The sequence below is a fragment of the Castor canadensis genome, chromosome 2 (assembly GCF_047511655.1).
Source record: "Castor canadensis chromosome 2, mCasCan1.hap1v2, whole genome shotgun sequence".
In the NCBI taxonomy this organism is placed as follows: domain Eukaryota; kingdom Metazoa; phylum Chordata; class Mammalia; order Rodentia; family Castoridae; genus Castor; species Castor canadensis.
Window position 1 is genome coordinate 39,925,158 of NC_133387.1, and position 72,089 is coordinate 39,997,246.

Sequence of the window (72,089 nt, forward strand, 5' to 3'; positions counted from 1 at the left end):
TCAAAGCCCCTGTGACAGAAGTACGCTTAGCATGTTTCAGTATCAGCAAGGAAGCCAGGGTGGCTGGAATAAAATAAGTTAGGGAAGTATTAAGGTAAAGCCAAAAAGATACTAAATCATCAGAGAAATACATATACTATTTAGGGCCATCTGGCTAGATGAAAACATGTATGGAAAGAGTTTCTAAAATGAAAACTGAGACCCGAAGCATTTATGATTTAGAAGTCAGATAAAGTAAAAGAGAGCAGCAAGGAGGTTAGAAGAAAATGTTAGCAGGCAAGAGAAAAACCAGAAGAGGGGATGTCAGAGAAGTGGTAAACTGTTCAATGATGCTGAGAAGTCAAGCAAAAGATAGACAAAGTCAGGTCCAGCAGATCTGAGAACTTGGGGGTTGTTGGTGACCTTGAAGAATAGTTTCACTGGAATGGCAAAATGGACTTTGCCCTCAGCAAACTAAGCCTAAACACTTGTTTACCATTCTTGATTTCATGAACCTCTGACAATTTTCCTAACTTGAGCCTACTTTTGACATTTATAAAGTATAGATAAAAACATCCCTTTCACAGATCTGTGATGATTAGTGATTATGTGTATAAAACATCAAGTTATATCCTAATCTTAGTCTTTTCTACACAAGCCTTAGTAATAGAGATTGTTTCTTTCCACAGCTCAATTTTCATCTTGTGTCCTATTAGAAATGGTAAGGGTTTTTTTAAGGAATGAAAATATGGTGGTATAAGATTAGGACTCAGAAATACCTGAATGCTGTCAATGGCCAGAATTTTGTCCTTGCCAGGTCTCCAAGGAAGAGATAACAAGTTATCTAGCAAGATGAAGTACCGACTCAAACCCCAATGAAACTCCATGATTAAGACATCACTATAAGTGAGCTCTTTGTCTTCAGTCAAGCTGACTTGAAGGGCACTAACCAAAGCATGAAAAAATTCTGCTTCTTCTCAATTGCTCAACACTGTGTCCCTCCAAAGAGAGATTCAGATCCATACATACACCACACCCCAGATATGGGTATGTAAAGGAGCAAGGGACAGACAGAATAGTTTCTCCCTGGCCTCCCAAAAACTAATTGGAGTAGAAATGGGAAAGAGGAGATGGTAGGATGGGAGGACAGTTCCCAGTGAAAGAAAACAAGAAAAATCCACAGCTACCTTGAAAACACCCACATTGTATCATTCTGGGAGGAAGAAAGATGAAAATCCATATCCATCTGTGTTCTGTTTTTAAATCCTTTGGAATATACCTCTTTCTAGTGCTAGGACATAAAGCTTATCTGTGACAGCATTCCTTCTTAATGGTGAAATACATAAGTGGATGTGAGAACAAGGAGAGCAGGGGCTGGGAGGTGGATAAAGGAATACAAGAATAAAAAAGAGCCATTAGCTCTCCGTAGAGAAATAACCTGTAGGCCTTAGTTTTCTTCACCAGGTTTCTGCCTTGCTTGGTGACTACATACTTTAATAATATCCCTAGAACTAGAAATAAGCCACACAACTCAGATTAAACTCTCCGATTAAACTCTCTCTTACAGTCTAGCCCTGAGACCACATTGCTCATTTCAAGATTTGCTGGCAAATTTCTTGGATGCCAACTACCTGTCCCTGTCAGGACATCTGGGTTTACTGATGCAAAATTGTCTCTCATTGCACATTCTCACTGACTACTTAGTATATTAGAAAATTGAGAAAAATACCCTCTACTAATTGGCAGAGATACTGGTTATCGGTTTTGATTCCTAGGCTGGATTTCCGTCTAGTACTCGCTGTAGTTTAATTTGAGGTATCTGTTCTTACTATATAGTACTGTCCTATTGCAGTGAATGGGCAAAAACTGGCCATAGTTTAAGATGAATAAATCTATGTCTACTCTTGAAATTTATTTAAATATATTATAAATGAAAATTCAAAGCAATTATTTCTTAATGAAGCCTTGGAAAAGAGTCTTATGTCTTAATTGCTTTTAATCCCTAGAAATAGCATGTCACTTTGCATATAGTAGATACTCAATACATTTTTTATGAGCAGAATAAATGGTACACTGGGGCACCTATGAACTAAACTAAGTGCCATGGAGGTAGCAGCATTGTCCTGTCTAGCTGACTTTACTTTTGAAGTAGTTAATGTTGGACCAATAATTTTTTGCAAATTCTCATCAATCAAGATGACTTACCATAAGCACTTACTAGTATCCTTTCTAAAAAGGAAGGCCAGAGCAGTCAACCTATAATTTAGAGGTTCAAGGATACTCACTAGGGTCCTTGGAGGATATGTCATGAGCCATGAGGCAGAAGAAATTAAAAGTGGACCCTAGACAACAAAATTGCCCTCTTTCTAAGGAAAATGAAGGCTTTCCCTGGAGTGGTAATGCCTTTGTGACATTCCGCAGGCACTTGAATGATCATTTTTTATGTTATGTGTTTCTCAAGAGGAATAAAAAAGACCACTAACAGTGCTCTATCCAATTAGTAATAATTTTCTTGGAAATCCGTATGAGAAGAAAACAGAGAAAATCTCTTTGTTAGACCCCACTGATTTTATTTTAATGAGGATATTTTACAATGAATGAATGAACATAGACTGTTAAATGCTATAAGAAATGAGTATAAAGTGGGTAGGGCAGAGGGTATGCAGGGTGTGAGTGGGAATGAGGGCTACTATTTTATAAAGGAAAACAGTGAAGATCTTTCTATGAAGATGACACTTCAGCAAAGACATAACAGAAATGGTGAGTGATCCATGTAGATAACCAGGGGAGAGCTTTCCAGACAAAAGGAACATTGAACACATGACATCTTGGCAGGCAAGTGCTTTGCTTGATTGAAGAACAGCAAAGAGCATTAGTTTTTGGAATGTGCTCAATACACTCTTGGTAAATGAAGTAATTAATGCATCTTCATAGACTGAGCTCTTGAGAAGCAAAATACAATCATTTTAATTTTACCTTCTCTCCCTTAAGAAAAAAATGCCAACAGAGAATGAAATGACAAAAAAATAAGGGAAGGAGGAAGGAGGGATCTAGATAATACTTAATTAAGTAAGGACTGATGGCATGATTAGCTTTTTCACACTTGCTCATTTACATGAAAGCTTAAAGTTTGGTATAGTGAGATATATGCAACAGAAAGCAGATTTATTTAAAACCACTCTATGCACTATTTGCCAAAGTCCAATTATTAAACTGTTATGTTTACTTTTTAAAAATTTTGCTTCACATGTATAGCTTCAAACATATATATATTAATTGGATTTATATTTTAATAATTGATATTTTCTACTCTTCATGGTTCTTATCATTTAAATGCATTAGTTACCATGGACACAATGTCATTGAGTATGAGCAAATCTTGGTGACATCCACAAGTGAAATACGAAATCAATTACTATAATGGCTGTTTAATTTATAGCAGTTACTTAGAAAAGGTTTCACTGATCTAATGTAAAATAAGTATCATAGAATAAGGATGTGTGGTCAACTACCAGAGTTTTTCTCCCACAGTCTCCGGTGAGTTCTATCATCAGTCACCATCATGAAATTTATGTCTTGTTTTATATACTTTTTTCACAGAAGTCATCTTAAAATTGATCAGTAGTTTTAATTATCCTGAGCAAAGAGGGAAAATGAAATATAGTAATCCATGTATTATACATAACTGCTCAATCCTCCTTCTAGCTACTCCTTGCACTGATGTACTGATTTCTCCTCCCGGTCACTTCTTTTTACCAGAGTCTGTCTTAGTTTATGAGAAGTCATCAGGTAGTCAGTCACTCAGACAGTGAGATTTTAGGACACCAAGAAAGTCTCTATATAAAAACATTACCACTCACATATGGTCACTCTAAATTCCACCATTTATTCTATTTATTGAACATTAACTTCCTTAGAGACCCCTTTTAAATTTCACACTTAAATTGCAGAATTTAAGAACAGAACACATCTCAGAATCCTCACATTTTATAGATGAGGAAACTTGTACCCTTCAGGGAGGAACTGGTGGTATTCCAAGGTCAAATATCAAGAAAGGAGCAGACTGAATAAATGAGAGAATTCCTATCTCCTAATTCACAATGACAACCTAGAGCTCAAGATCTTGGAAGATGAATGTGGGAAGAGAACACAAAACAAGTGCAAGTAGTTTACTTTGGATATGATCCCAGTGAAAAATTAGAAACAAAGAGAGTAAAACAGGAAACACTTGCTAAGTATGGTGGTGCATGTCAGTAATCCCAACACTGGGGAGTCTGAGGCAAGAGGATCTCAAGTTCCAGGTTAGCTTGGGCTACATAGTGAGACCATGTCTATAAATAAATAAATAAACAAGTAAATAAATAGATAACCAAATACATGAAATAAAACAGAAAAGGAGGGAAAACCAATATAAGAATGCTACATGAATGCTTAGATGTGGAATACTACACAGTAGTAAGAAAGAACCCACTATTAACACTTGGAACACATTGGTAAACCCTCCAGCATAATACTGAGTATAAGAAATCAGATGCAAAATGTCTGTATAGTATGAATCTATTTATATGAAGTTTAAAAACAGAGGGGCCACAAGGTAGCCTTCTGAGGTGCTCAAAATATTTTATATTTTACTCTTGATGGTGGTTACACATATGTATGCACACGTAAAATTTCAGAGATGTATATTTAAGATTGGTGAACTTTTCTGTAAGTTAAACCTCATTTTGTCAAAACTTTTTCCTTTGAGTGCATACTGAGTTTACCAGCACCAATCCTGTCAGGACCTTCAAGGAGTGATTTAAAATGAATCTCAAAACTACTTATCTGGGACATTAATTTTCTTCTTAGTGTGAGAATATCAAGAGGCTCTGCAGGTGTCCACACCATTAATTCAGAGAAGCCTCGGGGCACAAGATGTGCAGCTTGTGCTCAAGACAAGACTCTGGCAAGGTAAAGATAGCAGCTTTCTCAGTACTGTTCTCCATGAGTGTTTGGAATCAGAGGTAGGTTGGGAAGATGTGAAGCAATGATAAGAATCTGGCTGATTCACATGGACTTCCCACACATTCCAGGAACACTTGTTCCAAGGGAAGGATGCATCTCCAATGCTGGCAGGTTTGAAAAGAGTAACCTTAGTGAAAATAATGAAAACAATGGTGGCAACATAATTATGTTTCAAATAAATTATATTCCACTTTGTCTTGTGATGCTTTAAATTCATCAATTCCCATAGGAAGAAAACATTTATCAGTGTGTGTGGAATGGCGGTAGGGTAGCAGGGTTTGCACTGCATGCTCCACAGACTTCCCTATTCATTGGGAGACACTGATGGGTCTGTAAATAGATGGAGTAAGATCATTATCAGTAGAGATAAATTAACCAATGAAGAGATACCTTTAATGATAGAGTTAGAGAGCTGAGACAGAGTTTGGAATTAATGTGAAGCTCTTCCAATAATCAAATACCCTGCAGTGTAGGCTCTGAAGCTTCATTAATTACTTATGAAAGTTTCCTTTGCAGCAAATAACTTTGAGCACTTTGTAACCTTTTGAAGAGAAGGGGAAAGGACTAACAAATATGTTCCTTAGAAATAAAATTAAGTATATTTATATACATTAGTATCTCTAATTATACTACTAACTCTACTCTTATCAGGATTCAATTGCCAGAATTACCTTAAATTCTTCATAACTAAACTTTTTATGGCCAGGGAAAGTTAACAAAAGCTTCTTAATCATACAAATCAACGTTATATGTACTGTTGGTGCCTGACTGCAATCAACCTGCCTTTATTCCTTCCTGTCAGGTAGCCCTTCCATAAGCAGCATGTATGACATAGTCCCCAGGTGGCTCTATGAAGGCTAAACCAAACAGAGCCTTCTGTTTTACTAGTTTTGATTATTGATTCAAAGTGTGGTATGACCAAGGTGCAGAAGCACTTCCTCTTATTTATTCTCATCTTCTGTACTCGTTGTAGCTATCTATTTCCAAATTAATGAGAATAAAACACATTTCTCTTTAGGTAAACTTACTTGCTTATCATTTTATATTTTATGCAAATACTGTTATGAATTCCAGCTTCAAAAGGGGGTCTCTAAATCTACTCAAATTAACCCCAAGACAGATTTGAGACCCTTTTTTTTTTTATTCATATGTGCATACAAGGCTTGGGTCATTTCTCCCCCCTGCCCCCACCCCCTCCCTTACCACCCACTCCGCCCCCTCTTTCTCCCCCCTACCCCCTCAATACCCAGCAGAAACTATTTTGCCCTTATTTCTAATTTTGTTGTAGAGAGAGTATAAGCCATAATACGAAGGAACAAGGGTTTTTGCTGGTTGAGATAAGGATAGCTATACAGGACATTGACTCACATTGATTTCCTGTGCGTGTGTGTTACCTTCTAGGTTAATTCTTTTTGATCTTGAGGCCCTAAAGTATAGTAATATCTTTTCTCAGAATTTTGTCTGATATAAGAATTTATATGAGTAAAAGAAGTTGCATTATTATTTTTCTACTTTAAAAAAACTCTGAGCAACAAGATATATACAAGTATCATTTTGGATAACAATGAGCTTAAGTGTAAGAACTTTTTCTTCTCTTTAAAATTCTTAAACTCAGGAATTTAAAAAATTAAAATAAATGCCTCTTATTAACAAATCTTGTTAGGTTTGTATTCAGAAATACCTAGTCTTTTAAATACAGATACACACACACACACACACACACATACACACACACACATCTGTCCCTATGTACTGAAATTGTTTTTAAATGGGCACTAGTTATTTGCCTTTACAATTTAGCAAAACTACCTGCTTTTGATACTTTTTATCATGAATCAAAATCTGGTCTTCTTCCTTCTTCCACTGTGTCCTTATGTCCCTTATAGTACCTTGATGTTTTGAGAGAAAAACAATTCTTGTTTTCAGAAGCCCATAAACCCTTCCATCACTTAACATACCTCTCCATTTTATTATTTTATCTTTTTGTCTTTTCTAATTTATGAAGGGAATATTCTAAAATAGCCTTTTAGCAATAAAGACTCTCTTTGTCAATGGTGTACTTATCCTTTACTTTAAAACAATTACTCAGCACAACATATCTGCTCACATATTTCAAGAAAGCTATTTTATACTGTTAAAACTATGAGTCATTCCTGCTTCTATGGGGAAAAAATGTAAAAGAACATGTAAGGTATTTATTATTTATTTTTCTTTCAACCAACTGTATAAAATTGCTGAATGTGATCCATAAGCCAGATTTACTTTAAAATAAATAATAATTTCCCTTTAGAGTTCACATAGAAGGATTTCCCTTCAGGCTTCCCAAAGAAAACATAAGTCACAAGTATAGCTAAGATAGACTAGATTAAGATTCATAAACAAGCAATGCTAAAATTTCAGTGGCTCAGAAAAAAAAAATGTTTATTTTTCAATTGTGCTACCTGTCCATGGTGAATCACCTGGGTCTATTCTACTGTTCCTATTCAGTGTCCCGGCTAATCAAGCAGACACTGTTTGGACTGCTGCTAATCACTTTGTGAAAGGAAAAAGGAGAGTGTGTGTTGAATCATCCATTGACTCTAGAAGTTTCCACTTACAAGATTTTGCTCACACTTTAATACGTGCAGCAAGTCTAATGGCAACTCCACGCAGGCAAGGGTGTGCAAACCCAAAATGCCCTGAAGGAAAAACTAGCAATAAGTGGTAAACAGCACTAATGACTACCACACTATCAGACATAAATTCATACATTATCCTACCACAAATCTATAAGCTGTCATCCTTGGCTACCTTTTTTTTTTTTTTCATCCTTCCCTACTTTAACAAGAAGTTCTTTCCCCTGGCTAGGATCGACCTTCCCTTCTCTACTCTTACCATCTCAGGACACAGCTCCTGAATTATCACCTCTCTCCTTTATCTTTTACTCTTAGTGTTCCCCTCCCTCCCCATTCTCATCACCCCAAACATAAAAACCTACCCTTAGCTTTCCCATTTCTATTTCTTCCTACACATTTCTTTGCCTCACTGCTCTCCTCCACGGCCACACTTTTGAAAAGGGACATCACCAGGGCCCTCTCCTGAACTCCCATTCATGCCTCAATCCACTGACATGGTTCTATCTTCATCAATTTTATTAAAGTCATCAATGTCCCATGCATTCTCATGTCTTTAATTCTTGGAGAGATTGTCCATACTCCCCTACTGTTGAAAATGCTCTTTCTTCACTTGGCTTCTGAAGTACTCATTCTTGACTTTCTTCTTACCTAAGAGGTTCTATGCCAGTTGTTTTGAATGAACCTGATTCTCTACCTATTCTTTAAGCAGTGGTATGCTCAGGTTACTATTCTAGTCCCTCTTTCCTTTTCCACCAACCTTTGTCTCACAACACAGATGATCTCATCCATTCCTATAGCTCAATTATCATCTTCAATGTTGATGTCTCCCAAATATCTGCCTGCAATTCAGTCATCCTGCCTAGGACTCTATCCTTTTGGTCCTTACCTGTGTCCATGTAATAATTACCATCTAATTTCTACATGTACTAGACTTCAAAAGGGAAGAAAACAGTCTTCTTTGAAACCAAAATTAAAAAGGAAATAAAATATTTTGGTATTTACCTAAATTATAATGAAATAAACATTAATCGATGTGTTTATTAGCTTGATATCTCTTTTCCTTGGGTTTTGAGTTGGAAAGGATGCTGACTTATTTACCATTGTATGTCTAGAATGTGGCACAATGAGTTCTCAGTAAATATCTGTTAAATATTGATAGAATTCCACTTAATAACTTTATCTGTGTTACCATTCTCAAGCATTCTTTCTGGTAGACTATGGTATACTTGATGATACAGTTCCAAGGAGTGCAGGATCTACAAAAAAATGCCTTGTCTCTAATCAGGACAATAGGTTACTGCTCAACTCAGAGAAAATATAAGCAACAATTACTAATTTGAATGACTGGGTTGTGCTGCACTAACATGCAACCTTAAAATATCAGCAACTTTCAAAAAACAGATTTATTTTTTGTGCAAGCTACATTTCTATTGATGTTCTCCACCAACAGGAGCTTCACGCAAAGTATTACAAACTAAATTGTGTCCTCTAAAGTTCTTTTGCTAAAAGCCTAACTTCCAGTATGACTGCATTTAGAGACAAATATTTTAAAGAGGTGATTAACATTAAATGAGATCATAAGGATGAGGCCCTAATCCAAGAGGAATCATATTCATAAAAGAGACAGAGATATGAAGAGTGCTCACATACAGAGAAAAGGCGATGGAAAGACAAAATCAGAGGTTGGCCATCTGCAAACCAACCAGAAAGGCCTCAAGAAAACCCAAACCTACAGGCACTTTGATCTTGGACTTCCAGCTACTATAACTGTGAGAAAATAAATTTCTGTTGTCTAAGGCACCCAGTGATAGCATTTTGTTATGGCAGTCCTAGAAAACTAATGCAAGTAAAAACTTAGAAGTCACTGATGCCGATAATCCTCCTCATCTGGGATGCAGCCCCTGTCACCTGATGTTCCAAGGATGAATCAGAAGAACAACTTTCATCCATTTCCAACTGGCAAGAAAGTGCTTAAGGGCATGGTAGGTGACCCATGTCCCTCCAAACAATCACTTCTCTGGTTAAGAAGAGTTTTTTTTTCCTGGGTAGAAGGTTGAATATGACTGAGTGTGTAACTGAACAGAAGATGAACAGAACCTAGGAGCAGAACATCAGCAGAGCTTAAGGGAAATACTAACCATAAAAGAACGAGACATCAATCTCCTCAAGAAGAATTTTGAAATACTGCATTTCCTCACTAATAGAAATAACAGGAGTTATTTAGCCTTTGATGACAACTTTTCCTGGTCTACCTTCTTCTTCATGTTTCTCCTAACTGCTCAAGCTCTTTCTGAGACATACTACAGGAGTGCAATCTGAGGAAATGTCTTTTATTTGCTTCCCTGATATTTTCCAGCTCTGATTAATAAATTAGTTTTTCTATACTAGACTTAGCAAATCACAACTCCAATTCAGAACCAAAAAATTAAATTCTGTCATTTAAAAGTACTAAGTTTGCACAAGATCCTATGTATTTTATCACTGCATTTGTATCAAAAGTATGACAACTTTATATATTTCTGTATTTTTATACAAGGCAGAAGTATGATTTAATTATGTTCTAAGACAGAAAAACACTGTGTATACACTGTCCTTAATAAGGTTAGCTACCTTGAACCATAAGAAACAAATGCTCTGACTGACCATTTTTTTAAATCACATGATAGACTGGAAATGAGTTTAGTATTGTTTAAAATAACAAAAATGAAATCTACAAGTATTATTTCCATTCATTAGTTAGATGGAAAGATTCCAATTTAAATTATATATGCATGAAATTCAAATATAAGAAATGTGACCAACAGAAGTTATCATGGGCTCTTCAGAGTCGGTTCCCATCTGACAGTGGTGAAATCTTCAATTAGCCTGAAAGGTATCATTGCCTCCAAATAGAGGCTCAGAAAACTCCTGGACCAAAGAAGCTACAGTTTTTGATGCAATATTAGCTCTGGAGGTGTGGTACTGGGGAAAGCACCAAGCTGCCCTGATAAAATGGAAAATTGTTGGCACATCTCTGCCCTTTGGGAATCATCCTAGAATTATACCCCAATCCCAGCAACTGCTACCTCCCTCATTACTCCTGCTTTCTTTTTGCCCTCCATTTTAGTCACATGACTACATCATGAGTGTTCCATTCTCCAACCCATTTTCTTGCCTTTTTATGGAACCTCTGTTCCCAAGATTCCAAGATTGTGCAGTGTCATAGTGGCTCAGGTAGCATCTAATCACTCATAATGAATCCAGTTGACTCAAAAGTCACTGCTGATGACATCTTTCCACAGACTCTTGACCACAGTGTCTTGGGCAGCAGCCTCATGACCTGTCCCTACCCAGCTTTTCCACTGGATGACAGGAAGAAAAAGATGATTTTTTATGGTTGAGCTTAGTTTGTGTTTTGGTTTGTATGACAAATGTTCCTGAAAAGCTCATGTGTTCAGTCTTGGTTCCTAACTGACAGCACTATCCGGAGGTGATGAGAACTTTAGGGGTGGGACCAACTTACATTGAAGGCATGTCCTTGAAGGGTGTATTGGAGCCCTGTCCCCTTTTCTCTTCTCTTTTTGCTTCCACCATGAACTTCCACCATGATCTTTCCCCTCCCTACAGGTCCAAAACCAACCAGGCCAAATGACTATGGTCTGAAACCTCTAAACCTGTGAGTCAAAATAAACATTTTCCTCCTTTAAGTTGGCTTCTCTCAAGTATTTTTTCACAGCAGCAGAAAGCAAACTTAGTTTGTTTCTTTTACTTTCTACCACTTGTACTCTACTTAGTGAAGAAGTGGTTTCAGACATTTTTTCCCTTTTTCCAATCAGCACAATATTTTTGACTCATAAACTTATTCCACTGTCTCAGCCAAGACCACATGACACCTTTCAGAAGTTTCTTACTCCTGCCAAAATACTTAGCCACTTCCACACTGAGTCTAGTCAGTTTCCTTTGAACTTTGCTTATATCAGTGACTTTCCATTTCTCTAAAGATTCTCTAAACTCTCTTGTACTTAAACCCATGTTATAATATTATAGGTCATTAAAGTAAAGCAAAACAAACATAACAACTTCACACACAGTATTTCTTTTTAAAGTCCTTGAAAAGAAAGGTAAACCCAGATTTTCCACAGTGGTTCTTTGGAGAGGATCTGACATTTTGAAACATGCATACACTGTCACCCCACCTCAGAGAGGAACATCCTGTAATAGTTTCACTCTCTGCTGCCATCTCTCCAAGCAGTCGCCTCCCCTACAGTACTTCCTGCTGCCAGGCTTTGTGCAACCTTGAAGGAGGTCTCTGCCCCTTCCCTGGAAAACAGTCCCATCAGGTTGCCGTCTCACAGTGACAGAGGTTTTCAGATATTACTCATTCACCCCAAGTGTCCAGAGTGTGATTACAATGCAGAACTTTTTTTTAATAAATAATGTATATCTGCCAGATTCTGAAATTCCTGCTTGGAGGAAACTTTTTTCTCTCTCAAAGCTTCTTTTCTCATGCTTGTGCAAATAATGATTGCTTATTGTTTACTCTTAGTGAAGAAAGAGGATTTGTGTTGATTACAAATCTAAAATCAAATATATGTTAGGTGTTGGCAAATTCATTTTTATTTTTGCAAAAACTGAGTACGTGACTTGAGTATTGTGTAATTCCAAAATCCTATGTCTTCCCAATATGTCATATTGCTATGTCCCACACAGAGCTGGTATATTTTGAAGAAATAAGGGAAGAACAAAGTATGAGATAAGTGGCTATTGTGTAAAAATAATTGCCTTTGACTCCTCTATGGCTACCCTACACTCTCACTGACCTTGCCTCACCAATACTCTTGTTCACTCATCTTTTATTGATATAGTGTGACTGGGGGACCAAAATATCTCCTCTACCTTTCAAAGACAATAACTGAAACTTTAGCCTTTACTCCTTCATCTTCTGGGATAGGGACTTGTCATCCTTAAGAATTGCCACTCAAAGTAAAATTGCTACACAATGTGTGATATACTTTTTGATAGCAAACAAGAATACCAAATAGATGAATTAACTGGTTATTTACTTGATGTAATAGCTGGCAGAGTAAACCACAGTGACGAAGCATTGAATAGCTTAATTTTGATGAGGTAGAAAAGAAAGAGAAGGAGGGAGAACTGAAACATCTAAAGCCTAAAACACTAACAAGAGTTGGCCAGCCTAGGGAGAGCAGACAAGGAGATGTACAACTGTATTGGTAAATCAAAGATAGATACCTGATACCTACTAGGCAGGAGGAAGAAGTAGGGGAAAAAAAACCCAAAGAAACACACTAAATCCAATCTTGGCCAAAGGGACAAACTCACTTAAAATAATTGGGGAAGAAGACCTGCTAGAATGGATGATGAAAAACTGATCAAAGGGAAGAAAAATTGTCCACAACACCATCCTGACCTTACCTCTATTATAGAATACATATCTCTCTCTATTGAAGTTGTCTGTTTATTGCTTATATCTTCCTTTAGATCATGAGTTGCAAGGGATAGGGTCAATGTATTTAGGATCAGAGCCTAATGCACTATGTGGCATAGAACAGAAGTACAATTCAACTCATGACAGATGAATGAATGAAATCAGTTTCTTTTCTATTTCTTACACATAAAATCTTTGTTATGAGGAACTGAATATACATCATATATGATGGCACTTTAGCTGTGTACCCAAGATTCTTAAAGTTCCCTTAAGAAGTATAAACTGTATCATTTTTAGAAATTCAAATATCTTCTCTCACATATGTCTAACATCTAACAAATATTGTTATTTGTAATAGGCATTTTATTTATTTTCAGGTGTATTTATTTGTACTTAAATTTCTTTACAGATTCTATTTTTGTATAAATCATTTAAATCAAGATCTGTCCGAACTTTTAGTACATTATATGTATAAGACATAGCTAGAAGAAATACAGCTAATGATTCTAAAATAGTTCTTCTAGATGTGTTATATAGTTATATAGGTAATTTAATTTCCTGCTTGTGTACCAGAAGAAAATATATAAGTTTTTCTCCAAGCATCTCTCTTTCCTCATTATCAAAGTATTCATACTGAATTATTTTTTAAAAGCAGCATTTAGTATTCAATCAAATAATAAGAAGAACGTGTTCCTTCCCAGGGTTTAATAATAATTCTTGCATCACCAACCCTGAATATTCATGTTATGGAAATGTGCCCTACTTCTATAGATTTCATCACTGTCAGCTGGTGCCACAGCAGAACACAGGGACAGTTAGTCTTAATACATTCAAGATTTCAGCAATTACCAAAATGTCTTCCCTGACTTACTATCAATAATTCAACTTTTGAGGAATGTAATACTGAGACATAGGAGGCTAGACAATAAATATTCTGCTATCATTTGCAAAACAGAGACCTAACTGCATAAATTTGTGATATCACTTGACTGAAGTCTTGCTTTAGCTATATTTGCATGACATAAAGACAACTGATCTATTTGATGGCAGAAGCAAATCCATAAAGTCAGTTTTTCTACCTTTGAGTAGAAAAACTCCTACTCCTAAAATACTTATTTTTGCCCTCATTTTGCTGTTGGAACACACTAGTCAGTGGTCTGATATTCATGATGCTTTAACAGAATTTAACCTCAATTCTGTTAGTGGTGTGTGTGAACATGGTCTTGTCACTTGGTATCTCTGAGATTCAGTTACTTCATCTGTAAAATGAAGTAGGTGGATTACACTGGGGTCCACAAACTTTTTTTATAAAAGGGCAGAAAAGTACTATAAGTTTTGTAGGACATATGGTCTTTGTCCCAACTACTCAACTCTTCCATTTCCATGCAAAAGCAGCCATAGGTAATGTATAAATGAATGAGAATTTCTGTGATTCAATAAATCATTATTACAAAAACAGTCAAATAGCAAGACAGATTTAGCTGCATGCAGTAGCTTGCTGACCTTTGTCAAGTCTTTTTCAAATCTGATTCTATTATGCTAGATACATAAGAAATACTTGAAGACCATAGAGAAGTTTCTTCAATTACCTATAATCCAAGGGGCATAAGAATTCCCCATAACAGAATAACTCCTCCCAAAAAAATCTCAAAATATTCTCTATATAAACCCAGCTGATAACATTAACAAAGGCTATTCAATTTTGGTCAGTTGGTAGCCCCAAAATACATAGTAGCCATAAAACCTGACCAAGTCTCCAAGTTGTTTCTGGATGAAGGAGAATATGCACATCAGCTTGTAATAATAAAAGGGTTTCACTCCAGGTTTTGCTGTTTCTGAGGGCACAGAGGAAACTAATCTACATTAAAACTGATCAATTAAGCCACGTTGCAGCTTTAAGCTTAGAGAAAAAGAACAAACATTTTGCATCTCTACATAGAGTATCTATTTCATGGAATAAGCCAGAAGAAAAAAGCATGAAAAATGAAGGTCATGTGTTAATCTTTTGTGAAAGTCTGTGAAGGCCTACAGTTTCATTCCGTTCCACTACTATAAACTGCACACACACAAACACACATACAGAAGGGCTTAACTAGGCAATGCTAACCTTTGGAGAACTAGTGGATGAATGGGTAGTGAAAGATGGCTCTGTTACATTCGAAATAAGTTCAGAATGTTTATACAGGTATTATAACTGCCCATGAAAATGTCCATAGTGACAAAGAATACCAGGAGAATAAAAACAATGACACAATACATTTTGTTTATATCAGGGTTCTCATCCTCAGCATATTAACATTTAGGCCAGAGAATTCTTGGATATGAAGAGCTCTTATTTATTGTAGAATATTTATCAGTATCATTGGCCTCTACCCACTAGGTGGAGTAACCATAACACTCTGTCATCCACCCCAGTCGTGACAAACAAAGGTGTCTCCAGAAATTGCCATCTGTCCTGAATCAGAGGAGGAAGAGGACAAACCACACCGTGGAGAACCTCTGGATTATAGAAATTTAAGATATTTAATTATCCATGCCTAAGAAATCAAATAATACTCTAGATCAAACCCAACATTCATAAACATTTCATTAAAATAACTTCTCTGGTCACTCCCAACTAATTCTAATTAATAGCCAAAATAATAGTGAGGGTAAAAAGAATAGAAGGATTTTTATTTTTTTTTAAAAAATTGTTATCTTAGTCCTTTATCTAAGCAATTTCTAGATTTTACACACAGAAAAATCAGACCCAACTCATTAACAATGTATCCTACCTAACTCCTAAATTATTACTCATTTTTGCTTTTCTTAGCTACTGGTGAAAAGACCTATGGATCTGGTCCAGCCAGTCAACATGAGCTTAGCTCTTAAATACTTGATCTTAAACTTTTGTTCCAAGATCCATGTCTCCTTTCAGTCCTACCTCACCCAAATACTACCCAGCTTCTTGAAACAGTACTATTTTCCAGAACCCATCACTGTGCCCCTACTACCAACTACACACTTCCAAGTGGGCCACACCTACCTGTTAAGATTTCATTGAATCATTTCCTGCTGATAACTATTCCCATTTACCCTCGTGGGTAGAAGAATCTTGTGGTTCTACTATATCTCTGTGTTCCAATTATTCTAGTTCTATTGGGTATCATCATTAGGTATGGTACTAAATCAATAATTTACCCATTCTTTTAAAAAGAATAGTAATCACAAAGAGAAGCAGCTGTGTGTTTACTTCAATGACATCCTGCCTTGAAAATCTTCCTAGTATGACCTGACAACAAGAACTCTGATTATGAAAAAGAACTATAACCACAGGATATACTGTTATTTGTGTTACCGTGATGTAAGACTTTCCAGAATTCTGAGTCATGAAAACATTTCTACTGTTCTCTGATATTTTAAGTAGCAAAATCAGAAAGGTGTTAAAGATATCAACTATTCATGGGTGTGAATGGTTTACCTCTGCATGGAAGAAGGAAAAAGAAAAGAAGAAGGAAAAGAAAAGAGGAAGGAGTAGACAAAATATCCAATTGAAAGTAAATATAAGATTAATTTTAAATCTTATACAAAATCATGTTTACTTCAAATTGAGGGGCAATAATATTAATTCATGCTTAATTACAAATATAAGTACATATATTAACATATTCTCTTCCCAATTGTTATATACTCAATAAAAGTTTATGTGTAAAAATAACTTGGAAAAGTTTTATTTAAACACAATAATAAAATAAGGTAAAGGAGAAAGTCTGTTTGCTTGACTTGTGCTGCATTCAATGAGCACCAATGAAAAATACCCAAATTATAAATATCTCAAATGGTGTAACCTTCACCATAAGACATGTAGGAACTCAAAAACTGGCAGAGAGAAGAGCATGAGCCAGGATCCAGGACAGTGTCTAGAGATCTAGATTTGGGGCAGGAACATAGTAATCTCACCCAGCTGAAAATATAGAACATGAGTGGTCAGCTGTCATGCAAATCCTGATGCCAAAGAGACCTACTTCTCTTTCTCATTGTAAGGTTGCTTCCATACAACACGTAAGTTGAAAGGGTCTAGCATCAGGCAGAGACAATGGCAGAGTCAATGCCATGGATCAGTAAGGGTCCATCTGGTTGGAAGTACATCCCCAGTCAACAGCTCAAAGAATATAGATAATAGAAGAGACAAAAAGTGTGAGATTAACAAATTCTTGAATGTCAGGCCCCAGTCTGACACACTTTATCTTAGGTCACAGCTTTAGTTCCAGATAAGAATAGAAGAACAAATCAAGAGTAAGGCAGGCCAGGTATTGGTGGCTCATACCTAGTAATACTAGCTACTCAGGAGATCACAGTTCAAGGCCAGTCCAGGCAAATAGTTATTGAGAACCTATCTCAAAAATACCCAACACAAAAAACGGCTGGCAGAGTGGCTCAAGTGGCAGGGCACCTGTCTAGCAAGGATGATGCTTTGAGTTAAAATCCCAACACTGTCAAAAAAAAAAAAAAAGAAGAAGAAGAATTAAGAATAAGTTCAGGAAGTCAGTTTCCAGAACATACTCTCAGAAAGATGAGATCCTAAATATTCTTGAGCCTTAGTCATTCATTCATCCATCTATACATTCATTCATTCATTCATCCAAGCCTTTGTCCAACAAATGCATACTAACCTTTTAGTAGGCACTGCAAGATGCTATTCTTGGCCTTGTAGATTTAATGGGGGAAAAATAAATGTGGCTTATTTGGGGGGTAAAAATAAATATGGCTTCTTTTCCCCTCCCTTATGCAGAGCCTTGCTGAGGGAATTGCTTCAGGACTTGAATAGTACTGAATATATAGGTTTAAAATTTTTCTTCAGAACACAGCTTACAGACGCTGCCACTGCTAGCAAGATTGATCTGTCTATGCTTCTTAAGGCTACAGGTAGACAGAATGATAGCAAGAAAAGAACACAGTGGCTACCCACATCCACTATGAGAAATGTATTTTCTGTCACCTTATGAGTACTTACTAAGTAATAAATGGAGTCCATAATGTTAATAGCTATGATGATTACAAGTAGTAAAGGTTATGTGTTTCAGAATCCAGCTAAGAGACAAAAATCACACAGATTAAACAGAAAGATATTGACATAAAGTTTCTAATTCAGTAAATGTTGCTAATTAAGTACTGAAAAGGAAAACAGATAATGCTAAAGTATCATAGAAGTAGCAACCATAAGACACAGCTAGCATTGTTAGAGGCGGAAGAAGACAGAAAAGAAGTTGGAATTACTAACAGAGGCTTAGAGCACAAATCCTATAGAGCTGAAGCTCAGGCTTTTGAGGAGCTGATACCCATATGGTAATGGTTCCCTAAGCTTAGAGAAGGAGGAAGCACAGGGAGCTGCTCCCCAACCCAAGAAGAGGGAAAGCGAGCAAATGGTGATGATTCTGTCAGTGTTGGGAAAAAGGCAAACTGGACTCCACAGCTGCTATTGGAACAAACTGCTTCTGCACAGGAAAAGAAACATTGCTGGGATGATTCTTATGGGCAAAGAAAGCCAGAGGGAAGCAAACAGGAAGGGAAGGAGAAAGAACAGCAAAAAAGGATACATTCTATCTACCTTGCCCTGATTATATGATTCCCCAGAACCCCTGACAGTTAGATTTTTAGCCAAATGAAAATTGAAGAATATGATTTACAGATTCCCTGTCCCAGTACCAAAAAGCAGAATGTAGAGCTCAAAACTAAAAAAAGATATTTTAATAATCAACTCAGCAACTTATGACAAACTTTTTTCCTTTCTGAGACACTGCTTATAAAATATGGACAATAATGCATGCCATAAGAAATGTTTTGAAAATTGGAATATGCATATATATATAATATATATATTTACATACATGTATATGTATATTCCTCATATAGCACTTCATGAATAAAATGCATTATTTCACAGCAATTAATGGTTTGCTCTCCTGGCTCATCATATCAAGTACATCTGTCACCCTCAGTGCCTTCTTTAAATGACTACATTGTAGCACTCCATATATGACTTAGTATTGCCAGACTATAATTTAGTAGAAAAAGAAATTTTATAAGCTCTCAAACCGCAAGGGGCTCTTCTACATTTGGGGACCATATGGAACTTATATTTTCTCTATACTCCTCCCTGTCATCCTGAAAATATGACAAAAGAGAAACTCACCTGGACCTCTCTTTGTTTTGTGACCATCAACTTAGTAGGCCAGCTCCCCTGGTCCATGAAGACACGTGCAAGTTCCTTCTTTCTTCCTCAAGAACAGTTCTAGCAACATTTTAAACTTGACCTAATATCCCTTACCCTGAAGAATAGTGTATTATATTTCATGCCCTGGGGTGACAAGAGGCCCAAAAACATGAACATAGGAATCCATCACCATTTTTCATGTTCTTAACCCAGGAGTTATTTCTCTACAGCATCATTTCCAATAGCACAGCAGACACCTTATTCCTTGAAATTAGCCCACATTTTAGAGACAAGAGCTACCAGGTCCATGAACAGCCTATAAACTCCAACTCCTGAAAAAAAAGTAAAAATGTAATTCACCTGCTGTCTTGCCTGAAATTATGGTTTCCTATTAGTCAACTTCCTTCTTAATCCATGTCCCATTGGTTGTTAACTGTAAGACCTTGAGAAATTATCTTAACCTGCAAACCTCTTATAAAATGGTGTTCCTAATACCATCCCATGAATTTATTATAGGGACTAGATAAATGAATAGATTTTCACAGAGAGAGTAAATTGAGAAGTTGTTGTTTAATGGGTATAGCATTTCAGTTTTGCAAGATGAAAAAGTTCTCAGCCTCTGTTACACAATAATGTGAATATACTCACCACTACTGAACTGTATACTTAAAAATGGCTAACATGGCAATTTTATATTCTGTGCTTTCTACCCCAAGTTTTAAAAAAATTTATTGTAAAAGTATATGAATAAGTGTTACCAGTCATGTATCCACACACACGAACACACAAGAGAACATGTCAATCACTTACCACAATGCCTGGTACACATCATATGCATTTTGGCACATGAGGTTCTATCTTTCATATTTGAGCTTCTCAGCAACCTCCAGACAACAGTCTCACCTATAAGAATTTCTAATCTCACTTCCTCTGAACACTGTGGGAACTTAACCACATTCTGTCCAGCTCTGCTCCTTAATGGTTCCATGTGGTCATGCTTTATCTCGCCAAATAGATTGTCAACTACAGCAGAGAAGGGACCATATCTTATGCTTCTTTAATGTCCTCAGTGCAATCTTTGCACAACTGTTGGCTGGGATTTTACTTCAAATGAGATAGCTCCTCCCACAGCCAAGGCTTTCCATTTGCCACTGCCTGCTCTTGGGCCCTGTCTATGATCATCAACTAATATATTGATCTGTTAATTCATGCAGGAGTCTCTATTAGGAAAAGGGACAGTAGATGGAGAAAATAAGAAGAAAATAAAAAGATAAATAAACATGGCTATTCTTAAAATGCATATAATTTAATTGCACAGACTAAAACATCATAAAGGAGTTGTTAAAACTATAAAGAAAGCTACTAAGTGTCCCTAATGAATGTAACACACAAGACAGGAGTTCAGTTAGCTATATGTACTGTAAGAGAAATTCAACAAGAGATTAGCTTTAGAAAAACACAAGCACTACAGTATATTTTCTTTAGAGTTAAATAGTTCTTCAGGGGAAAAATGTATCTGCCTATAAACTTTGAGATAAGATTATATTTTAATTTCTTTTTTATTGGCATATATTAAATGTACATAGTAAAGATTTCATCATGACAATTCTATACATCCATATAATGTACTTAGATCATATTCACTCCTTCTATTACTGTCTTACCCCCCCATTCACTTTCTTTTTTCCTTGCCTTTTGCCTGCCTAGTATACCCCTTTTACTTTTATAACCTTGTTTTGTTTTCCCTTAGCTTCCACAAATGAGTGAACACATGAACTTGTCTTCGCGGAACTAACTTATTTCCTTTAAAATAATGCTCTCCAGTTCTATACATTTTCCAGATAATAGCATAATTTCATTCTTTTAATGGATGACTAAAACTCTATTATGTACGTATAACACATTTCCTTTATGCATTCACCTGTTGATGGGCACCATAATTTGGCTATTGTGAATAATGCCACCATAAGCATGGGTATATAGGTATCTCTATAGTACATTGACGTTGATGCTTTGGGGTAAACACTTCGAGTGGTATGGCCGGATCATATGGGAGACACATTTTTAATTTTTGAGGAACCTCCATATGATTCCATAGTGGCTGAACTAATTTACATTCCCACCAGTAGTGAGCAGAGTTCCCTTTCCCTCACATCCTTACCACCATTTGTTGTTGTTTTCTTGATTATAGCCATTATGATTGAGGTGAAGTGGAATCTCAATGTAGTTTTTTTTTCATTTTAAAAATATTTTATTAGCATATAAGAGAATACAATGACTATATTCACCCTCCTTTACCGTCTCCATTTCCCCTCTCTCTCCCTACCAGTGATACCTTTGCCTTTACAGGACCTGTTTTACATTCCTGTCCTTCATAGTTGAAGTGTACATTTGTTGTTCAAAGGGGTTTTGCCATGGTGTTTTACCTGTGACTACATTGTACTTCAATTAGTCTAGCCACATCTGTTGCTTTTCCTTACCATTTCCCCCCTATCCCATATCTTTTTTCTCTTTATTCATATATTCATATGTACATACATTGTTTGGGTCATTTCACCCCACCTGACCCCCTCTCCTTCCCTCTCCCTCCTTGCTTCCAGGCAGAGCCTGTTCTACCTTTTCTCCAATTTTGTTGAAGAGAAGACATAAGCAATAATAAGAAAGACAAAGTGTTTTTGCTAGTTGAGATAAGGATAGCTATACAGAGAGATTCCTAGCATTGCTTCCATGCACAAGTGTATGAAAACCCAAACTGATTCATCTCTACCTGACCTCTTCACTACTTCCCGGTCACCTTCCCATATTGACCTCTGTTATTTTATGTTACTGTGTTAGCTCCTCTGCAATGGGGACATCAAACACTTTCATGTTCTGGGTTTCCTACCTATCCCCATTCCTCCTGTATGTGCTCTCCCCTTAGCATGTGACCCAAGTCTAACAACATTGCTGCATTTGCCCTAGAACTAAACTCCACATATGAGGGAGAACATATGACTTTTGGTCTTCTGAGCCTGGCTAACCTTGCTCAGAATGATATTCTCCAGTTCCATCCATTTACTTGCGAAAGATAAGATTTCATTCTTCTTCATGGCTGAGTAAAATTCCATTGTGTATAAATGCCATATTTTCTTAATCCATTCATCAATAGTGGGGCATCTTGGCTATTTCCGTAACTTGGCTATTGTGAATAGCACTTGAACATGGGTGTGCAGGTGCCTCTGGAGTAACCTATGTCACATTCCTTTGGGTATATCCCCAGGAGTGGGATTGCTGGATCATATGGCAGATCTATGTTTAGTTTTTTAAAAAGCCTCCATATTGTTTCCCAAAGTGGCTGCACTCACTTGCATTTCCACCAGCAATGTATGAGGGTTCCTTATCCTCACATGCTTGCCAACACCTGCTGGTGGTGGTGTTTTTGATAATAGCTATTTTAACAGGGTGAGGTGGAATATTAGTGTGGTTTTGATTTGCATTTCCTTTATGGCCAGAGATGGTGAACATTTTTTCATGTGTTTTTTTGGTCATTTGAATTTCTTCTTTTGAAAAAGTTCTGTTTAGTTCTTTATTGGTTCATTGGGTTTTGGAGAGTTTAGTTTTTTAAGATCCCTGTATATTCTGGTTATCAGTCCTTTGTCTGATGGATAGCTAACAAATATTTTCTCCCACTCTGTGGGTGGTCTCTTCAGTTTAGAGACCATTTCTTTTGTTGTGCAGAAGCTTTTAAGTTTTATGAAGTCCCATTTGTCCATCCTTTCTCTTGGTTGCTGAGGTGCTAGGGCTCTATTGAGGAAGTCCTTGCCTATACCTATTGCTTCTAGGGTATTCCCTGCTCTTTACTGTACTAACTTCAAGTTTGGGGTCTGATATTAAGGTCCTTGATCCATTTTGAATTGATACTAGTACAGGGTGATAAACCTAGATCTAGTTTCATTTTTTTGCAGGCAGATAACCACTTATAAGCAACATTTGTTGAAGAGGCTGTCTTCTCCATCTTATGTCTTTGGCACTTTTGTCAAAAATAAGTTGGGCATAGCTGTGTGGATTCATGTCCAGGTTCTCTATTCTGTTCTACTGGTCTTCATATCTGTTTTTGTGTCACTACCACGCTGTTTTTATTGCTATTGCTTTGTAATTTACTTTGAAGTTGGGTATTGTGATACCTCCAGCATTGCTCTTTTTGTTGAGTATTGCCTTGGCTACTTATGGTCTCTTGTGTTTCCAAATGAACTTTAAGGTAGGTTTTTCAATCTCTGTGATGAATGTCATTGGGATTTTGATGGTAATTGCTTTTGGTAGGATAGCCATTTTTACTATGTTGATTCTACCAATCCATGAGAATGGGAGATCTTTCCACCTTCTGTAGTCTTCCTCAATCTCTTTCTTCAGGGGTTTGTAGTTCTCTTTGTAGAGGTCATTCACATCCTTTGTTAAGTTTACTCCTAGGTATTTGATTTTTTTTGAGGCTATTGCAAATGGAATTGTTTCCATATATTCTATCTCAATTTGTTTGTTGTTGGTGTATAGAAAAGCTAATGATTTTTGTAAGTTGATTTTGTATCCTGCCACCTTGCTGTAGCTGCTTATGGTGTCTAGGAGTTTTTGGGTAGAGTTTTTTGGGTCTTTAAGATATAAGATCATATCATCTACAAATAGGGATGTCTTGACAGTTTCTTGTATTCCTTTTATTTCTTCTTCATGCCTAATTGCTCTGACTAGGAATTCCAGGACTATGTTGAATAGGAGCAGGGATAGTGGGCACCCTTGTCTCGTTCCTGATTTTAGGGGAAATGGTTTCAGTTTTTCTCCATTAAGTATGATGTTAGCTATAGGTTTGTGATATATAGCCCTTACAATGTTGAGGTACATTCCTTCTATTCCTAGTTTTCTTAGAGCTTTTATCATGAAGTGGTGTTGGATCTTATCAAAGGCTTTTTCTGCATCTATTGAGATGACCAAGTGGTTTTTGTCTTTGCTTCTATTAATGTGCTGTATTACAATTATAGATTTGTTTATGTTGAACCACCCCTGCATCCCTGGGATGAAGCTGACTTGGTCGTGGTGAATGATCATTCTGATATGTTGTTGGATTTGATTTGCCATTATTCTATTGAGGATTTTGCATTGATGTTCATTAAGGAAATTGGCCTATAGTTCTCCTTTTTGGAGGTGTCTCTGTCTGGTTTTGGAATGAGTGTAATACTGGCTTCATAAAATGAGTTAGGCAGTTTTCCTTCCCTTTCTATTTCATGGAACAGTTTAAGGAGGGTTGGTATTAGTTCTTATTTAAAGGTCTGATAGAATTCAGCAGAGAATCCATTAGGTCCTGGACTTTTCTTTTTTGGGAGACTCTTGATTGCTGCTTCAATTTCATTTTGTGTTATAGATCTATTCAGGTGATTAATATTCTCTTGGTTCAAATTTGGGTGGTCAAAGTATGTAGAAATTTGTCCATTTCTTCAAGATTTTCAAATTTATTGGAATATACGTTCCCAATGTAGTCTCTGATGGTTTCCTAGATTTCTGTGGTGTTTGGTGTTATCTCCTCTTTTGCATTTCTGATTTTACTGATTTGGGTTTTTTCACTCCTCATTTTAGTCAGGTTTGCCAGAGGTCTTTATTTATTTTTTTCAAAGAAACAGCTTTTCGTTTTGTTGATTCTTTGTATGCTTTTTGGTTTTTTGTTTGTTTCTATTTCATTAATTTCAGCCCTTGTTTTTATTATTTCTCTCCTTCTGCTTGTTTTAGGTTTTGCTTGTTCTTGTTTTTCTAGGAGTTTGAGATGTATCATTAGGTCATTAATTTGAGATCTTTCTGACCTTTTAATATATGCACTCATGGCTATAAACTTTCCTCTTAGGACCTCCTTTGCTGTGTCTCATAGGTTCTGGTAGGTCACACTTTCATTTTCATTAACTTCCAGGAACCTTTTAATTTCCTCTTTTATTTCATCAATGACCAACTGGTCATTGAGCAATGTGTTGTTCAGCTTCCAATTGTTTGCATATTTTCTGCTGTTGTTTTTGTTGTTGAGGTCTAGTTTTAATGCATTGTGATCAAATATAATGCATAGGATTATTTCTATTTTCTTGTATTTCCTGATTCTTGCTTTGTGCCTTAAGATATGATCAATTTAGGAGAAAGTTCCATGGGCTGCTGAGAAGAATATATATTGTGCAGAAGTTGGATGAAATATTCTATAGACATCAGCTAGGTCCATTTGATCTATGGTGTGATTTATTTCTAGAATTTCTTTGTTGGTTTTTCGTTTGGATGACCTATCAACTGGTGATAGGGAAGTATTAAAGTCTCCCACTACCACTTTAATGTGTTGGAGTCTATATATGCTTTTAGTTCCTTCAGAATATGTTTGATGAAATTGGGTACACTGATATTGGGTACATATAGGTTGATAATTGTTATTTCCTTTTGGTGTATTTCCCCTTTTATTAGTATGAATTCTCCTTCTTTATCTCATTTGATCAATGTAAGTTTAAAGTCTGCTTTGTCTGAAGTAAGTATTGCTACTCCTGTCTGTTTTCGGGGACCATTGGCTTGGTAAATCTTCTTCCAGCCTTTCACTCTAAGCCAGTGTTTGTTTCTGTCAATGAGATGGGTCTCCTGTAAACAATACATTGTCAGATCTTCCTTTTTAACCCAGTTTGCCAGTCAGTATCTTTTAATGGGGGAGTTAAGTCCATTAACATTCAATGTTAATATTGATAAATATGTGGTGATTCTGGTCATTTATTTGTTTTTGTTGTTTGAGAGTTTGATTGTGTGCAGCTGAATTAATGTTACTCTCTGATTCCTTGTCTTTTCTTCTCCTGTGGTTTGGTGTTGCCTGTCCTCTTAAGGTTTTGTTTGCTTTCATTTTGTGTGTGCAGAATTCCTTGAAGAATCTTTTGTAATGGTGGCTTGGTGGTCATAAATTGTTTTAGCTTCTGTTTACTGTGGTAGATTTTTATTGCTCCATTTTGAATGATAGTTTTGCTGGGTAAAAAATCCTAGGGTTGAAGTTGTTTTCATTTAGTGCCCAAAATACCTCACTCCATGCCCTTCTTGCTTTTAGGTTCTGATAAGTAATCTGCTGTGATTTTAATGGGTTTTCCTTTGTACGTTACTTGTTTTTTCTCTCTTACAGCCGTCAATATTCTTTCTCTATTCTCTGTGCTTGTTGTTTTAATGATAACATGTCATGGGGTAGTTCTATTTTGGTCAAGTTTCAGTGTTCTGGAGGCTTCCTGTATCTGAATGGGGATAATTTTCTCTTGATTTGGGAAATTTTCTGTCATTATTTTGTTGAATATATTACAAATTCCTTTTGCCTGCAACTCTTCTCCTTCTTCAATGTCCATGATTCTTAGGTTTGGTTTTCTGAGGAGTCGGTGAGTTCTTGCATATTCCTTTCACAGATCTTGAGTTGTTTGACTAATAGAGCTTCAGTTTTTCCTTTAATTGCCATTTTATCTCCAAGTTCTGAGATTCTGTCTTCTGCTTGTTCTAGTCTGCTAGAGTGGCCTTCCATTGTGTTTTGTATTTCTGTTTCATTCTTTTTCCTGGGGTTTTCCATATCATGGGTCACTTCATCTTTAATATTGTCTATTTTTGCCTTTAATCCATTTATCTATTTATAGTGTTCTGTGTTTCATTTTGATGTTTATTTAAGGCTCCTATGAGTTCATTTATTTGTTTCTATAGCTTCTCGTATTCTTTATTTTTGGTGTCTTGAAATTTCTTGAGTGCCTCTTGTACGTTTTGGTTAACCATGGCTAGTAACATCTCCATGAAATTCTCAGTGATTACTTGCAGAATTTCTCTTTTGAGGGTGTTCTTGTGGGCATCGTTGGGTTCATTGGCATTGTTTTTCTTTGTTTTGTTGGAGTCCAGAACTGTGTATCTGTTTTCTTCATTTCTCTCTGAAATCCTGTATTAAATTGTTTTGGGAAAGAGAATAGCTTCCATCCCTTTTTCACCTTCTCATTGCTCCACTTGGTACTGTGCAACTGTTCTTGATAGGCTAGTTGGTGGTTTCAGTCACCTGTTTCCCTTGGTTTAATTTTGTTTTATGGCTGCATTGGGTTTGTAGCTAAGTGTGAGTGTGTTATTTCTGTCCCTGGTCTGGGTGTAATTTAATATTTGCTAATTCACAATAGTAAAACTAACAAACAACAAAGACCAAAGAAATCAACATGGAGAGATGAGCAAACAAACACAAACAAACAAGAAACAGAACAAACAAACAAACAAACACATTCCAGGTTCAGAAACAATAGAATTTCAGTCTTAGTTTGACTTCTGATGTTACTCTTCCAGCATCCAATCCTGGTGTTGGTATTTAAGAAGAAGCTCCATCATAGTCTCACCAGGTGGTTGAGTAGTGTTTTTTTTTTTTTCTTCTGTCTTTCAGAGGCAGCTGCTTGGCCAGCTCCTCCCTCGATGGGGTGTGGCAGTTTAAGTTTGATGTTATTCTCAGGTTCCAGAATCAGTTCTGTAGCCCACTGGCTGTCCTGCTTTCGAGTTGAGTTTTCAATGTGCTTGATTACTGGGGGCTTATTTCTTTCCCTTGCTCTCTTTCTCTGGGACAAGGTCAGTGATCTGTTAGCCAGCCCCCTGCTGTCAGTGTGTTGTGATGGTTTGCTGATTATTTTTAATTTTGCAGTGTCATTTGACTTTGGATGTTGCTCACTGGCTCAGGAGATGAGCTTTGTGGACTGCTACTTGCCCTATTTCAGGCATTGGCTTATCACCCACCTGCTGTGAGCCCTTCTGCCTTTCCAGCCTTTGTTTACTGAAGGTTCACTTACAGATCAGCTCCTTGTTCCTCCCTGCTTCTCCAGTGCACTTTCAGCAACTCCGCCCCTCTGCTGTGTGTTAGTTTTCAATTCCTTATTTATTGTTCAGTTTTCTCTTTTTGCGGGTGAGGGTCAATTTGCCCAGGGGCTATGCTGGTTTATCCTAGGGGTGGATGGGGTAAATTGTGTGATGCTTGGTACTCACCTGTTGGTCTGCCAAATGTCTCCCAAGCAGGTTTGGAGCCAGTGTCTAGCAGCTCAGCAGCGCTCTTGCTTTCTCAGTGTAACTTGGTGTGGAGACGCTTTCTGCAGGCTAGGGGTTCAGGATGTCGAAGTTTTGATTCTCCTTGCTGCTTCATTTCCACCAAGTGTGGCTCCAGTATCTCAGCAAAGTTTTGGAGTCTCAGAGCTCATGCTGTCTGCTTCTGCACCCTAGCTGCCATCTTGGATCTCTCTAATTCAATGTAGTTTTGATTTGCATTTCCCTAATGCCTGATGATGTTGATTGAACATTTTTTTCATTTATTTATTGGCAGTTTATACTTCTTCATTTGAAAAGTATTTATTCAGTTCATTTACCCATTTATTTATTGGATTACTTGTTCTTTCAGTGTTTGATTTTTTTGAGTTCTTCATATATTCTGGATGTTAATCCCCTGTCAGATGAATATTTGGCAAAGATTTTCTCATATTCTGCAGACTGTCTCTTCATTCTGTTGATTGTTTCTTTTGCTGTAAAGAAGCTCTTTAATTTGATACAATTCCAGTTTTTTAATTCTTGCTGTTATTTCCTGAGCTATTGGAGTCCTATTCAAAAAACCCTTTCCTATGTCTTTATCTTGAAGTGTTTCCCTCTAGCAGTTTCAAAGTTTCAGGTATAACAATAAGGTCTTTGATCTATTTTGAGTTGACTTTTATAAAGGGTGAGAGATATGAATTTAGTTTCATTCTTCTACAAAAAGATATCCAGTTTTCCCAGCACCACTTGTTTAAAAAGCTGTCTTTTTTTGTCAATATTTGTTTTTGGTGCCTTTGTCAAAAATTATGGGAGAACCTTCTTATTTTTGGATCTTTTATTCCATTGGTCTATGAGCTTATTTTTGTGCCAGTACCATACTGGTTTTGTTACTGTGGCTCTGTGGTGTAGTTTGAAAGCAGGTGTTATGATAAAACTATTATATAGTTTTTCAAGATAATAATAACAGCTCCATAAAAGATTCTACATTTTAGATCCTAGGGGAAAAAAGAACATTATCAGTACAGAAACAGTCACATAGAAATGTATAGAAAAAGAAGCAACATCAGAGAAATTAACTCCCTTGTCATGGATGCAGAACAAGCAAATATTCAATCTGAGTACATCTGATTCCAAAGCATTGATTCTTTCCACTATACAAATTATTGGTTGATCAAACATTTACTGAGAACTTACTATAATAAAGTACTCTGCTGAAGATCTAAAACTAAATGAAACATAATTTCTTTCTTTATGTGGCTCTTAGTCTGGTGAGGAGGCTGTTCCATAAAAAGACAATTCCACCAAAATTCAGTGAGTCTAAGAATCAAGATGTGCAACAGAAATTATGGGCATGATAAAAAGGACACCTAATTTATCCTGAGAAATTCTGAAAGTTTTTTGACAGAGCATAATTTTTAAATAAAGTTTTAAGGAATAAAACACACAATAATAGCTTACATGTGTATATTTGCCAGACAAGTACTGTTATTGGTCCTGCTTTAAAGACAGGAAAATTGAGGCACAGAGAGGTGAGCAACCTGTCCAAGCTTAAAGAATTTATAAGGAAGTAGTAAACCCAGAATATCAGGATGTTTTCTCTTAGTCTCTGTAGTGTGCTTCATATGCATAGATGTTTGTCAAAAAAAGAATTGACTGAAGAGGGAGAGCAAAGCACAGAGAAAAGCACAGATAAGAATCTGCGCTTGTCTTCACTTTTCACATACAATATAAGAAGCCCAGAATGGCTGATGCTGGTAACAACAGAGGCAAAATTGGAAAAGTAAGGGCCAAATCATGAACATTGTATGCTAGGCTAAGGATCTTAGAACTTATCTCATAAATCATGGATGAACATCTTGAATTTTCACATTAACAAATAATATGCCACCTATCTGGAGGACAAATGAGAGGGTTAAGACTTGAGGAAAGGGATTCCATTAGAAGGCAGTTCTAATAGTGCAGCAGAGGGATGATGTGAGCCTCAAATAGTGTGATGGAGAGCTTTGAATCAAGACATGTCCAAATGGAAAAAAAAAGGTAAAATTTAGTAACAAATTGGATGTGCCTACCTCTCTGGCAATCAAACTTTCCTGTTTCAAATAATTTGTTCAGGAAAAGAGAAAGCATAAATATGTGTATTTGGAAATGACTAGGCATGGTGCCAGCCAGAGGAGCATTAAGAATGGATAAAATGTAATTCCTATCCTAGAAGGATCTACAGTCTGGAGTGGGGTGGAAAAGAAGGGCAAGCACAACAAAAGTTTCTGTGATTAGGAAAAGCACAGGTACACAAGCACTGGGGGATCCGAGGCAGGAGTGATTATTCCTAACTAGGAGAGAGCAAAAGAGAGTTTAGGAAGGAGATGATACAAATAAAATGTGAAGAAATAAGCAGGCACTTTCCAATGGATCCTGAATTATTTGAGCTGAATGTTTCTCCAATGTAGAGTGGCATGAATACAACAAAACAAATAGCTTTGATGAGTAACACAAGGGACGTAAGAAGGGTAAATGTGAGGACCCCTGCAGACACACAAGTAGATTAGCAATTTGTTAGTTGCTAGTTCCTCTATTAAAATTTCCAGCAAAACAAGAAAATTCAGGTCACAGAAGGGTGAAGGTGGGAGACAAGATAGTCATCTGCAATAAAACTATGTAACATGCTGTGGTTTGATGGCACTGTAGTGGTGACACCACCACACTCCATCTGGCCCCTTCTTGGGCACAGAGTTGGTGCTTAGTGTGTCTATTAGTTCTACCCTAAGCCCTAGCGTTTCTTATCTTGTAGGATGTCATCTTAAGTTTCACAGTTAGGGGTCTGAGCATTAGACAGTTCCTACTGCTTTTCTAGAAGATTTTAAATTACCTCATAATAACTTATGCTTAGAAGTCTCACTGTTTAAGTCACAAATATTGATCTTTGTAAGAAAAAGTGCCTCTTTTTGATAAATGTGTTTACATGGACATTTTTTCTAAATGCAATGCCCAGTGCCAAAAGTACAATATCATTTATGAATACAAAGTATCAGACTTAAAAAGAACACCTTTGTTTAGCCTGTTAAATATATACCATCTAGACAAACGATTTCTAAATCACAGGCTTCTTCCAGGAAATGACTATTTACTCATTTCTAAATTCAAATTTCTAGTATTGTCCCTTGTGATCAAATAAGAAAAAGGGAAAATTGGTTGCCAAAATGGAGCATGGATTTACTAGATGGTTCAGTCATTAAACATACCATCCTCAACACAGCAGCATAGGCTATAAACCTTGTTCTTTTATTTTGAATAATTTCAATAGTCTTTATGGAGAACTTAAAAGTATTTTTCCTTAAGAAAAGTAAAACAAAGGAACATAAGACAGGATACAATAGAGACACCTGTACACTGATGTTCGTCGCAGCACTATTCACAATACCCAAGCTTTGGGAACAACCCAGTGCCCTAAAACTGATGAATGGATCAAGAAAATGTGACTTATATACACAATGGAGTATTATTCAGCTATAAGGAATAATGACATGTGGTTTGAAGGTGAGTGGATGCAATTAGAGGACATCACATTAAGTAAGCCAGGCTCAGAAACAAAAAAGCTGCACATTTTCTCTCATACATAGAAGATAGATCCAAAGATAAACATATACACAAAAACAAGCATGATAATATACAAACTCAGATGTAGAACATGTTTCTAATATGTTCTACATATTACATATGGAAGTACTCTATGGAACTTGGGGAAAGAGGGGAAGGAAAAGAGAATGACAGAGCATCAGCAATAATTACATAACATAAGATGTGAAAGTAGAGGATATAAGGATGTGCATTGAAAGCTGTTTATAAATGGGCGGGTGTGAAGTAAAGTGGTAAGGGAGAGTAATGGAAAGGGTGGAATGGACCAAAGTAAAGTATACCTACAATGGGCAAGCATTGAGACAACCTTTTGAACATCAACTTAAATATTAATAATGAAAAACAGAACTATAAAATAGGTATGAGGGTACTAGTGGGAGGGGAGAGGGTGAATAAAGGAGATTAAGGTGACAGTATATGGTAGATGGACTTCATTTACCTATATGAAGCAGAACTAAGAAACCTCTTCCAATTGCTTTAAGTAGGGCAGGGAGGAGGTTGAGGGAAGTGATGATGGGAGCAATGTAAATAGTGTACAATATAAGTCTAATTGGAATTGTCACTATGAATCCCCTCCTGTATAATGAATATATCATAATAAAAAAATTATAATAAAAAAGTAAGCAATTTTATTTAGTGCAAAAATGTTTAATAAAGTCATTTAAATTAGATGTGCATACTAATCATGAAATTGTGCATAGTAATTATTGTTACGTTTCTCCATTTCTCTTAATGAATCTTGTAGTAAAAATGGTTAGAACATAAACAGGTTGGAGAAAATATGAATGTGAGCATTATTTGGGATGATTACCACAAGTTTTAGTAAAAACTGAGTCTATCAGAATGATACCCTTTATTTTATACTCTATTAAATCGATTATTTTATTCTCGTTACATGGGAGTTGGAATCAAAAACTCTCTCACTAACAGCAATCCCCAATCCAATCTTCACATTCAGAAATATCAAGATCTCAGCTCATATACCAAACTGAACATGTATAGTAACAGAGTTTTTACGTATTTGTACCTGCATTTAAATAAACTGGAATTCTGACACTGGCAATCAGTAGACAAAGGGCTAAGTTGAGTCTTGCCTTTTTATGCATGATAAATAATGTGTCTATTTAACTTCTTGTACTTCAACAGTTTTCCACAGAGAAAATGAAGTGTCTAAATTTTCAACTGCAGGTTCTCAGAGCATGATGTATAGAGTAGCTCTCTGTGTTTCAATCTGATGATGCTGTTAAGAATGGTAATACTGCCCACATCCACTTAATGTTAAAAGTACCTCCAACTGACATCTAATAATATGAGACTGTTTTTCTTGTTAATTCTAATTATGTCCCTTTCCTTCTTTCTTTCTTTTCTCCTTCACTCTCTCTTTTCCTCCATCTTCAAACCTTGTTTATCTTTTGTCCAATTGTAAAAAAAAAAAAAAAGTATGTCAATAGGTTAGACAGTCTGTATGTACTTCAATTCCTACCTGAGTTTGCTTTCAAAGACCAAAAGGGTGTCACACAATGTAAACCTGTCACCTCTCCACATCACTCACCCATAGAGGGGAAAATATTTTCTATGTATCTATCTATGAGCTCATGTCAAAAGCATAGGGATTTCATCTTTGCTTGTCATCATTCCAAATCCAGTAAGTTACAAAGTCCTTTGGCCTAATATTCTTGTTAGTATTCTGCAATCCAATCTATTCACTCCTACCATTTTCACCAACTCTGCCTGGATCTCAACAATCTCTACCTGGTCTCTTCACTGTTTTTATTATTTTTGTTAGTAGGAGTGCTGGTTGGTTTTGGGGTTATTTTTGTTTGGTTGGTTTGGTTTGATTTTTCTGGTACTGGGATTGAACCCAGGGCTTCACACATGCTAGGCCAGCACTCTACCACTTGAGCCATGTCTCCAGCCACTTTTGCTCTGATTATTTTGGAGATAGAATCGCACTTTTTACCCAGGGTGGCCTAGACCACTATCCTCCTATTTTACACTTTTCCCAGGGCTGGGATGACAGATACAGACAACCTCACCCAGCTTTTTTCTGTTGGGTGGGGTCTCATTAACATTTTGCCCAGGCTGGCCTCCACCTGCCATCCTCTCAGTCTGTCTCCCAAGTAGTTAGGATTCCAGGAGTGAGCCACCAGCACCTGGTCTAAAGATAAACAATATTCTTGGAATCAGACCATTGCTTAACTCTCAAGCTCCCTTCTCTTTACTGACTCTTACAAAAAATAGCCTGCATTAGTAGTCATGAGCTATAGACAGGATCTCTAATGCCTTTGTTTCCTCTCACCAGAAAACGCTCCCCACTATATTCCTGTCTTTAATCTTACTGATTCCTACTCAATTTAAAGAATTTATTGCAGATATTATTAACTCTTCCAGTATGACTTCTACCCTGCCTGTCTTCATGCTCACACAGGAATCCATTATCATCAAGTTGGTGGTCACTTTTAGCTGCTCCTCAAATCAGAAAGTATTTGTGGAAAGAAAACCTCTTGTTTGAGGTTTGACTACATGACTGGTTTGACTACAGCACTTCTGAATACAGCTCCAGATATTAAAGACAAATTAAGACACTAATTTTTTCGTCCCACATTTAAATTTTGGACAAACATACAACCTAGCCATTTTAATTATATACTATCAAAGGTTGACACAGGTTCTGACATCCTTATAAGTCAAGGCATCATTGTAAGTCAAGTTTTATAAATAGAAAAATGGGTTTATATTTTACAGAAATTCAAGACATGAATTTTCTAGAGATCTTTCTAATTTTATAAATATAAAAATCAACCTGTATTATTGTAGAGATACATAATTATGTATCCCAGAGATACATAATTTTCTGAAAGCTGATCAAGTGTATCCTTTTCATAATGATTAGGAACTAACTGGTTGATAGAGGGTGAAGCATCACACAGAACATACTTCATCTTATCTGAATCTAAACAAATGTGATAATTGGAAGCAAATTCAATCAAAAAAACAAAACTTTTCTCAATGATTAATGTGAAAAAGTTATTTAATAAAATAAAGATTTTTAGAATCCATTTAAGGTGACTTGACTTTACAGTTCACAATATTAAAGCTTAACTCAGTTATTAGCCACATAGTATTAAGATAAACTCTATACCTATTCAATCTGAAAGTATTTCTTGAATAGAAATTTAAGGTTCAACTTTCAACATATCTGAGTTTTGCTTTTGAATGTGACAGGTGGGGAAAGGGTTACTATATGTACATTTTCTTCTTGCTCTGATGGTCCAGAGGTAATGGATATGTTGGACATAGTTCTAATTAATCTTACCAGTACTAAAAGCCATAATCCATAAGGTCTCACCCTTCTGCTAACTGCTATGGTTGACTGTACAAGCCTATGTCACCTTACCAAGTACAATTGGTACTCTGATGATTATCCAGATTCCCCCATGTTTTGGGCATGCAATCTCTCAAAAATTCACAGTGATGTATCTCACAGATAAATGCTGTTGACCACAAGGAACTACCTCACTTAAGGTAAATCCCCTTCCCAGGGTTAAACCTCAGTCAACAACTAACTCATGTGCACAATGACTCTCTTACTTCAATTTGAAATAACTCTGAAGGGACATCTCTGTTCCAGAGCTCCCTAGAGACTCTTCTGAGCCCTCAGTTACACCGTGAGCTCTATTTCCAAGTAACCCAATCTAAAATAAACTCAACAATTGTGTAAAACTGTTCCATTTAACTTCAACAAAATTTAGGAACCAACATATTGGAATTAAAATATATCTAATTTTTACTATTTTATCTTGAACAATTTTCAGTGCTTGACAAAAACTACAGATAATCTTACAATCACTCAATTATAAGAGAAGTAATTAGAATTTCATAGAGAAATTCTCACAGAAAGAGCACAAGAGGAAAAGAATTAAAATGATTTGCCCACATTATATTACCTTAACTCAAAGATATGGCAAGTGTATTTTGTTGGACTTCTAAAGATCCAGTAAGACCTTTTCTTACCAAAATAAAATAATGAGTACAATAGCATCTGGTTTTCATGTTCTCAGTAAATGTCCTAAAGGTTCCCATGGAATCAAACAATTATCCCTTCCACTTCTCAATCTACAGAATATGAAAGAATTCTAGGTTTAGGTCTTTTTTTATTTTTTCAGTTTTTGGTTGTGGTTGTTGTTGTTTTGGAAGCATCATTTTGGAGAGTAAAAAATAAGTTAGTTGATTCACCTAACTAAGGTCTTATTTGTCTTAGTTGGTATAAACCTAAACTTCTTTTCTAGGGCACACACAGAAAACACAAACAAAACTCCTAAATAAATTGAGGCACAGCACCAAAAAAACAACAATGTAAGAAAATATAACATATTTAGGTAGAAATTGCAACACAGGAAGAAAAAGGAGGTTTACCTACAAAAATGAATCTTGTTTCCTTATGTTGAAAGTTCTGTTAAGTCATGAACTTGAATGTGTTTTCCTATAACTGAAGGATAAGGACCTACTCTTGTTGGGGAAAAGATAGAGATAAATGTAGTGGAGACACACTTTTTTGTTTGTTTATTTCCTGAGGGCAGAGACTCCAGTGCTGAACCAGAAGTTAGCTCTAAAAAGCAGGCAAATCTTGAACTCTAGCTGGATCTGAGCTTGCAGCTTTAAATCACCTTGAGACACAGTTCCAGCCTGGAGAAGCCACCAGACCTAGCTCCTTAGCTTCCTAAGTATATTCTGTTCACTGTCTTCTGTCTTACAATCCTTTCTATCTACTGATAACTGGGTATTTCCTTTACAAAATGAAAAAACACTTCATAAAATTCAACAACAATCACGTTTAATCTTTGACTGTGTCTTCTTTCAGATTTTGCTTCCCTGAGTAGCTAAATCTCTAGATAATGTGATGAGCATTGTCAACATGCTGCCAAATCTTTACACTGCACATACTTTTGTGTTCAAAAATCAAAATACTCTAATGTCCAATATTTAAGGAATTTACTCATTCAGAAATTAATCAAAACAGCTCATTTCCTAGAGAAGCACAATTTGAAGTTTAGAATTAGAAAAATGTGAAAATCTACTTTGATCTAACATTTAATCATCTAGAAATGTATAGTGCAATGACTTGATATTCACAAATCTGTTAAAAAACATTCTGGCTGATACCAGAAAGTATTTTGTAGGTATTATATTAGAAATCCATTTTCAGAACCTATCACATTCACATCACATTTAAAAGTTTAATCAAACTTATATCTTCATCCTCAGATTATAAATATTTGCTGATTTAAATGAAATACACAGAATATTCTTTTTAAATCTATTTACTTTAGCCTATATGACAGTTTCTGAAAAAATATGAATTGTACATGCTGATGGTAAAAATATAAATATTAAAAATATATTGTGTACATAGAACTATTAAAAATGATAATAAAATTTTCTTTTCGAAAGTAGAAAAACAGTTCACTTTTCCTCCTAGTTTGAAATAAAGAAAAATAGAAGTTCTGAAATACTAATAAAGCTTTGGAAAGACAGCAGCAGTGTCTCAGAAACTCTTGAAACAAACCCTCTTAATATTTACCTGACAATTAGCTTAGACCTTGGGGGATGAGTGAGGAAAGAAGGTAAGAGAATCAGAGAATGTCAGGTTCAAAAAGAACCATCAAGAATATCTAACTCAACCATCCTTTTGAAGTCTGAATCCTTTCTACAACATCCTGGCCACATGTTCATTAAACCAAACTTCTAGTTGGTCAAGAGTTTACTCTCTTAGGGTGAGCATCAGGATTGTAGTTTGAGGCCAGCCCCAGCAAAAAGTTAATAAGACCTCACCCCAACTCAATAAAAAATTGGGGCAGAGTGGTGGTGTGTATACTCCCAGCTAGCTGGGAGGCATAGGTAGGAGTATCATAGTCTGAGGCCGGTCCTGGGCAAAAAGCTCCTCACCTATGCAAAAAAATAACTGAAGCAAAAAAAGGGCTCAGGGGTTGGGGGTGGGTGTTGACTCAAGTGATTGAGCCCTTGCTCAGCAAGGATGAGGCCCTGAGTTCAAATCCTAGTACCACCAAAAGAAAAAGAAAGAGTTCACTGCTCATCTAGATGGCCAATTCCTTCTTAGAACATTAAAGTTTTTTGGTTATATTAAGCTGAAGTATGTCTATTACTTGCATCGGCAGATAAAAGTAATCCAGAACAAGCCCAATTTATTTTGTTTAGGGCTTCTCCTATGGGATAGTTATCAAAAATAATAGGTGATATCATTGAGACTTCTCATTTATATTCCATACACATTCAACTATGTCCTCTACTAGGGATTCAAGTCTCATCAAAATACTAGTTAATATCTACTTTTAAATTTTTCTCTTAAAATGGGGAACCCATGAAATAACACCATACTGCTGTTAATAGTCTAAACTGGAAAGAGCAAAGCAAAATTTTTTTGTCCTCGTTCTAGATATTGCACACTAGTCCCACAGCCCAAGATCATATTCACTGTTTTTGTGGCTATCTCAAACTGAGCTTTGTGTTGGCTAAAACCTAAAGCCTTAGTTTTTACTTTATTCAGTAAGTATCTATGGAATGTCACTACATGGGCATTATAATAATAGGAGCTGTATGTGAAATCAGTGTGACTTAATAGAAAGAGATAGGACTGACTCTAAGCCTAAGTTCCACTTTATTCAGCTATAGCTGTGTGACAAGAATGCTTGTTAGAGTTACTCAATTTTCATAATAGGATAACTATCTTGCTACTTGCTGGTCTCAGTTCCAGAGCATATGGATGGGCCCTCAGCCAGCAATTTAGAATACCAGCACTCCAGGTTATCTTGCTCCTTCCAAATACCTACTGAGAGAAAAAATATTTAGGGAAAATAGGTCCAAGGTCTTATGAATTCAATCTCTGATTAATGTTGTCACCAGAAAGGTACATATTGGGACACCACAAAGCAATACCTTTTTGATCACTGCTACTGAATTGCATTTAATGTTTTGTCTTCTTTTTGAAAGAGGTTGTTATAAGAAATAACCACATGAAATTTATGACTACATTGTTCCTTTTTGTAAGTGAAAATATTGTCCATTTTGTTATTCAGAGTCCCTTTCAGTGTTACGGTTTTGTTTTCCCTTAGGAATCAGACATTGTTACATTTCTAATAATGGAAAGCATTAGAATGGTTTCATACATGTAAAAAATAAAGTTGTAAAGAAAGAAATACAAGGCTAAAGGAAATTAGAAAAATGCCACTTGGTATATGTATAAATAACATAAAATATTTCTATTTTTCACTTCATCAATAACTGAAAAGGGGTTCATGAGAGCAAGATGGGTCTATTAAATATTTAAGGTAAATTAAGCTAAAGAACATCATTCAGTTGCCCCTGGATCTCCTCTTCCCAAATAATCCATCTTGGTAAATTGACTTTTTTTCCCACTGACAAAAGTTCTAATGAACCTTTTAGATAAAGCTAAGAATTACCTGGAGAATTTATTTAAAGCCCTGCACTTTTGAGCAAATTCCCTATGTAATTGGGGATGCAAGAGAACCTTAAAATGCACTTTGAGGACACTCTTCCAAGACCAATTTTGGATAACCTGAATCAACCCTGTCACTCTTTGCTGCTACCTCTACTGTCTCTATAGCTCCCTTTTAAAGCCGGGTAACCAAATGTAGGTAGAGTACTCTATTAAGAATCTTGCTGAGCAGATCAAGGGATTATAACCCTGCTCTTATACATTCAGGAGTGTTGACAAGCATGACCACAAAAGTAGTGCCTCACTCTGACTGTCAGATTGAGGGCAGCTACTTATTTTGACTCTCCTGAAAAATGAGTGCTTAAAATGCATTAAAATGGGTTCAAATCACAAACAAATGAAACTGTGAATAGCATTGTACAGAATTTTTTTCCTCACTTGAACCAGTTTCAATCTTTTTTTAAAAAAATAAACATCACTTATTCCACCTTTAAAATAAGATTTTACTTCAAATGGAAAATCTGACAACCTCCTTGAGTAAAACTACTTTTCCAGCAAGTAAGATCTTTTTGTCATAATTTTTATTACTTATGCACATTTTAAATTCAAACAACACTACTTTTAGAAAACCTACTCACAAGTAGTTTGTTATCATAATGAGTTCAGGGAATAGATTTATAAACAATCAAAGATGGGCAAGAGTAAATAAACATTGTCACTCTCCAGCTCACCATTTCATAGGTAGATAAATCATTCCATGATATAGAAACTGATGCTTATACCATAAAGTTCTCTATATGCATCATTTATATGACTAAGCAAAAGAAATAAATTTAGAAGCTAAAAGTGACCACTTACAATATGTCAACTGAAAATTTGTAATAAATGTCTATATAAAAGTTGCAGGTACTCATCATTCAAGGTTCCAAGACCGATTTTAAAGTCACCACTTCCTAGACATTGCTTATCTCTAAAAACTCTAACCAATATACATTACAACATGTCTAAATTAGTTCTAAATAAAAGGCATTATCCAAAGAGCAAAATGAGATATACAAAGTGAAAACTTAATGTTTCAAAAACAGGTGATTTTACTTATAAAATAACCAACAGAAATTTCTTAAGTTTTTAGATTTAAGAGAATTCAAGCTAAGACCAATTGGGGCATGATTCACTCTCTTATGCTATTTGCATTTTCTATCTGGTATGTTTTTAATTTTGCAAATTTTATGCTGTCTGTCTCCATGGTTACCAGTTCTTAATCATAATGAGAACCTGGTCTATACAGAAGAATTAATATTCCCTTGTAAAGTGTGCATACTAAATTGTTAAGAACCTCCCTATATCTTTGTAGTAACTAGTTTAAGCTCTTGACCTCTAGCAAAGGTTTTCAAAGGGTACCTGGAACTTTCTACTTGAAGTTTGTATACTATATAGGTTTCAAAGTTGTCATGATAGTTGAGATTTACCAATACATTACAACCTTTGTTTTGTTATGTAAGTATGCATGTGGGCCTAGGTTAAGCATAATTTATTTATAAAAACACTTTTGAAGGTATTTGTTAAATCTAACTGAAAATGTAAATTAGATGAATATTGGCATTCACTCACTCACCCTACTAAGGCCTTGAGGCACAGACAGCCCCTCAGTGAGTCACCATAAATAGGCTTCTTAAGCCTATTTTCTGCTGTGTTTCTTATTTCAAAGAAAATTAAACTGGTTTTTGACCCTGTGGACATTTTTCACAATAGCGTGAGCATAACAGTTAAAAATATGTATAGATTTTGCCAGACTTCCTGGATTCATAACTGACCTTTGTAACTCACTAGTTTTGTGACTTTGAACAAATTACTTAACTATGCCTCAATTTTCTCATCTGTAACAGAAAATAACAGTATCTACCTCATAGGATTATTTTCAGGAGTAAAGGGGTATACATGTGGGCCAGTTTCTGGTACATACTAGTCACTATTTTAGAAGTTTGTTAAGTATAAATGTCAATCAATTTTACCCCATGTTGTGGTTTGTGTTTCTGGAGAACATTGAAATTAAAGGCTTACTCCCAGGGAAGTGAAGCCTCGCCATAGTTATTTGGGTTACTAGGAGCATGCCCTCAGCAGGGAATGTGAGACTCCAGTTTATTTTCCAGCTTCCCCTTTGGCCATGTAAACTCTTCCACACATTCCCTCCTCTGCTTTGATGTGACACACCTGAAAAGGTCCTCGCCAAAACCGAGTATATGACAGCTCCATGTCCTTGAACCTGCCAAAGTATGAGCCAAATAAAACTTTTTTCTCTTTATGGAGTTAGGTGCCTCTGGCATTTCATTATAGTCACTAAAAGTTAACTAATACCCCCCATGTAGCATGAAAACATTTTTACTAAGAAAATTTTCTCTTGTAAATATTTTTTCATTCTTCCATGAGATAAACTCATCCTAACTTAAAATTTCCTAGTACAGCACTTTAAAAAAATTACCTGATCAGCTATTCCCATGTCTAAAAGTTCTAGTCATCACTTGCTGACCATACTAAAGTGTTTTTCATGTCACTTCATTTTATCTGCATTTGGCACACCTGTGATGGTAAATTATTTCCTCAATATAGATGAGAAAATTCAAACTTTAAGAAATTAAATTTACAACTATCCCAGTTAAATTGGCTATTATGAAAAAACCAAAAACGTTTAAAACGCTGGTAAGAATGCAGAGAAAGGGGAATGCTTATATCCTGTTTGGTGAGACTATATATTAGTATAGCCATTATGGAAAAGAGTATGGAGGTTCCTCAAAAACTAAACATAAACTTACCATATAATCTAGAATTCCCACTACTGGGTACATGCCCAAAGGAAATGAAATCATCATATCAAAGATATATCTGTACTTCCAGGTTTATTGAAGTGCTAGTCACAACAGCCAGGATATAGAATCAATTAAGATGTCCACAGACAGATGAATGGATAAAGAAATATAAGGAGCCATCATACAGCTATATGAAAGGAGGAAATACTGTCATTTGTGGCAACATGAATGAACTGAAGGACACTATGTTAAGCAAAATAAGTAAGGCACAGAAAGACCAATGCCACATGTTCTTATTTATAGAAGCTAAAGAAGTTGATCTCATAGAGGTACAGAATAGAACAATGGTAACTAGAGGCTATAAAGAGGAGGAAGATAAAGAGAGATTGGATAAGGCACCAAAATATAGATAGATAGCAGGAATCAGTTCTAATGTTCTATATCACAGTAGGATTACTAATGTAATCCTACTTATTACACATTTCAAAATAACTTGAAAAACCTGAAGGTTCCCAACACATAGAAATGATAAATGTTCCAGGAAATTAAAATGCTAGTTGCTTTTATTTGATCAGTACACGTTGTCATAATGTAGCCCATAAATATGTACAAATATCATGTGTCAATAAAAATTAAAAATACAATAAAATAATAAGTTAGATAACTTGTAGGAGTTTATAGATTTTGTAAATGTCAGGGGTGAATTTGAGGCCAAATACTGATTTCCAAAGTCTCTATTGTTAATCAGTCTGCTACCATGGATAAAATGTTACATAAAGAGATAATCTTTCACTTCCTTCCACTGTCAGTTTGTTCCATACAGGCATTCTTAACCAACTCCAAGAAGCCCAGCAATAAAAGTAAAATTTGACTCTTTCATGCTTGTGGGTGGAGATCCTTGACAACACAGGCTTATGTGTATAATTGATTCCCACACAACCGAGGTTCACTGATGCAAATCAGGGCCACATCCTCTATGGGCTTTAGATGATACCTAGAACCAGGTCAAAAATGACCTTTTAGAGCTCTCGTACATACCTCTGGAAAATATTAGCACAGGAGAGAGGTATTTATCCTCACCAGGTATTGGTATTTGCTTTGGTTTTTTCCCCCTGCAATTGACTAGTATGGAAAACGTAGCTTATCCTATTACCCTAATGATTAGGTAGTTCAACGTAATATTCTCCATGACAAATATTCTATTATAGATGGAAAATACTAACCACCTTCTGGTTAGTCTGTTTTAATTGTAAAATTCCAATAAAATGTTTCCATTCACTTGGTTTGGTTCAATCACTAATGAGGAAATCTGGGTTTTATGAATTCTCTTACACCCACCAGTCACTGCAAAATCCTGATGTCAGACTATCCCGCCTCCTCTGATGGATCCCAGAGGTGCCTTCCTTCAGGGCCTATCAATGACTCACTTCCAATGGTTATAAAATCAGCAGAAGCCATTCCTGTCTTCTTAAAACCATTTCATGGTGACAACTACTTAGGAAATATGCTCTCCACCACTCAGATAAGTAAAGTAGCACTCTTTGTTTCTGAGTATCTTAGACTACCAATAATCTCCATTTTAGTGAAAGATGGTGTTAGCTTAGATTTTTCTTGACTTGAAAAACTACATTCTGAATTTGGCTACCCTAAATGCATAGTGTAGTGATCCAGGTAGTTTCAATCAACATTTGTAGATACTGGGTCCCCAAGTGAGCAAAGGAAATAAGTTGGGATCCAGATTCATGAATAAAGTACATTACTGTTTTAGGTACATCTGACTCATATTTACATAGATGTAAAGCTATGTAAACTTTTGTATCAATAATGTTATGGGAAAGATAGGTGAGACCCAAATTTTAAATGAAGTTTCAAAATAACCTCAATCTAAATGTCCTCATAGTCTAATGCAAAAGCAGACTTATTTTTAAAGTTGTTTCTACTATGAACAGTATAACTCTAACTAAATATTAATCAAATTCTGTTCTTCACCTCATTGATTTATCCATAAAACACCTACTAAGTATCTATCATGCTAGGAACTGTTCTAGTAGCAGAGAATTCAGTAGTGAACAAGACAAGAACACTTCATGCCCCTCAAGGAATTTTCACTAAAAAAAGTATATTAGTTTACCCACTAAACACATAAGCAAATATATACATAATATAATTTCAGCTAGTGATAGGCACTATGTGGAAACAATATGAAAATGAATAGAGTAATGGGAGAGATTTTTAACGAGATGATAAGAAAAGGAAGTGAAGTTTGAACTCATCCTGAATGATGTTAAGATAAACAACCTTACTAAAGTCTGTGGGTAAAGTATAACTGGCAGAGAAAACAGCAAGGACAAAGTCAGTAGGGAAAACCAAAATCATCATGTTTAAGACAAGCAAAAAGTTAAGCATCTAAATGGAATGGAAAGGGTATAGGTGAGTGGTGAGATGCCATCAGAAAATCTGGCAGAGGCCAGAATAAACAGGGATTTGGGAGTCTTGATAAGGAGTTTGGACTTCTACTTATTGTGATGGAATTAAAAAGTTTTGAGAAAAAGAATAATTATAAAAATTTTTAAATGACTAGTTATGGTGGTAAGAAGAGAAAACTGAAAATGAGAATATCATCTAATTTGAAGTTGAGGCACACAAAGTCATCTATAGCATGACCTTTGTTAAGTCACCTGATTGAGATGGCTTTGATTGAAATTTGATTTGCAAACTGCAACCAATTTTACTTTAAAAATATTTGAGCTCAAAGCATTCCTGTCACTCTTTTGCAGATGATTCAAGTCAGTAATTGGGATCTCTAACTACAATAGTTTAAAAAGTGTCTTACCACCCCAGATTCTTCCAACTTAAAAATTAAACCGTTATCTTCAAAGTTGACAAACTCTGAAACAAGTTTGTAATAACACTAACTTTAGTCTGCAGACTTCAGCTAACTGAAATAAGCATAGGGAAAATTAAAATCTCCTAAATGTTCATACTAGAATGTAAGAGAATATTTCAGAAGCCACAAAAAGTTTCTATTCCCAAAATAATTGTTTAGAAAATGCAAAAGTAAATGTAGTGCAAGACAAATACATTTAGGAAGAAGATGTAAAAATAATCAATTTTAGAAAAGCAATGCTGACATTCTCGTGCAGTTATCAATTTGCCAGCCACTTTCATTTATAATATATTGGTCTCTTATTGGCACACTGATCTAATCAAGTAATTATAATTAGCCAATGTTATTAAGCACCTGTTATTGAGTATGGTGTTAGGAACCAGGAATATACATCTTTACTGTCAAACAAGAGAGACTAGAAATGTATGAAAAAGGATCCAATAATACAAGAATGTGTGCTGATTGAGGACACTGTACATGTAGTGTTTGCAAGACTTTCAGGCAACGCAGGTGACTTCACCTCTAACCCTGCCAGTGAATAATTTACAACAAAGGGTGCCAAATAATTTGCCAAGTCTGTAAATATGAAAGACTTCAGATGACCAGAAGACTAGAAAGATTCACCAAGGATTTCACAGATATTAGACTTGAAGAGAACCTTTCAAAACAGACTAAGGCTTACATATGCAAATAATTCATTTATGACCTAAAAGTAGTAACTTGACATCTTATAAATATTTGGGAACAGTTGGGAGTGGGGTGAGTGGTTCAAAAATGACTGGGAAGGAATCACTGAAGAGCACTCTTGAAAAAATAAGAGCTCGGAATTCCATAAACTCGAATCATATCTTCTACTTAGAGGACTTAAACCATATTCCTAACATTTTCCAGAATATCTTATTAAACGAGTTTATTTTTCCTCATTGGTTAAAAACAAATGCCATACTAATAAAAGGGGAAATAGACCAAAAGGAAATAATAATCATCAACCTGTATGTACCCAATGTCAATGCACCCAATTTCATCAAACATACCCTGAAAGACCTAAAAGCATATATTAACGCCAACACAGTGGTGATGGGAGACTTTAACACCCCCTTATCATCAACAGATAGGTCATCCAAACAAAAAATCAATAAAGAAATCCTAGATCTAAAATATACAATAGATCAAATGGACCTAGTTGATGTCTACAGAACATTTCATCCAACTTCTACACAATATACATTCTTCTCAGCAGCCCATGGAACGTTCTCCAAAATAGATCATATCCTAGGGCACAAAGCAAGCCTTAGCAAATATAAGAAAATAGAAATTACACCATGCATACTATCTGATCACAATGCAGTAAAAGTAGAACTCAACACAAAAAACATGCAAACAGCTGGAAACTAAATAACTCATTACTTAATGAACAATGGATCATCGGTGAAATAAAAGAGGAAATTAAAAAGTTCCTGGAAGTCAATGAAAATGAAAACACAACCTACCGGAACCTATGGGACACAGCTAAGGCAGTCTTGAGAGGAAAGCTTATAGCCATGAGTGCATATATTAAAAAGATTGAAAGATCCCAAATCAATGACCTAATGATACATCTCAAACTCCTAGAAAAACAAGAACAAGCAAATCCCAAAACAAATAGGAGAGAAATAATAAAAATAAGAGCTGAAATCAACGAAATAGAAACCAAAAAACCATTCAAAGAATTAATGAAACAAAAAGTTGGTTCTTTGAAAGAATAAACAAGATCGATAGACCCCTGGCAAACCTGACTAAAATGAAGAGAGAAAAAACCCAAATTAGTAGAATCAGGAATGCAAAAGGTGAGATAACAACAAACACCATGGAAGTCCAGGAAATCATCAGAGACTACTTCGAGAACCTATATTCAAATAAACTTGAAAATCTTAAAGAAATGGACAGATTTCTAGATATATATGATCATCCAAAACTGAACCAAGAGGAAATTAATCACCTGAATAGATCTATAACACAAAATGAAATTGAAGCAGCAATCAAGAGTCTCCCCAAAAAGAAAAGTCCAGCACCTAATGGATTCTCTGCTGAATTCTATCAGACCTTTAAAGAAGAACTGATACCAACCCTCCTTAAACTGTTCCATGAAATAGAAAGGGAAGGAAAACTGCCAAACATTTTATGAGCCAGTATTACACTCATCCCAAAACCAGGCAAAGACACCTCCAAAAAGGAGAACTATAGGCCAATCTCCTTAATGAACATTGACGCAAAAATCCTCAACAAAATAATGGCTAACCCAATTCAACAACACATCAAAAAGATTATTCACCACAACCAAGTAGGCTTCATCCCAGGGATGCAGGGGTGGTTCAACACACGAAAATCAATAAACATAATAAACCACATTAACAGAAGCAAAGACAAAAACCACTTGATCATCTCAATAGATGCAGAAAAAGCCTTTGATAAGATCCAACACCATTTCATGATAAAAGCTCTAAGAAAACTAGGAATAGAAGGAAAGTTCCTCAACATTATAAAAGCTATATATGACAAACCTACAGCCAGCATTATACTTAACAGAGAAAAACAGAAACCATTCCCTCTAAATTCAGGAACCAGACAAGGATGCCCACTATCTCCACTCCTATTCAACATAGTACTGGAATTCCTAGCCAGAGCAATTAGGCAAGAAGAAGGAATAAGAGGAATACAAATAGGTAAAGAAACTGTCAAAATATCCCTATTTGCAGATGACATGATCCTATACCTTAAAGACCTAAAAAACTCTACTCAGAAGCTTCTAGACATCATCAATAGCTATAGCAAGGTAGCAGGATATAAAATCAACATAGAAAAATCATTAGCATTTCTATACACTAACAATGAACAAACTGAAAAAGAATGTATGAAAACAATTCCATTTACAATAGCCTCAAAAAAAATCAAATACCTAGGTGTAAACCTAACAAAAGATGTGAATGACCTCTACGAGGAAAACTGTACACTTCTGAAGAAAGAGATTGAGGAAGACTATAGAAAGTGGAGAGATCTCCCATGCTCATGGATTGGTAGAATCAACATAGTAAAAATGTCTATTCTCCCCAAAGTAATCTACATGTTTAATGCAATTCCCATCAAAATTCCAATGATATTCATTAAAGAGATTGAAAAAATCTACCATGAAATTTATATGGAAACACAAGAGGCCACGAATAGCCAAGGCAATACTCAGTCAAAAGAACAATGCAGGAGGTATCACAATACCTGACTTCAAACTATATTACAAAGCAGTAACAATAAAAACAGCATGGTACTGGCACAAAAACAAACATGAAGACCAGTGGAACAGAATAGAGGACCCAGATATGAAGCCACACAACTATAACCAACTTGTCTTTGACAAAGGAGCTAAAAATACACGATGGAGAAATAGCAGCCTCTTCAACAAAAACTGCTGGGAAAACTGGTTAGCAGTCTGCAAAAAACTGAAACTAGATCCATGTATATCACCCTATAACAAGATTAACTCAAAATGGATCAAGGATCTACATATCAGACCCTAAACTCTAAAGTTGATACAGGAAAGAGTAGGAAATACTCTGGAGTTAGTAGGTATAGGTAAAAACTTTCTCAACGAAACCCCAACAGCACAGCAACTAAGAGATAGCATAGATAAATGGGACCTCATAAAACTAAAAAGCTTCTGTTCATCAAAAGAAGTAGTCTCTAAACTGAAAAGAACACCCACAGAATGGGAGAAAATATTTGCCAGCTACACATCAGACAAAGGACTGATAACCAGAATATATAGGGAACTTAAAAAACTAAATTCTCCCAAAACTAATGAACCAATAAAGAAATGGGCAAGTGAACTAAACAGAACTTTCTCAAAAGAAGAAATTCAAATGGCCAAAAAACACATGAAAAAATGCTCACCATCTCTAGCAATAAAGGAAATGCAAATTAAAACCACACTAAGATTCCACCTCACCCCTGTTAGAATAGCCTTCATTAGCAACACCACCAACAACAGGTGTTGGCGAGGATGTGAGGAAAAAGGAGCCCTCTTACACTGTTGGTGGGAATGTAAACTAGTACAACCACTCTGAAAAAGAATTTGGCGGCTACTTATAAAGCTAAACATGATCTACCATTTGATCCAGCAATACCACTCTTGGAGATATACCCAAAAGACTGTGACACATGTTACTCCAGAGGCACCTGCACACCCATGTTTATTGCGGCACTATTCACAATAGCCAAGTTATGGAAACAGCCAAGATGCCCCACCTCTGACAAATGGATTAAGAAAATGTGGTATCTATACACAATGGAATTTTATGAGCCATGAAGAAGAACGAAATGTTATTCTCTGGTAAATGGATGGAATTGGAGAACATCATTCTGAGTGAGGTTAGCCTGGCCCTAAAGACCAAAAATCGTATGTTCTCCCTCATATGTGGACATTAGATCAAGGGCAAACACAACAAGGGGATTGGACTTTGAGCACATGATAAAAGCGAGAGCACACAAGGGAGGGGTGAGGATAGGTAAGACACCTAAAAAACTAGCTGGCATTTGTTGCCCTTAATGCAGAGAAACTAAAGCAGATACCTTAAAGCAACTGAGGCCAATAGGAAAAGGGGAACAGGTACTAGAGAAAAGGTGAGATCAAAAAGAATTAACCTAGAAGGTAACAGACATGCACAGGAAATCAATGTGAGTCAACTCCCTGTATAGCTATCCTTATCTCAACCAGCAAAAACCCTTGTTCCTTCCTATTATTGCTTATACTCTCTCTACAACAAAATTAGAGATAAGGGCAAAATAGTTTCTGTGGGGTATTGAGGGGGTGGAGGGTAGAGGGAGGGGGCGGAGTGGGTGGTAAGGGAGGGGGTGGGGGCAGGAGGGAGAAATGACCCAAGCCTCGGATGCACATATGAATAATAAAACAAAACAAAACAAAATATAAAAAAATAAATGCCATTAGGCACATATGGAATATGGTGACAGAGATTTCCTTTCCCTGCTTCAGAATTGCTGATTTAAAAACATCCCAAACAGATGGCTGCACTCTGGCTTCCCTCTCCCTTGTTACATCTTCATTTCAGACTAACAACAACAAAAAAGCACTACTTATACGTCCAGAAACGGTGAAGAGGTTAGAAAACACTTGCTACCATTTCTTTACTTTTAGGACAAATATACTGAACTTTTTTTTTTTTGACAAACTAAACCACCCACTCAAAGTGAACCATCTGACACTGCGTGGAAGACCCGAGAGCTCGCTCCTCCGCCCCGCAGTGCTCTGACGGTGCTGCCCACAGCCAGTGACAGCAGAGCGCGCCACGCGCCACGGGAGTCGTAGGCCGCGGGGATTGTGGGAAATGTAGTCTGGAGACTCCGCCCTCCCCGCCATTCCTGTAATGGCTGCTTCCTGGAAGGTAGTGTACGAACTCGGCTCCAGAGGATCGTCGGTTGCCTCAGTGCTTTTATAAAATGGAATAAGTTTGTATCTTGCCTGACCAAAGGAGGGATTCTTTTATAATTTGTTGTCAAGTTTGGGGATGAACTTGATCCTCGATTAGGTTTATTTTAGCTTTTTCTGTGCGGGAGAACTAACTTTAAATCTAGTTCCCTCTTTGGCCAACTATTTACTCGTTTCCCATTCCGCTCCCTTCCTTCCAGTCTCCCGCGCTTCACCGACTAGCCTCCTCTTTAAAATAGTAATAATTAATTTTTAAATTATTCTCACCCTAATAGGCGGTGTCACGTGTAACGCTTTAGCCTCAGCGTCCGGAGCTCCAGAAGGGGAGTATCTCAAGCCCATAGAATTTTTTACATCTCACTTCTTTGGTAAGTCTTAATTCCTCACACCCTCGCAATTGCGGGTTAAGTGACTTTAGCCAGTTTTTTCTGCATTTCCCAGATGAGAGAATAATTTTTACTCGCTAGAATATTTTAAGTTTCCGAGTGTCTTCTGTGTTTTTTGTTGTTGTTCAGTTATGTACTGCTTTCTGTTTATTAGATGCACATTGGGTTGACATTACTGTGGACGAATTGCTGAGGCGAGGGTGTTGTCATGAGATTAGCTTAAGTACCTTTTACTTCCCTTAGTTTTTCATATGCAGAATAGAATGGTTCTGAAATGACTTATGAACTCTAACAGACTGGGTGGGTTGTTATCTGGGGTGTATTCATGTTATCATTTGAAAAAGTAGGAATTAAAAGAAAAAGACTGAGTGGATTGTTACTTGTGTATTAATATCATTTCAAAAGGTAGGAATTTAATGGTTTCTCCTTGTTTCCATGTTTGATTTCTAGGAACCTTCAAGTTCTCAAGATTCCAACATCATGACGTCAGTTTCAGCACAGTTGCTGTTAGTCCTCCTGTCACTGCTTTTGGTTGTGCCTGTTGTGGAAGCAGTAGAGGCTGGAGATGCAATTGCTCTCTTGCTAGGGGTGGTTCTCAGCATTACAGGCATTTGTGCTTGCTTGGGGGTGTATGCACGAAAAAGAAATGGACAGATGTGACTTTGAAGGGCTCTTCTGAATCAAACTTCACTCTTATACCTTGAAAACCATTGTGCTTTTGAGCACGAAAGTTCTATAAAGTTCCTGACAAACAGTAAATAGGAAGGATTCACTTCTTAGTTGTTTCCTATGAAATGAGAACAAAGAGATATGTTAAATGGAAAAAAAATGCTTCCTTTACAACAAATTAGTGCACTGAAAAATGCAGCCTATAATTTGTATATACTGCTTAGGAAGCAGACCAAAGAAGTAAGATGACTTAAATTTGCATAAGTAATATTTCATTGTTTCAGAATTCTCAAAGCACGTGAAATAAGATTTTGCCCAGAATCGAGCAAATCACCACTATTCAGTTTTAATCACTGCCTCCTTGGTCATTGAGGAGTCCTTTTTTCTGTGTTTTTATTAGATTTTTGTTTTAATATTGTACTTAGTTAATATTGTACTTGCATATCAAATAGCCAAAAATGGAATCTTTTACTTCTGGGGGAAAAAGTTTAGAAAAAATGTACTCAATATGTCAAGACTGAAATGAAGAAAAGATTTAATGTTAAAAAAAAAAAAACTTTATACTGACTATGAAAGGGGAAAAAGGTTTAATGTAAAAAAAAATTTATATTAATTAACATCTCCATGGTGAGAAATACTACATTAAACTCATTATATTGTAGTTTGTGTGTCATGTCAATTTCTGTTTATTTTGGGCTATTTTTATCTTATGTGTGGACTTTTATATAGGCCAAGTGGAAAAGGGCAGCTTATCATACCTTAACTGATCACCACCTTGAAAGAGATACAATCAGTGAGAAATGGGTAGCATTGACATAGATGTCCCTGCTAGAAAATCTACAGATGCAGAAGGAAAATGTAATGGCCTGTGCTGATGTGCATACCAGCCAAATGAGGCATACCTTCTGTGACCTGCCTGCTTAAAGGGCCCTCAAACCAGCAACATTACCCAGGAATTTGTCAGAAATGCACACTCTCCTGCTCCACTCAGATAATTGAAGCAGAATCTGTGTATGTTTCAAGAGCCCAAGACAATTTGTATGTCATTGTAGATTTAAGAAGACTGATGTGAATTACTAGAATGCAAGAATAATGCCAGGCTTTTGACAAGACTTTTAAGTTTTCAGGTCCTGCTTCTGGATGTATAGGTGGGGTGAAGCCTGGAACTGTATGTTTTGACAAGAGTCTTCAGTGATTCATTTGATCCTGAAGACAGAGCCATCATAAAATTTCCTGAGCAAATCAAGCTGATGTGTAGTTTCACTAGAAGTAAGTAGTCAAGTTTTTTGCAAGAATGAATCATCTAATCTTTGGCTCTTCTAATGACATTAGAAGCCTTGATTTCCATCAGGAAGCAGTCAGTAGCAACTAAAGTTTGTATACAGTGCATTTCTCCAAATGAGCTGACCTGGCTTGCCTGAGAGATTTGTTAAAGGATAAAAGTAGTGATGGATAGCCACATTAGACAGACATGGAAACTGGGTTGGCTTTTATCATGGCTGTTTTGTCTTTTCACCAGAGAAAGCAGTAACATTTTTTATTCAGGTAAATTGAAAGAAGGAGAAAGGAATGATAGAGGTTTTGGACAGTTGTGATCTCTTATACCAGTCTATTGGTACTGATTTAGAGAGCCTGCTGCTAACTTCTTGCAGGTTTGTACTTTTCCATTGGAATGAAAGAAACCAAATCTAAAGTGCATTTTAAATCATAGTAGGGCTGGTGGAGTGGATCAAGTGGTACAGCACCTGCCTAGCAAGTGTGGGGCGCTAGTTCAAACCCGAGTACTGTCAAAAAATAAGTAAATAGCAGAATTAAAGCACAGTCACTCCATATACTATTTTTTAAATATTTGAAATAAGACATCAGGCAAACATTTTTTATTGAACATTTATTTCCAGAAGTGCCTAGGAAGAATTAGAAAACTATTTTCCCCACTTAAAAGCAGAGTACTCCCTTGAGGTGGCATGCAGGAATGTCTAATGGATATGATGGGGAACCTGACTTTTAAAAATAACCTTATTTTTCATCTATGTTAGATTATGTACATTTGCCCAAAAAGAACAGAAACCATTATGATAACTCTTGATCTATTTTAGGCCACCAGCTCCTTTGAGAATCTGATGAAAGCTGTTTTCATTTTCCCTAGAAAAAAATGCCCGTGCATACTAACTTTTTTGGAGTAATTTAGAGAGCTCAGAGTTGAAGTACGTGGAGGAATCCCAAATTACAAATTTCTATTCTTGTTTGGTTTTTTTTTTTAAAGATTCTTTCCAATTCTAGAAATCCTTGATTCGATTTGCTTTTTCTATGGAACAGGTAAAGCAAGAATGGGTTTGACAAATGTCGCCCAGATGCACACCACAATGTGTAGATGTGCAGTAAATGCTCCGTGTTAGCTCAGTTCAGCTAAAAAAGGCAGAAAACTGAGTTAAAATCAATAAGAATTTAAGATCCTTGCCTATATATATATATATATATATATATATATATATATTCCTATAACTGGTGACTTACCTGTTCACCTAATGCCAAAAATGCATTTCTGTCTAACTGCTGTCATGACTCTTGTTTGTCCTTAGTTTTCAGATGTTGCACTATTATATATTTTGGCTTAGGTGTCTGGATTTGTCCTAATTGAGGTTTGCTCAATTTCTTGAATTTATAGGTTATTTTCTTTTCTCAAATTTAGGAAAACTGCAGCCATTATTTCTTCACATACTTTCTCAGCCTAACCCTCTCTTTTCCTTCTATGACTCCAGTGACCCAATCTCTTGTTACAGTCCCATGCATTCCTAAGACTTACTTTTATTTTTCCAGTCTTTTTGCTCAGTTGTTTCAGAGGATAGTCTTCTATTCTCAGATTCACTAATTTTACTATTATATTTCTTGATTCAAAATTTATCATTTGGTTTTTCTTAGTATCTTCTGTTTCTTTGTTCTATGTTTTCATTTGTTTCAACCATGTTAGTAATTGGAGCATCTTTCCAATAATTGCTTCAAAATCCATGTCAGATAATTTTGACATTGGTGTCACTTTAGTGTTAAGCATTTAATGTGTTCAACCATAGGTCTTTCCTGAGTAATAAAACAGAAACATAGCAGTTAACTGCTCAGATCATTTATGGATATGCAGGAGATTTGGTTTTGCCTGTTCAGGAGAAGAGCATGTTTGGTCCATAGTTTGCCAGGAAAAAAATACTCTGACTCATTAAAAGTCATAAAGATATAAGAAACACAAATCTTTTTTTTTTTTTTTTTTTTGGCGGGACTGGAACTTGAAATCAGAGCTTCTTGCTTGTAAAGTAGGCACTCTACCACTTGAGCCACAACTCTACTTTGTTTTGCTCCATTTATTTTGGAGATGGGGGGAGGTCTAACAAATTATTTGCTGGGGTTGGTATTGAACCTCAATTCTTCCCATCTCTTCATCTTCTAGCTACTTCCTCTCAAGCAGCTAGGATTACAGTTGTGAGTCACAGGTGCCCAGCACAAATCTTTTTCTTTTTTTTTTAAACAGTACTGGAGTTTGAACTCAGGGACTCATGCTTGCTAGGTAGGCACTCTACCACTTGAGCCACTCAGCCAGCCCTTTTTTTGTGTGTTTTGGGTATTTTTGAGATAGGGTCTTGCACCATAATTCTCCTGTCTCTGCCTCCTGAGTAGCTAGAATTATAGACATGAGCCACCAGTGTCTGGCTACAAATCTTATTTAATGTTTGTTTCCTGTAGTAGAGAGTGGAAAAGAAGCTCCTGTTTTTGATTGACTAATCCCAGGCATGATTTTTGCACTTGACTAAAAACAGTAGCAAACCAAATGTTTGCAGAATAGCATATTTAAATATATTTTTAAATTTTTTATCACAGTTTCCTGTGGTTAAATTAATATACATGTACCATCTAAGTGCAAAAGCCAAAGGCCAGAAAAATATGTGGTTGATACAAAAATACAGAAGTGTGGTTTAATTTCTCATTTATAGTACCAGAGCTACAGTACTCCTCATTTTTACTGAATCTATTATGAATTTTGAAAATATGAGTTGATACTTCATAATCTGAAATGAAATTATGAAATTTTATATACAAGAGGGTTAATTATTTGTAAAGTGCTAATCATGGAGCACTTTGTTAAACACTGGGATTATAAATACCATATTTCTCAATCAAGATAATTATGCCCTGGATAAATGTGCATAAATCACTTAACAAAAGAACTTAGGAGCAGGCATGATCACCAAGAACCAAAACTACCCTATATTTTATTTCAGATCATTTGTCAAAACAACCCTTTCATTTTGTCACAAAAATTGCCAGGTCATTTGATACCAACATAAAACAATTTTATGAGTCCTGGGGTGATGCATGCTTTCACTTGTTTTATCGATATTTTGCAGGTCATCACCAATACTCTTTAGGAAGAAAAAAATGATTAGGCACTATCAGCCAATTGACCTTGAGCCAATAATTTAATCTCCATGATTTGTTTTCATCTGTAAAATTTTGTCAGTAGTCTCCAAAAGACTTCCTAGTGATAGAATTCTGTGGCTTCATAAAGATTTTCCTAATATCAAAAAAAAATAAGGTCTAATATGTTAAAAAATATTGCAATTATCCGTTTTCACTCAGAAGTTATGAGGAGCTGATTTCATCTTCAAACTCCACTGAATACTAGTCTAGTCATTTGGTGTATTTTGGATTTCAATTCAGTGAAGTAGAGGTAGCTCATTTTCTGTGCTGAACAAATACGATTAGCAATTGTGTCAAGTCAGAATAAACACAAAGTGTAGCCCTGCCACTCCCACTCACAGAAAACAGCCCATATGTTAACTGATATAGGCCAGGCAGTATCGAGGAACAAGTAACCTTGTAGTACTTATGTTCAATCTGTTATGGCACTGCAAGAGAGACTCAGCTAACAGAATCCATCTTCCCAGTTGCCAAGACACAAGACACTTGATAGGACGTGTGGCACATTTCCCTCTGTCACACTCACACTCCACACCCAATCTCTCTCTAAATCTTACAGAATTCACTTCCAAACCATCCCGAGGATTCAGTCATTTTCATCCCCAAGACTCCTATCTAGTTCAGACCATTGATGATGTAATAAGATCCTCAGCAGCCCCAGCTTGTTCCCATCTTTCCCCTCTGCAATCTTTTTCTAAACACAACCATAGTGAACTTTTCTTTTAAGAAATGGCGTTTCACTATGCTGTCTACGCTAGCATGGAACTCCTTGCCTCAACCAATCCTGCCAAGGTCTTCCCAGTAACTAGGACTATAGGAGAGTGGGACGCCATTGCCCTGGCCATGATTAAATTCTTCAAACACAGATCTGATCCTACTATATCCCAGCTCAAAGCCCTTTATCTGATTTTCTGTTTTTATGAATTCCTTAAGTCTTAAGAAGAAATCACCATATGATCTACCCTTATTTCTCCAGGCTTGTCTTTGTCCACGACCCCTAACCTACCTTGCATTGAACCTTTTCCACTTCCTAGGATGACACCAGCATCTGTCTTCTTCTTCTTTTCCCCTTAACCTCCCCACTTGTTTCTGAGTAAGATGTTAGCATGCTCACCTGGCCATAGTTTTTTATTCCTCCTTATCTACCAACCTTTCAAATCTTGGATAGACAAGTTTGAGAGTCACTGTGAGATTTTACCATTTTCTTTGACATTTAAATTTTATTTAGAGAATGTGACTTTAATAACTTTTAAGATACAGTCTAGTTAGTGAATTTCCAGATAGTGTTATTTATTAAAGCTTGTATTACATTATGTGTACCGTGTAATGCTCTGTATAGCGTTTAGTTGAGAAATGATCCATCATTTTGAATGATAAACCACAGAATGACCTCCATCCCCAAAAGAAGTTAACAATATCATCCTATCAAAGTTCATAGTGTATTGTTTCACCTTCATAACTTTATTTCATTAAGCCTTCTTTTCATGGTTATTTGCATACTTCTTATTCCTTTTTCATCACCAAGCCTACTGTTCCCCTCCCTTCCTATCTACCCCTGTACCTATCAGTTCATGAAGATTGTGTCTTTTTTTGTAGTGAGAATGATAGCAAAGTTTATCAGGAAAGAATTTAGTATAACAGGATAAAAGGAAGGCAAAATGGGGGTGCAGGGGGGGAGAGAAAGTGTTCCTTTCTGTGGAGTAGAGACATAAGATTGTGTCTTTTTGTCATTGCAAGAACAAACACAACTAGTCTGGTCTATAAAAGGTTTCAATAAATATTTGTTTATTTGTGTGTTAAATTTCGTTCCTAAAATAGCCTAAAGAATAAATATAGCAGTATTGAATGAATAAGTCAATATGTTGACCAAAGCATAATATTAAAGTTAATATCATTTCAGTAGCATTATAGCTTGGAAGTTTTTCTTTTTTATACAATGTGTGACCTTCACCTTTCTGAGAGTAAATGGGAATTCATATTTACCCTAAGTGTTCTCCTTGTGAAAGAATCACAAGACAGTTGGCAACATATGATAGTTCTTAGCTGGTGCTGCCACGGGATGTCAAAGCCTACATTTCACTTACATGAGAAACTGTCTCAGACAAAAAGCAAAAAAAGATAGAAAAGATATTTGGGGCCCAAAGATTTACATTTACAAAGATAACTTTCTCATCTAACAGGCTCAAATAAGATCCCACTTTTCACCTTCAGTCATACTGAATGGGTGGGGGGGGAGGACTCTCAAGGAGCTACTCCATGATTTCACCCTGTGTTGGATCTTTCACCCATTCTCTATGACTTTCTGAAGAATAATACAATTCCGTATCCAGGTATGACTAAATGATACAAAAATCATTGGATCTTAGCAGGGCATGGTGGCACCTGTAATCCTAGCACTGGAGCAGCAGAAGCTAGAGGATCAAGAGCTTGAGAATAGCCTGGGCTACATAGTAAGTGCCAGGCCAGCCTGGGACACATAGCAAGACTGTCTCAATAAAACAAGCAAAGCAAAAAACAATTGTTTGAGTCTCTATAAAATAGTCCTCTTAAAACTATGTGGACTTTATTGATGTTGTCACTATTCAAAGCTTATCTAGTATTCATATTTGGGTTATGGCATGTCCTTTGAATATCCCCCAATGAAGGGAAGCCTTGATCTTTGAGCATTTGGCTTTTAGAAGGAGCCCAAAATAATTCAGAGCTGAGTCCTGTGTGTGAATGAAGTAGGTGAGCGGAAATAGAGAAACCACTTGATCTCATTCTCCAGTTGAATGAAAGCACAGAGTTCACATTATCCCTAGATGATGAAGACATGAAGACTTGTAGAGGTAAATGTAGCACATTTTGATAAAAGGAATGACAACTTCAAAGTAATAAAAACAGTGTTTTTTTTATACCATAGAAACTACAGTATTATAGTATAAACTATACTGTTTATTACACAATGTGTATACTCCTTTACCACTAAGAAAGTTATACCAATAACATTAAATAATGAAATGGCATAATCACAAAATGACCCATAATTTACCTGCCCTTAACGAGGCTAGCTTCACTTTTTTTCTTGGTGATACTGAGGTTTGAACTCCAGGCCTCATGCTCTACTATGTGAACCATCCCTCCAGCCATTTTGCTTTAGTCTTCAGATAGTTGCGTAAGGTTTTGTCCTGGGACTGACCTCAGACTGCAATCCTCCTTCCTCTGCTTCCTAGTAAAGATTACAATTTTTTGTTGAGATGGGGTCTTGCTAACATTTTGTCCAAGCTGGTCTCAAACTACCGTCCTCTTGATGTTCACCTCCTGAGTAGCTGGAATTATAGCATAAGCCACTCCACTCAGATCCTATTTTCACTTTTGTATGCCACTTTCCACATAACACAAATTAAATGAAACTGCATTAGAAATACATATTTGTTTTCCAGAATTTTTTTATTTAACATCTAAGTGTTTTGTGGGTATTTTAACACTCACACATTTACCATGACTTATTTATAAACCATTGCTTTACTAATGTTAGACATGTCAGTGGTTTCTACCATCTTGCTGCTATTGACAACACTATAATAAGCAAAACAGGCAATTCTTACCAAGTGCCCAAAAGATATACATGTGCTTTGAACCTGTGGTTCCAGCCCAGAAACTGCCTTCTAAATATTACTTTTAAAATTATAATACAGCAGATGCAGATGTATAACTAAATATTTAGGTATTAATATATTCAAATATGTACATAAAGGGTCTGTTTACTGATCTTCTAAGACCCATGCTTTCAAAATGAAAGATAATTGAGGTGACTATATACTAAGGAACCAGAAATGCTAGAGGTCTAAGTTAAAAAATACAGACTGAATTGTAGGTTTAGAAAGAAAGGTTTTTACCCAAGAGACAAGGTAACAAATCTCTCATTAGAAAAAAGGTCAGAATGCTGTGTACTTTTATAAAGAGCAGTTTGTAGGAGAGGTCATGAGAAAGACAGCACAGAAGTGAAGGAAGTATCATTGCACGTTCTTGCTTATCACTTTCAAAATTATTCTTTTGTTTTCATAATAGAAATAAACACGGTTTGTCCAGTGATCCTTACTTTTTTTTGTTGTGAGTGGTCAATAGTAATAATAACTATCAAGGAATATTATTAATGTTATCATTATCATAGTAATAAGCACCAAGTCACACATAGATGAGTTTTGTTCTTCAGTGCTGCTGCTAAATGGCAGAAGTTTATAGCCATAAATTATAAAGGCTATAGAAAGGCTGTGTGAGCATGAACTAAGGAGTCAGGAGATAGGGTTCTACTTCTGACTATACTACAAACAGATTCTACAGCTCTGGGTAATCACTTACAAGTTACCATGGTCCTCATTTTCTTAAAGAAAAATAAATGATTAGAAATGGTCACCAAAAATACATTTTCTACTGTGGGGCACTTAAAACAAGAATTCCTCTTTGATGGACCAGGTGCAACATGAAGGAAGTAAGCACATACGTGCACACACACACTCAAAAATGCAGAAACAGTTCTTTGATATATGACATGATTTAAAGAAAGTACCCAAACTCAATGTCTGTATTCTTTACCTTCATTAGTTCTTTGGGGATACTTGTAGTTCTGCCATTAACGGTACCTCTTCTGTGTCTTCAGGCCTCAAAGTCTTCTTATTCCCTCTCTTGAGTGCTAATACCTCCTTGGGTTCTATACCTTGAACTGAAAACAAAAACCACCAACTAGAACTCCTAATTGGGATTAGAGTCCTGAAATTGGGACTAGGGAGGGAGATGAAGAATAAAATGACCAGAAATCAGTAGAAAGGGGCCTAGGGTGGTCAATGCAACAACATCACACAATTGTACCATGTGATGGTACAAAAGATTAAAAGTCTTATCTTATAGTTCATTAATGTGTCAACATAATAGTACTAGTCTTAAAAACAGAGGACTTGTCTTTCTTTGTTTTGCATTATTCTTAAGCATCATAAAGCATTTACCACCACAAGAACTCAATAAACATTTGTAGAATGATTGAAGAATTCCATCTAAGGAAATAGTTCAAATGCTTTAAATGATACTACAGGATTTCCTATGGGGAAAAAAAATAATCTATTTTGGCAGCCTGAGCAAAAAAACCCAAAAACAACAACAACAAAAACCCAAGTATAATAAAAATAAAATTCAAATTAGTAACATTACTATAGAAATATAAAATGGAGGCAAGTGAAAAGCACTCATAATTTTATACTAAGATGGCTGTCTCTGGTTTACTGGTATTTTATTTTTCTATAAAATGCTAGCAAAAAATGGTTGCTTTAGTGGTTTTTCAGAAGTAAATTTCAATGCCCCTACTCCAATAAGAGGTTCTCCTTTCTTTTTGAGCCTCGGTGTACTCAAATGATAGGACCCAAAAAATAATGGGAAGAAAGAGAGGAAGAAGGGAAACAGGCAAGGAGGAAAGAAATTGTTCTACTGAAAAGAAACCTAATCAGTTTAAAGATCTTTAGATCTTTTATCCCAATGAAGAAGTATATAACTAAAGTGAATTTTTGTTTATTTTTTTATTTGTGGTAAAAGCAAGAAGAAAAAAAGATACATATTGAAATTCATACTAGCTTTAATCGAAGCCTCCCAGCTGCTAAAATATAATCCTTGTTTATTTATCCAGCATATCCTGTCTGAGACTAAAACTATCTCCACTCTCTTCAATGCCTCAACTCCCATCCGAGTATATTGGTTCATTCAAATAAGTATTTATTGAGCAATATATAGTTTTCCCAAAATGCACTTACCAACTGAGAGCCCCAGAGAAGAGAAGTATAGAGAGTCAGAATAAGAAGAGAAAAAAATATGAGGATGAAGATGACCTCACCTCCCTATTGAAAAGACAGAAAGACTGCCTAAGCCTTACTGCTCTCTCCCTTTACACTTCTGCCAAACACTCCTGTGGTCCCATCTTTACCAGCAGTCTATTCTCCTCCCACATCTTTGGCCCTTTCTCTGGACTGACTGGTTCCTTTCAACATTTATATATTGTGGCTCATAAGGGTAGAGCCTTCACACATGAGATTAGTGCCCTATAAAAGGAGGAAACAGGGTATTGCTTTTACTTGGAAGCTCTATCTCCTTCCCTCCCTTTTTTCCTTCTCTCTTTCCCTCTGTCCCCTCTTCTCTCCTTTCCTCCCTCTTCTGGGCCACATAAGAACCCAAGATTAAGACCTCTACAAGCCAGGAGAAAGGCCCTCACTGGACACTGGATCTGCAGGCACATCAATCTCAGACTGTCCAGATGGCAGAACTGTGAAAAATAAATTTCTCATAAATCAGGGACTGTCTTTATTAACTATATCTCTCAACTTATTTTTTATTATATTGAAAGGAGAATAATATTTGTCTCATAGCATGACATCAAATTCAATGAAGTAATGTATTTAAAATAATTTATAAGTCATGAAAACTAAGCAAATGTTAGTAAATGTCCAACTCTAAAAGTTGATAACTCCACTTTGCAGGGTGCTTCCTTTTTCTCCAGACAGGTTACTGGGTATTGTTTTGAGATATCACGTCCCTGTACAGAGTCCTCTGAGCAGGGTCCAGGCATTCCCACTCTTCCTGAGAGAAATCTATGACCACATCTTTGAATGTCAATACACCCTGGAATGAATTTACATGAGAACCAGCCATCTCTTCCTTCTCCTCTTCTGAGGCAAGATTTCCTTAACACATCCAACTCCAATCAACTCTTAATGGACATCACAAAGTTCACTTCCTGCCAGGATAAATATTAGTTCAGCTTCCACACCACTTCACCATAGAACATCAGTAGGATAGTCTAGTGTGTATATTTTTTATCATGTTGAGGACTGTGTTCAAAATAAAATAATCAGAAAAGGCAATTTAAATATCAATCATATGAGCATATACACAAATGTGATGGTGACATTGGTATGCAACAATTCAACTTTCTTGAATTGTTTTTACCAAAACATCATTTTGAGTATAGCTGTAAGATAAAAAAAATTCAAGCCATCCCTTTACCAAATGCCAAATTATGGATGTTCTGTAATACAGTAGTAAGACTCATCATGAAACCCCAGCAAGAATCTCTCACCTAGTCGCTGCCAGATGGCACAAAACAACAAACCATTTATAGAGTGGATTACACGCAGGCTACATACAAAAGTGCTGTCTCTGCAGGTTTCCTAATCTTTCAACTAAGTGCCAAGGATTTATGTGCTTAATTCCTATTAGAATTTACAGGAATTAATAGTGCATGAGTGGAAAAAAAACAAACTGGGAAGTGAAGTCTTAAAGAGCTCCAAGATAAAAGTATGCAGTTTATGATGTTTTCTTGTACAGATATTTTTTAAATCAAAACTTAAAACTCTTTAAATTGTAAGCAGGGAGCAGATTAGGCAATGTGCTGACTTAGTTTAATGGAGGCTAAATGTTGAAAAGGATGCATGGTATAGCAAAAAACGTTCCCTGGGCTAGTCTATAAACTAACTTGGTTTAGTCCCTGAATCAAGCACTTATAAAAATTGTGGGTGCAAAAGAGTCAATGCATGTGAAAGTGTTTTATATTAAGCTCATCAAAATATCTACTTGTACCTGTATGCAGAATATACTGTCTACCTGTGAGTGAATGTTACATTTTACATGATGGAATTGTTTTAAATTAAAATTAACTGGTCATATCACTGTGAAAAAAATGCATGGATCCTATAGAATAACCTGCTAGAAAAGACTTGATGCTTGCAAAGATCTGTGGCTATGTACAAGTAGAACAAAATGATGGCAGTCCTGGAACTGCACACCAAACCATAGTGACTGAAGGAGACACCAACACTAACTAAAACTACCAGAAATCTCTAAAGTCACAATTCTCACAGGAGGACACACTATTTGCCTGGATGCCCAATACTGATCTTTCTTCTCCAGCTTTCCTAGACAAGTGTTTGCTCAAACAATTAACTACCATTGAGTTCTGAAACTGTTAGAATCATAGTTCTTTTCTACAGTCAAGTTTAAGAGATTAAATAAAATGAAATTCACAGTTAAAAAATACTTCAACTATGGGAACTCAAGGCCTGGACCATTCCCACCTCTACCTCCTAAGCCTGTTTCCACCTGCCAACAACCCCTCTGCAGCACAGTGACGTTCAAAGAGACAATGAGGAACAGGTAGAAGTACAGATTATAGAGCTTAAGGATTTTAAGACATTTGGCATTTTGAACTTCTATAAACAAGATACATTTTTTCATAATGTATATGATAGTACTCCTTTTACCCCATGGAAATGATTAATGACCTATTAACTGTACCATTCCCAAAAACCAACTACTATAAATCACATCCAACTGCCAATATAAGGTGCTACAATTCTAAATCAGATAAAGGAAAAATGCAATTTCATCCAAACACTATGCAGTGAAATTGTATGAAACCCTACTCATTATTGCCTCCTCAAGGTGAGCTGCTTCCCTGTTTTTAGTGTTGGAAGTATTGTTTTATGCTTCCTTGTTTCAGAACTTACAAACTCTATCATCAGCACTGGCCTTTGCTCATGAGCCTGGCTAACCTTGCACAGAATGATGTTCTCCAGTTCCATCCATTTACTTGCAAGTGATAAGATTTCATTCTTCTTCATGACTGAGTAAAATTCCATTGTGTACAAATACCACATTTTCTTAATCCATTCATCAGTAGAGGGGCATCTTGGTTATTTACATAACTTGGCTATTGTGAATAGTGCTGTAATAAACATGGGTGTACAGGTGCCTCTGGAGTAACCTGTGTTGCATTCCTTTGGGTATATCCCCAGGAGTGAGATTGCTAGATCATATGGCAGTCTATGTTTAGATTTTTAAGAAGCCTCCAAATTTTTTTCCAGAGTGGTTGCATCAGCTTGCATTCCCACCAGCAGTGTACAAGAATTCCTTCTTCCCCACATCCTCGCCAACACATGTTGTTGGTGGTGTTTTGATGATGGCTATTCTAACAGGGGTGAGGTGCAATCTTAGTGAGGTTTTGATTTGCATTTCCTTTATGGCTAGAGATGGTGAGCATTTTTATGAAGTCCCATTTGTCCATCCTTTCTCTTAGTTGATGGGCTGCTGGGGTTCTATTGAGGAAGTCTTTGCCTATACCTATTAGATCCAGAGTGTTTCCTGCTCCTTCCTGTAGTAACTTCAGAGTTTCAGGTCTGATATTAAGGTCCTTGATACATTTTGAGTTGATACTAGTACAAGGTGATAGACATGGATCTAGTTTCAGTTTCTTGCAGATGGGTAACCACTTTTCCCAGCAACATTTGTTGAAGAGGGTGTAGCAATGTGGTTAGACTTAGATCACATGACAAAGGGAGAACACATACGGGAGATATAGGAATAGGTAGGAAACCCAAACATGAAAGAGTTTGAGGCCCCCACTCCAGAGGAACTAATACAGAAACCTTAAAGCAACAGAGGTTAACATGAGAAGGGGATCAGGAACCAGTGTAAAGATCAGTTAGAGATGAATCAACTTGGGTTGTAACACATGTGTACATGAAAGCAATGCTAGGAATCTTTCTGTATAGCTATCCTTAACTCAACTAGCAAAAACACTTTGTCTTCCTTATTATGCTTATGTTTTTTCTTCAACAAAATTAGAGATAAGGGCAGAAGAGGTCCTGCCTGGAAGTGAGGGGGGGAGGGGGGAAGAGAATGGGGGAGGGGGGAGGGGAAGAAATGACCCAATGTATGCTCATGTGAATAAATGAATTAAAAAAAAGAGAAAGAATGAGGCCTAACTTCATCCAGAAATTTTTTTAAAAGTGATTTGTCTTATATCTTTTTTATTGTATTAAATTAGTAAGATAAATAATCATTTAGTATAAGAAATTCTTATATTTGGCTCTAATTTATGCCTGGTTAAGAAGGGAAAGGAGTATCTTCTGTAAAGAAGATAAAAAGCAGAAAAAGATTATCCCAATTTTTATCTAAGAGTAGTATCATCATTAAAAAGTCTTTCCAAGTAGCTAAATGACCACTTTCTATTTTAACCTCTTTTGTTTTTGTCCTACAGATAGTTATGAATTAGCCACAGACAATATTAGAGCAAAGAGTAATTATTAAAAGAAAAACTTTATGCTAATAAAATTAAGCAGAGTTTGTTTAAGCAAAAAGCCATTCATGAATTGGGCAGCACTCAAAACCAGGACAGGCTCAGCAGCTCTGCCTTGCACCTTAGATAGGCAGTATTATAGATTTAAAAATGAAGTGCCCCTCAGAAGCAGCTTGACTTGTTACAGCTTGGGCATTTGTTTTATTTGACATGGTTCCATGATGTGTTTGCCTCATATGGATGTGAGCTGATCAGCAGGCAGACTGTGATTGGTTGAAACTCACCTGCTGTCATTGATTGAGACTCATCTTCTTGTTAGAAGAATATATTCTGGAAGTAGGTTTACTTACATCCTAAGGTTGCAGTGCAAGATGTCATAGAGGCAGAGTGAGGCCACGTATAATATAGCAGTATTCATCACTAAGCTTTTAAAATATTATTGAGCTTTTTACTTCTGTAACTGATATACTAGGTTGAGTTTTTTGTTTAGTTCTGTATATGCTACCCTTTTGTCATTTAAAAAAATTAATGATCGTAAGCCCAAAGCCAGATAAAATATTTTGTCATGTATTTGAGTACCAGTTTATGAGCTCAGAGCATAAGATATCTGCTCTTGTCTCATAACCTGCATGAGAAACATTAAGTTTTTAGAAAATGTTTTGAAATTACTGAGTACTAAGGCAAATAAGAAGTCATGGAAATGCTAATGTAATAACTCTAGAAAGCAAGCAAACCTCCCCCAAATCCAGAGTAAATACTTGACCAAGAAGACTTTCTGCCTATAGTACAAATAATTATCCCAATCTTATTCAATTAAGAAAAGCATAGAACCTGTGCCACTGTCTTTTCCCTTCTTTTATATCCTCCCCACAGCTCCTAATACAGCACCCTTTATGTAGCGGGTTCATAGTAACCCACTCAGGGAACATGCACTGAGTTTCCTCTATGTGCCACATTCTGTTTGGGCACCAGAAAAGAACAGTGACAAAGTAATATAGCTCATATTCTGGTGGAGGCAATATTTGTTGAGTGAAAGAAATAATGCTGACCCGAGACTTAGTCTTAAGACTTTTTTAATGCAAAATTAGGCAAACAAGGGCACATTTCTCTTTTAGCCAAATGTTAACTATATTAAAATAGTAACCATATTAATGAGTGTCATTCATAAACTTTGGTTGTATCTTTATTTTTCTTTCATAATTATAATTCTATGATGAAAAATTATAAAGTTTAGAAAACTAAAAGAAATGAAAATAGACGGGCTAATCAGAAAATCAGAATGCAGGTCAGAATAGTTAATAAGTGAGGTTCTTAGAGTCTAAGCTAACATTCTTTACTTTCAGAGATGTTATAATTGTACCCATTTATCAAAAAGTTAATGTCACAAAAGTTTAAATAATCATAATCTGCTCATATTATAACATAACTGGTGCTCTTAATAATAGCTTTATTGCACTGTAAGATTGAAGTAACCTCTGAATAATCAAAGAAAAAAAAGACCTCATACTTCCAGAGTTTTAAAAATTATATTGCATTTTTATTCCCTGAAAATTTACAATCCATGTAAGAAATGTATGACTCTCCATTAACCTGGATATTAAATTAACTTCTCATTCCTTAATTATTTTGTCAATACTTCCATATGTTCTTCCCAAACACATAACACACACCTACACACACTCTCTCACTCACATACTCACACATACTCACCTACACATACTCACACACTCATACTCTCATCTCACCCTGTAGGGGTCATTTAGGTTTCTTCTCCTGGCTGTGATTATCTGCATTTGTAAAAGGAGAACAAAGTTGAATGAGACAATTTTGAACATCTCAACAGACCAAGGGTTTTTTCTGTAAGCTTTAAAATTTTACCAGGCATTGATAGGGAAACTTCCATTTGCTTTTCTCGTTCACTGTATCTCATTTAAATAATGTGCAATAGAAGAAGAGTTTTAAAGATTTCCAGAAAAAGAAAACATGCCATATTTATTTAAATAACTACCATTTTGTTCATAAAAGATCAATAGCATTCATTAAAACCTTTCTCATTGAGACAGTGCTGTCATTAACAGCAAAATAGTTTCTCACCCTGACTTTATAAGCCTTTAAACCTGTGTCTCTCATTTGTTAATCCCTGGCTTTTCTGAAATCATCTTCTCAAAAATTGCTAATCTGCTCATCACCAGACTAAAGGCTAGCTTTCATCCGTCATCCTTCTAACCTTCCCAGTCACAATTTGCACTGATGCACCTACCCTGGAAGTTCCCCTAGGCCTATGGCATTCATATTCCTCCTCCCTTTCAGTTCCTCTGGTTCTTTCATTATCCCTCCTGCTTTCTTCTCCTTCTCCTCCTCTCCATCCCTCTTCTTCCTTCTCCTCCTTATTCTTCTTCCCCCTTTTCCTCCACCACCTCCTCCTGCTCTTCCTTCTTATTCTCATTCTCTTCCTCTTCTTTTTCTTCCTCCTTCTTTTCTTTTTGTTTTGTTCTGTTTTTTGAGACAACATCTTACTATGTAGCCCAGGCTGATCTCAAACTGATGATCTGATTCTTCTGCCTCTGACTCCTGCTTCTTAATTGTTGGGGCCACAGGTCTGCACCACCAAACCCATCCCCTCTTGCCTCTTAAATGTAAGCACTCCCTTAACCTCTAGGTTTTCTGGGTTGTCCTGATGGAGCAGAATGGGCATGTTTATTTCCTTAACTTCATCCTTCTTTCCCAAAAATTTCTCCCATGGCAATACCACCCATCAGTGCCCCTAGCTTCACCACCACTTATAGGTACTTCTTGAATTGGGTCTCTTCACTATCAACTGTATAGGAATGGAGCAAATGTTCATTAAATGAACTAAATAAGGGAACAAGTCTTAAAGTTTTCAGAGAAAAAAAAATTTTCTACTTAAAGTTTACAGAAAGTAAATCACTGAATTTTCAAACACTTAGATCATAAATTGAGAAAGAAGGTATTAGAACTGTCACCTTTAAAATTAAAGGTGGATTATATTAACACTTTCGTACCTGTTTTGTTGCAGAGTAGAGAGAAAAAACTGAAAGTGACCTTTCAGTGTTCTGGAAAGGAACATGCCAGATTCTTAATCTTCTTAAAACATATTAAGATTCTGCAGAAATCTCACAATTTGAGATGTTCACAATTACAGGTTTTCTCAACTTCTGAGGCACAATTTTAAAATCTGGTGGTTGTTCTTCAGTCTAGAGTCTTTTTTTCACTATTCTGCTCTTTGATTAGTTAAGTATGAGGACCTAGAAAGTTTTGGTTACTTCATTGTGTAAAAGTTGATTTTTTTTTTTTTTTGCAGCTACTAGGATGTGAAAAACATGATTAAAATATAAATGTATAATCTCCTTTTCTACTGGCCACTTATTTCAGATTAGTGAATTTTTTCAATAATCTGTCAGAAAATGTTTATGTACACAAGTATCCAGTGGGAGTCTTTCTTACCAAGAAATCTTCCAAAAAACTTAGAAAAGACTCTGTTATGTATTAGCTTTAGATTTTGGTAAGAGTTGAGAACCCCAAAAAAGACATGTTTTTAAAAGACTTTAACAAGCTTTAATTAAGAGAAATGACATTTAAAATGAATAAGTAAAAATCTTATCTTAGAATGTTTAATTCTATCTAACCTATCACTCTCTGTATTCATCAATAGTTGTTTATTTCCTGACACACATTTTCACATAGTCAATGCATAGAACAAAAACATTGGGCCCATCATGAGGCTAAGCATTCACTTGGCAAAGATCTGAACTAGCAGATTAATTTTGAAAAGAAGGTTTTAAAAATAAAGCTGTATCTATTTATTACAAAAAACAAATTAGGCAAACTACATTGGTCTTCCTCATATGCTGAGCAATATAGTAAATGTAATATGCCAAGAGCTTGAAAACCTTTATCATTCTTCAGACCCAAGAATTGCTGTGCTTGTTTTGTTCCTTTACTCTTAACCAGAAGATCAATTTTTCTAAGTTTAGTGATCTAGTAAGGAATCAAAAAAATAAATTAGCTAAGATCAAACAGCCCTATGATGTGAGCATTTATTTGTAGCTTTGCATTTGAGAACTTGTAGATGATATGAAACTTTTGTCAGCTATTAAACATATATTTAAAAATCCCTGTTGACAGAAGGTGCAAAATTCAATGCTTTTTCCAGTAGAGTTAATGAACTAAATGAAAACTATCTCATTACTTTTTTGAGCCCCCTTGTGAGTCAAGAAAATGACATTCTCATCTAACAGCTGGAGAAACTGAAGAGCTAGTGGATGTAACTATGCTCATCTGCAAACAAACAAAAAAAAAAGTGCTCTAATATACCCTAAAACGTGGAAATGAAAGAGTATTTCATGCACACATACTCTTTCTCTTACTTTGAAGGAATCAATATCTGCTTCTTAAAGCATAAGGCCAGTTAAACCCTTGGATCTTAGCCCTACACCTTTTGGCAGAGTAAATTATTGCTTCATGGCCTGGCAATGTAGTTACCCTTTTAATTTACTTTTAAATAGCCTTTTCCTAATCCATACAACCTAACATCTAGCCAATCATGAATCCTCAACAAACTTATTTAAGTGCCTTATTCTATAGATTTTTTAACTGTAAAATTTCAATAAATAATAATAGTTGAGGCACTATTTGAGAAAAAAAAAGAATAAATTGAACTGAGTTGTAGTTCCATGAAAACAAATTTGACATTTCACTTAGAAGTTGCACACCCTGATATAGTTTTGAGTTGTTCTGAACTTGTTTTTACAAAAAGTGGAATGTTTTACTTGGGTGGAAATGTCCTCAAGTTACTACCAATATTGCTGCAGGACTGATTTTCCTAGCTTAAGGGAATGCCGAAGTTAATTGCCTTATTTTTAAAAAAAGTAAATCATTCTGCATTTTTAATGGGCTAAGAAAATCCAAAATCAAATCAAAGAAATTTAGCATCCTTTCATTATTACTAACATTGGTCTTTGTGTAACGACTGTGACATCATGACAGTGAAGTATTCATTTTTAAGCTTTAAATGGAGAAAGCTTTCCTTTGGCGTGTCCAATAGAAATACAATATGTAAATCAACCTATATTATCTCTACGCTGATTGGCTTGAGTTCCTCCAAATGTCACAATCTCACCACCCAGCAATGAGGTGTTTTACTGCTATCTCGATATCAAATTATTACTGTAGAGATTTTTATTTTTTCTGTTTCACTAACAGATTATTATAAAGCAATAAGGTTTCAGGAAGAGAAGCAGACGTTTTATATTAGGAATTAATGAAAGCAAAGTCTGCTCGCTTTTTGGGGGTGGGAGTGGGTAGTAGTTTAAAATCTCATACCACCCTCACAAACAAAACTCTTCGGAAATGGTTAAAAAAAAAAAGGAAATGAATGATTCTAGAGACATCCCTAAACACCTAGGTGTCAGGCTATGTGGTGTTTGTGATATCATCGGACCTTTTGGACTGGTGTAAGTTTTATGTATTCGTTATATTCCTGGTATTTTTCATCTTTAATAACAAAAGAGGGGGGGAACTCATACACAACACTGCTTTGACATCACCAACCTATTGGTCAGCTGAACTTGGAAGAGGGGAAAGAAAGGCTGTTGCTTGGTGGGGTGGCAAAGAATAGCCATTGAAAATTTTTGTACGCCTGATTGTTTAGTCACGTCCGTTAAGGTAGAATGAATGTAGATCATTTTTGCAGTGCTCTGAACTGGGCTTCTCCCTACTTACACGCAGATTTGCGTGCATTCGAGAATAGATGATGACTAACAAAGACAGGGCTGCCCTAACCTGCTCCCTTCTTCCCCATTGACAAGATATTTTACTGTGCTTTTTATTTATTTATTTTTTTCATTCTCTCTCTCCCCATCCCCCCAGTTAACCTGCAAATTCAAAGGTCAGCAGGGGAAATCAACTAAGAAGAATTCTAAAAGAAGCTTCCC

At 36.1% G+C, this 72,089-nt stretch overlaps 2 protein-coding genes across 2 annotated transcripts in view; both read left to right on the forward strand.

The window, feature by feature from the left end:
- The first annotated feature begins 50,420 nt into the window (after positions 1-50,420).
- Positions 50,421-52,239, forward strand: LOC109677505 (small integral membrane protein 30). Its single transcript, XM_074064638.1, has 3 exons — positions 50,421-50,479; positions 50,799-50,891; positions 51,360-52,239. Exon 3 carries the CDS (start codon positions 51,390-51,392, stop codon positions 51,567-51,569), a length of 180 nt encoding a protein of 59 aa, XP_073920739.1. The 5' UTR covers positions 50,421-50,479; positions 50,799-50,891; positions 51,360-51,389; the 3' UTR covers positions 51,570-52,239.
- A 19,667-nt stretch (positions 52,240-71,906) lies between these two features.
- The window catches only part of Gpr85 (G protein-coupled receptor 85), an 8,976-nt gene continuing 8,793 nt past the window's right edge, over positions 71,907-72,089 (forward strand). Inside the window, exon 1 of the mRNA XM_020153456.2 lies at positions 71,907-72,089. This exon is cut by the window's right edge and continues 538 nt beyond it. The gene's annotated coding sequence lies outside the window, so the exon portion shown is untranslated.

Excerpts from the sequence above, each read along its gene's own strand:
- LOC109677505 (XM_074064638.1), top strand. The coding sequence starts at position 51,390 with ATGACGTCAGTTTCAGCACAGTTGCTGTTAGTCCTCCTGTCACTGCTT.